Source organism: Medicago sativa, chromosome 5 (assembly GCF_051527215.1).
Source record: "Medicago sativa cultivar Bolivia chromosome 5, Bolivia_mono, whole genome shotgun sequence".
NCBI lineage: Eukaryota > Viridiplantae > Streptophyta > Magnoliopsida > Fabales > Fabaceae > Medicago > Medicago sativa.
In genome coordinates, this window is record NC_140753.1 from 79,700,047 (window position 1) to 79,760,994 (window position 60,948).

The window sequence follows — 60,948 nt, forward strand, 5'->3', positions numbered from 1 at the left end:
TGGAATAAAATCCGTCTCTAAATTCCGTCGGTATTCAGAACTTTTCTAGTAGTGAAAGAAAGGGTACGTATATATGTATCATTCATCAATTCATGAAAATTTACTGATTTAATTTGTATCTATCAAACATATGCAATTTTATCCATGAAATGTTAGCTTGGTGCTTTGTAGTATAGGGGTTTATTTTATTTTATTTAAGACCGTAGTTGACTATCTACAGAGTGTCTTCATGCAAAACAACGTAAACCTAATCTCCACTTTGCTTGAGTGATAATACTTTTTCGAAGTCCTAACCTCTTTAAACAAAAAATTGAAGTCCCAGCAAAAATCAAGTTGCTCAATTGAATAAATAACAGCTGATAGGATTTTTGTTAATGTAGCCATTCCTATTCTTCTCTATACTCACTATATTCTTTTACCCTAATTTCAGGATCATCTCAAAGAAAAGCTTAAACTGTCTGGAATTATGTCCCTTGCTTTTCTAAATCTTTGTATACTAGATTATGACCCTACCAAGAGGACTTTACCGGTTGGTATTATTTGTCATCTCTTGAACATAATTATGTATGTGTCTCCTCTTACGGTCATGGTAAGTAACTTTTATATCCCATTATTACTTTATATATTATGTATAGTTTTTTTTTTGAAAGAATAGATTTTTTGAAAGAATAATTTTTTTTGAAAGAACAGATTTTTTGAAAGAATATAATATGTGTCCACACTTAAAATGTAAAATAGATTTTCACAAAAAAATAAATAAATAATTTACACATACATTCAATTACATATTACTACTACAAAGATATTTTCACATGGTAACTTCTACTATAAAGAATTGGTGCAGGTTATAGTGGGAAGGGTTGTTAATTTTCCCATGATGGGAGAAGCCGAAGTGACCGGTTATTGCCAGTACTGCCAGTTTTTTCAGTTGTACAATTTTCACCCCCACAAAGCTAATTATCTAATTATTTTATTTTTTTACAAACCTTCATTTTATTAAAATCTTTATAACTAAAAAAGCTTCTCTTTGTACCGAAAATCCTGATACCCATTTCCACTATCTAATTATCTAACGCCTATCTCTTTGATTCATCACTCATCCATTGTATTCATTCTTTCTTAATTAAATCCTGATACCTTAATTAAATTATAAATTATACTAAAGATTCTCTAAAAAAAAATTGACGGGTAAACCTTCTCTAAATAACAACCAAGTTTAAGCACAAAGGATAAAATTGTTATTGGTTTAGACTAAATAAGGGCAAATGGGTATTTGAAAAAACTCAATCATATTCTAGGCATTTTATTATTGTTGATAAAACGGAAAATTTCATAAATAAGTATCACGGGCATATATTTAGCACGCTCCTGAAAAAACATTATATTGGGCACAATTCTCATACCTGTTTTCTAGAAACATGTTGTAATTAAAATATACATATATGTTGGACATTTATAAATACTCCGTCCGTCCCTATATTTAAACACCATTTTTACTAAAAAGTTGTCTCTAAATATAAATCTATTTTCATGCATTTATTATTTTTTTCCTAAACATACTTCTAAATAATAATACTAACTTGTCTTGATTTTTTTATAGGAAAAGATAGCTCATTTCATTTTATCCAGAATAATAGAGTCAATACAATAGGGAAGATGATTGAAAATACTGAGACTACCATGTAATATAGACGCTCGAGCAAATTATGAATGACTCTATTAGCTTGTCTTGAAATATGAAAAGTCAAATTTAATACATATACAAACAAATGGCAATTTAGTAATATTAACACACAAAATAGATACATTAATTGCACTAACAACTTTTCTTAAAAATGTGAAAAATGCAAAGGGTGCTTACATAGAAGGAAAAATGAAAGTATATTTGACACAACAAATTTCCTAAGTTGTAGGGACACGTTTATAAATAAGCATGAATAAGCATAGTGTTTGGTACAAAAGGTTAGGACTTAGCAGAAAGGGATGACCCGCCCGAAAACCGTAAAAACCGAGAAAACCATGGGTAACACGGGCGGGTTGGGTCGGGCTTCGGGTCTTAAAATGACAAAATTCAGTTATGAGTGAGTTTAAACGGGCGGGCCCGGATCAAATATTTTAGCAATATATCAATGGTGAATTAGAGCTTTTCCCATGATGGGAAAATTAGAGAGTTCTCCCACCATAAATGCCACCTAAAGAATTTACTCATACATTCAATCACATATTACTACTAAAGGTGAATTCTAACCATTAAGCTACCTAACAAAAAGAAAAGGTATTTTCATAGGTATTTTCAAAAATAATATATGATAGACCATTTTTTTTAAAGAATATCTGATATATCTTAAAGGTGAGATTTGGTTGAATGTAAAATACACAACTAGTTGGTGGAAATAAATTATTAAGGGGCATCTAATATGTATCTTTCAATAATTAATTTCAAAAATTTTAATAAAAGGTTACATTTGTTCTCCATTTTGTATTATTGTGAAATTTATTTTTTACTAAAAATGACACTAGTTCACATTTGGACCATTCTTTAACTATCCATATTAGATTGACCCATAAATTAAACTCTTATTTGTAAAGTTATTTCACTCCAAACTTCTTGATGCTACGTTACATATAATGAACAGGAAAATGTTATAAAAAGAAGGAAAATGCTACTTCTCAAGAAAAATAGCTTCAAGAATTTTTCAAGACACAGTTGGCAAATTTTAATTGGATGATTTATTTGTCCACTTCCTATTTTTCAGCCACACCTCCTTGAATTGTGGCAAATAGTGCATTGTGATTGGCTATTCTTTATTCTTGAAGAATTCTTGATGTTATTTTTCTAGAGATATAGCATTGTTCTAAAAAGAAAGAGTGTAAAATACATGCCATTCTGCCCCTCTCTGGCTCTCTTTCTTAATGGATTGTGTTGGACAACATATGCTCTATTCCACCCCTTCGACATTTATCTCCTGGTAATTTATTTATATATATTATTGTGAGTTTATGATTGTAGTTCAATTGGATGAAATATTTTTAATCAGCACATTGTTAATTATAATATACATTTGTACTTAATATTGCAGATCAGTAGTGTTATTGGAGCAATCTCAGGACTTGTTCAGCTCATACTATATGCTTATTTTTGGTGCAAGGGAGAAAATAATAATGATGATGTTAATCAATTATCTAATGATGCTGTTAATCAAATATCTAATGATGATGTTAATCATGTTCCAAATCCAACGGTTCCAAATCCAGTTGTGCAGTCTACAATCACAGTTCAAATAGGCTTCACTAATACTAATTAGTTTATAGAATTTCTTGTCCATGTTTATGTTTCTCGGTGTCCTATGTTTTTTTTTTCTTTTCATTTTGTCTCTATTTAGATTGTAGAATTTGAAGCATATATGAATGAAATTTTTGATTATAGAATCCAAAATCTATCAAAACGGAATAAAACATATCCAATCATGTATTTTATTAGTTTGACCAATAGTACGTCAAAATAGCTTAACATTTCAGTTTATATAAGTTGACAAACCCTCGTGACACCATTTTTTAGCAATATTGAGATTCTTTATGTTGACGTATTTCAGTTATATAAGTTGAATGTGTAAAATATGTATTCCGTTTATATAATTTGAAATGTTTCAGTAGCCAACGCATAGACACCACAAAGTAAACAAAGCATAATTGTTAGCAAGAACTCCACGACTATTTGTAGCCTATTCACAAGACACATATTAACAACGCACATCAAAACATAATATCAAGATATATCAAAATATAATCAAAAACATAACTCATCAAATATTATTATATATGCATAACTTGTTATCCAAATCATACAAAATATCTATAAAGAAAGAGGATAATATTTTGACTCAAAGAGTAACTCAATAGAGTTACTCCAAATCTCCGGCTTCTATTTTGATTTAATCTAACAGTTTTAAATTTGATTTTAATTATTAGTCGTGTGACCTTGTGATACACCTTCCTTCTAAATACCTAAATATGTTATTGAACTTCTCTTCTTTCATTCTCTAGAAAGTTGAATCAATATGCGGCTATATGATACACCTTGAATTACATTGATCAATTATTCCACACTCGATCAATTATTCGACCATTGGATTGTTTGTTTTACATCTTTGCATTATTTTGCAATTGGAGTCAATTACTTGTTCGCATTGATATTCAATTCATGTTTATATTTATCTGTTAATAAATACAAGCATCAATTGAACGTCAATGAGAATAAAAGAGAGATAAAATAAATTTATATGTCCTTAACATTATTTTATAACTTGACTACCAACACAATTCTATCGACATCCTTCGCCAACAACTCAAATAAACGTAGGACTTTTCCACTCATTTTTTGTTAGAGTGATCTAAACTGATTATGAACCAAAATATGTCGTTGGGATGTTATGTCTTTGTCATAGAAAAACTTGACATAATATGGCTCTGCTTAGACTCAAGGGCGGATCTGGCTTCACAATATTAGTGGTAGGGTCAACGACAGAAAAATACAAGCCCACATTTTTGAATTCAGAATGTAATTTTAATAAGTTCCCATAAAAATCAAAATGGTAGGGTCAGGGCATTGATTTCGTTGAGCTTGTTATAAAGACTTTGAGTCAATTAAGAAATTGCTAGGTGTGTTGTTTGTGAACACAACAAGGGGCCTGGTCCCCACCTTATCGAGGTCGATCAATTCGTACCAGTCTATTTCATTCACAACTTGTAATAATGTTTTTAGCTAAAACATAATTTTAACCATTAAGTTTTTATTCTGACATTTGTAAAAAAAAAAAAATAGTAGTTTGGATACCATTATTCTTTAATATATTAGTGATCTCAGTTTTCCATTGGACCACATTCTTTATAGCACACAACAAAACATACGTATAAAGTCTGGTATAAACAATCATGTAGGAAAGATAAATATTTAATTCCTACAAGCCAAAGTGAAAATTCTAAGTGTCCTAAACTCTGAGAAAGCTATTCTAATAATCATTTAATTAACAAGCACTAGTGATTTCTGATCATAATCAAAATAAAATCTATTCTCAGCTCTTGAATCAGAACAGAAACCAGCTTTCATTTTTTTGATAAAATCCTCACATTTCTTGTTCAGTTTCTCTGTCTCATCTTCATCAATTATCATAAGAGCATTTCCCTCTTTTTCTACTTCTTCTTCTGCTTCAATATTCACACTTTCTTGTTCCACTATCACGAAACTCTTCACTTCTTCATTTTCTTCTATTTGGGATTCACTTTCCATAAGAGCATTTCCCTCTTCTTTTCCTTCATCTTCTTCTGCTTCAATAACCACATTTTCTGGTTTCACTATCATCAAACTATTTTCTTCTTCTTGGTATTCACTTTCCATAACGTTATCACCATAAGTTGGTTCTGTAATCTCTGATTCTAATATGTAAAATTCGAACCGGTTACTCTTCTCGCTGTCGAGGACATGTTCAATGTTTTGATGAGTGGTTGATGAAGAGGGACTGATTATACTTGAATATAATGCAATAAAAGCAAGAAGGATATTACAGAGAAGGAACATGTAACTCTTGTCAATGATGTAGCTAAAGAATTGCATAAGGAATGGCTTCAAGGACTGAGAGAGTAAAGGAAGCAAAGAAAAAAGAGCACATAACAGAGAAAAAGAGAACAAAAACTTGAGATTGTGAGATTGAAACAGCTTGAAAGAATCCATGTCTTATGTTGTTTTAACCTTAAATTGAATAGAATAGAATATGCTGTGACATGTCTTGCTGCTATATATAAGTGAAAGGTAGGTGTGAAAATGAACGTGTGGGCCCATAGAAATTACTTGGAAAATGTCTCTCACAATCTTGATGACTTAGATTGGGTGAAAAGGAACATGTGGGCCCGAAGAAATTACTTGGAAAATATCTCTCACAATTTTGATGAATTTGATTGGGGGACAATATCCCAAGTCAGTCAACTAGCTTTTTTCAATAATTTAAACATATAATAATAAACCGAGTGAAAAAAGATCCCAAGTCAGTCAACTAGCAATTTTTAATCATTTAATTAAAATCATAAGGCAAGAATGTTGATGAAAAAAGTTGAATGTCTTTTGTTTAAAATCATACTCCCTCCGGTTCTTATTATAAGAAAAAGTTGACTTTTTAGGTTCATTGTGTAAGTGATGTATCTAGTCTATATTTATAACAAGATACATTAATTATTCTATGAACCAAAAAAGTCAACTGTTTCTTATAATAAGGACCGGAGGGAGTATATGTTTATCATAAAGAAGTTAAAATTTCAATTGCGCGTGAAAAGTTTTAAAGTATCAAATTGTAACTACCAATTGTATTCACTAATCAGCCTATTAAGCACCCTTAAAAACATCAATCTATTAAGCAAACTAGAACTAGCCTAAACATGTGCGCCTTTCTAAGATCTTCTGTACATGGTTTGCCTATTAATTTAAAGATTCAAATTTGTTGAAATACCACCTAAAATTCTTTCAAGATGAAAAATAAGTGTATGAGACCTTTTTTTTTGGTTCATCCACATGCAAGTTTTTTTTGTTCATCTATATGCAAGTCAAGATTTGGAATGACAGCGAACGGTGGTGAAGTCCAAAGAGCAATTTTGCGAGATAAATTAAATTGGCACTACAAACACAATATATTTTGCGAGATAAGCTCGTATTCTTTCTAAAAGACCACAAGTAGAGAATCAGATAAAAATAATAATAGTATTATACTTGTGGTCTTTTAGAAAGAATACGAGCTTATTTTTATCTAATTAGAGGAATATTACTATTGACTATTAGTATATTGTTAGCGGAATATTAGTCAATAGGTACACTACAAACTATTAAAAATATTTCCTACTCTAGTCAAATTATTGGGAAGCAAAAAGGAAATAGGTCGAAACGCAAAGACCACAAGTAACATTGTGTACAATATGTAAGTTACTCAACTAGAGAATAATCTATTTCAGATCGTAGATGTCTAAAATACCAATCAAACATGAAGGAAATTGTTCCATCATGAAGAGTTGGAAGCGTAATGCATTTTTGCAATTTTTCTTTATCATCCCCTGAATACACGCAACATTTTGTAGAGAAAAAACTGTTGACATACAGAGTTACTCTCATATTCCCACCTGCTTGGGTTGCTCAATGCATAACAACTTCCCGGCATCATATTCGCAGCACTAAGTAATGCAATGTCGCCTAAAGTTTCCAGTTTGACATAACTCATGGTTGAGAAGTCTATCTTGTACACTTTCAATATTGTGCTCAACATTAAATCAACCACTAAAAGTTGCTCATCACAATTAACCAAACCTAAGATACATGTAAAGTGGTGAATTAGGAGTACTCTTCAGTTTTAGAAATCTAATATTTGCAGAGTTCATGCTAAGTACCCCTATGTTGGCTTTATTAGTGATAACATATATTATATTATGCAAAAGCACAGAGTCAACAACCGCTCCTAAATTTTCCTTGGTCGAATAAGTAACCCAACCACAACTTCTAGTAGAATGATAGACATGCAAACGACTTTTGCATAAAATCACCAAGACAAATTCCTCAGAACAGTTATCAAAAGCAAGCAAGGCACAATCAATTAAGATATAGTTGCTTTCAAAGTTAGGGGCATTGATTAACTTCTTTATTCTTGTAAATGGGTTGATTTACAGGAAATGATAATATTAGGTGATGATATCAAGCACATCCACAGGAAGTTGACAACTCTCTTCTACTATCTTCACCTTTTTCGCTTTGTATCACAACAATGACAATATTAGGTGATTTCTAAAAAATATGCTTTTTTATTCATCTTTGAAACATAAGATATTTGATTGTTTATGTGACAATAATACAATGAAAAACAATAGAGGTTAATTATTGAAGGGCTAAAAACTAACAGATAAAACCATTTAATCTAAAAATGTAGATTAAAATAATTCAAATTTAGATTTAAAAAACTGTAGAAATTTTTAACAAAACACTGTTAATGGGTTTTATAAAAATGAGGGAAACGAGATGAAGAGGAATAATATGAGATTTTTGGTAGAGAAGAATGCTTCCTCTTGTTCTTAGAAAAAGTATGTAGGGTGGAGTCAAACAAAAAAAGGGGTAAAATAGGCACTTTCTATAATTTGTTGGGTAAAAGATTAAATGTAGGGGTGTATGGTATAATGTTGTTACTCTAATTTATGTCTTTATGTAGTTTCGGGTCTAAGCAATACTTGTAAAAAAAGTTGTTATTTCATTTTCACTTTCCAATTTAAGTAATCGTGTTACTGTATATTTATTTGTTATCCATTCATTTTGTTCAGTCAATTAGAGCTTTGGCTCTAACTAGCATGTAAAATATTCCTACAAGATTTAACCTTTTAAGTTCGCTTATTTTTTTGTTAGAGTGATAAACTTATTAAGTAGTAGTACTTAGATCTATTGGTACGATTTTATTGTCGATGAAAGATAAAGCCAAGTCCACACTTTTGAATAGTTGAAAACGTAACTTCCCTTAAAAATCAAAATGGTAGGTCAGGGCGTTGATTTCGTTGGGCTTGTTATAACGACTTTGAGTCAACTAGACCTTGCACCCGTGCTGCCGCACGGGTCATATCGATTGCAAACGAAACATGCTATTACGTTTCAAATGAATAATTTTTTGGTTCCAAAAACAATGTTAAAAATAATAATACACGTTATAAGTAACAAAAATTCAAATAGAACATTCAAATAAATAGAAAATAATGTAAACGTAGTAGACAAAAACGAAGTTTAATAGCACAATTATAACTTATAATTTTAATGTCATCATTTTGAGTATAAATATTCATTCGGTTTTATCATTACAAATTACAGAATGCTTCCAATTTATTTACTAAATTGCAGCGAGGTACAAAACAAATAATTTCAATAATCAGCATACATCTGTCATGTTAATAAATTATGCAGAATATACAAAATGCTTCCAACCATACCTGAAACTGATTCACACATAAAAGGCTGATGAGTCTCATTGTTGCTCCTACGTTTATGTGGATTATGGAGCTGATAAGGGGTTCCATTCTCGTCCAGTAATATACAGCCTATACGACTTGTTAAAACAAACTTTCCAGGAGCAACCGGGGAAATCCGAGTTAGGTGGGATTTTGTAGCAACATTCGTGTGAATAACTTCATTGAATCATATAACTTCATTGAATGCCGCGTGCAAGGAACACTAATTAGCATGTGTCAATAAATTGTGTTGCTTTCCAATGTGAATAAAAAATATAATGTGCATTTAGTACCGTACAACATAGTTTGTCCTCATTGCACTTCTCCCAGTCACTGGCATTCAGTTTGGTGTAACTGAACATGTGAATTCACGTGCACATAGATGATATTTTATTTAATCCTTGGGTACAATTGGTTAAAATGAACATATCAAAGTGTTTGTTAGTCATTTTTACCTATACATCAGTTGTAATTCAATAGCAAAACTATCATATTAGTTCCTGATTTTGCAAAGCTAAACAGATATGGGTAAAGACATGAGTTAAACTGTCATGTGACACAATGTACAAAAAGCTTAATAATCATTGCACAATGTACTGACGCAAAAAAAGCTTCAAAATGAATGTTCACCGCAATTTAGGATATTAGGCGGACTTCACTCATATGAAACATGAATGAAGTTAATTGAATAAGAGCAATGCTATTTAGTGGGAAAGAAAACACAGCGATATTGTCAGGTTGAACACTTTCATTCGTGTTCAAGTTTTAGACCTCTCAACCGTGGATGTGAGTTTTAGCTACAAATAAAACAATATAAATAAAAAATAGTTAAATGCATGTATAATCCTTAAAAATAATTTCATATATGTACTCATGATATTGCAATTTTTTCAATCTTAAACTACTGCCATTTCTAATCAATTTTTTCTTTTCTGAAAAAATTGAAATCCTAAATTACTACCATTTCTAAGCTGCAACGAAGTAACTGTGGAATCTGGCATCCATTCTAAATTACAAATAATAATGCTTTTCAATAGTCTTGCTTTATGGTTGCTGCTCTCAATCATATAGCAGGGTTGCTCCATAATTCGATATAAATTTAAAATCACAATCAAAAAGTTTGATTAAACACAATTATCAACAATGAGAGTTTTGAATTATCAACTATGAGATCTATAAGCTTATATTTTAAGTATCAAAATGAACACGTCAAGATAGCCAATATTTAAAAGCATAAAAAGACATAGAAATGATTTCCATTGATATGATACTAATAGAATATATAAGGATTTTGAATAAGGATAAGAATTTAATAGCATGTTTACAATAGAAATCCATGTATCATATATGCAATGTATACTCATTAAGAAAACAAATGCACATCTACAATAGCAAAATTGTGTACTATAAGCAAATTTCGGATATCTGCTGTACATTTACAAAAATAATCTACATAACGACATAGAAAAGGAGACCAAATTAAAACATAAAATAATGTTTTAAAAAAAGACAGATCACATAACTAAATGATATGAAGACATATTAGCTAATGTTTTGCTAGCATTCTTTCCATCCAACTTAAGCTCCATAATTGCAAGACATACAAATGGCATAATAATATGTACCTTCCCATAATTGCAAGATATGGCTCCATAGCAGCAGCACTTACTAAGCTCAACATGTGATAGTGATGCGGCAGATTTGAAGAATATACCGTTGAAATTATCTGCCCGCAGCTGTACAGCCTCAATTGCGCATCCTAGTACCTGTGTTGCAGCCATATTGATGTAGAAATAGTGCAACCGGACAGCCTCCATCGCCCATCCTAGTACAGGTGTTGTTGCCATATTGATGTAGAAATAGGACAGTCCAAAAATAGATATAGATTAAAAAATAACAATTCAATTTGTTGGTGAATTAGGATAAATATAGAACAAATGTACTCTTCTAAAACTTTTAGGGGATATGAATGTACCTTAAATTAAATTCTACATAAATAATAAGAAATGAAAGAAAAAAAAAAGCTCCAATGTCAAGAGAAATGACAATGGAAATTTGAGCAGGAAAACAATCCTTCAGTTTCGACTCAAATTTTGAATATACGATATATTAGATACCATCTTAAAACTGTCCCGACCAATTCAAGAAGGCTTACAGAATCAATCAATCACTGTATATAACTAAAATGGCCAACTCTCAAACATTTTGTAAATATAAATCCAGACTTTGTAAATATAAATCCAGAACAACGTATCATTATAAGTGATCAGTTATAAATAGTAGCATGCTTTGAAAAAAGATTTACCCTTATCTCTAAATCCATGTATTTGAAAGCGCGCAATTAATTTGTAGGACTCAAAAATAAAAACCTAAAGAAATATAAACACTAACAGTGTACATCTCAAAAATAATAACCTCAATTACATCATGCACTTCATAAGCCATTTTGCTGGGTTTTTGCAAAATAATAACATCAAAGCATTTCATTTTCAATAATATAAATGTAGTCTATAAATCAATGAATGTGACTTAAATACCTAATTAGATCCGCCATGAATAAATTCAGACAAATTTCTTGAATCACATGATTAAGAAAAAGGGTTATCATCTCACCCTTATGTGGAAAATAGTGACTCATTGTGGTTTTGATAAACTCACCGAGCAAACTCTAAATAAGCTTCAATAGAAAATATACACGATATTAATAAAACATATGAAACCATACAATTGCAACAACTTATCAGAAACTTTCATCAGAGATAATACCTTAGGTGCAAGCAGCTCGAACCTTAAGCAACAACGGCGTCGACACCAGACTTTTAGCACCACTGCAAAAAAATGAAAAACAAAAACAAAGAACCCACAAATCTTAATCGATTGCAAAACAAAAAACTCCAAAAAAACATATAAACTTCGAAACAATGAATGGTGAGAAATAAGAGAAGATGAAAGTGAGGGGTGAAACTGAGAATGAAACCCAATGGTTTTCATTCATTTGGCTTTGATGTAGAGGGTGAGGCTTCTGCTGAGTTCTTGAGGTCAAATAGAACAACAAAATTAGTGGATCCTATTCAATCAACTATGACCCTATTCTCATCAGAGACCCAAATCTGATTGTGTTGTGAACCTAATTGCAAATTTATTACCAATAATGAATGGAATTGAAGAAACAACTGAGAGGTGGAGAGTGATTAGACTAAAAACACAATTCAATTTATAGAAAGGGAAAAAGCGATTACCTTGAGAGAAACTTTGCAAAATTAGCAAATTAGAACAGTGATGGAAGGGAGCATTGAGCATAATGGATGTCTTAGATTCAGCAACAGGAGAAGCTTTGTTGATGAAGGGAGAGAGCAATGATGGGAGCCTCCACTTGAGATTGCAAATTTCCATGGCTTATTTCTCTTTTTCCGGAGTGGCAGGTTTCTGGCATGAGAGAGAGAGAGAGAGAGAGAGAGAGAGAGAGAGAGAGAGAGAGAGGGAGTGAGTTTGAGTGGAAATAGATTGGGAGAAAAGGAAGAAGAAAGTAGCGCACGGGGAGAGAAAGAGAAGGAGTCTGAGTGAGTTCTGGCATGAGAGAGATTTTTTTTGACAAAAGTATGAGACCTGATTGAAACCTGAGTCATTGGTTTATTTACTGCATTGGAAACACGCAAGACATTATAAGAGATGGAATGGAGAGAGTTTGAGGCTGTTTGAGCACTTTCCAATGAGAAAATGGCATTAAATGAGTACACATGTAAGGATTCGGCGGCCTATGGTAATGTAAACAAAATTTGAATTTTGAATTTGACATTAAATGAGTTAGTAAACACATTTTTCCCGCTCAAATGCTAGGATTAGGGTTTGCAAGTTTTGTTTACATTGTAGCTTAGGATTATATAATAAGGATTAAGAAATTTCTAGGTAAGTTATTCGTGAATACAGCAAGTCAACTCCAATCAAACTGATTAACAAGTCCTATTCTTCACGCTGCTAGCTAGTCTATTTTATTCATAACTTGTAACAAACATAATTTTAGCCTCTCATTTTTAAATATGAAATTTTAATCATGTAGAAAAGATAAACATTTAATTCCTTTAAGCAAAAATGAAAACTCTAGGTGTTCTGAAATTTGAGAAAGTTAAGGTCAGATTATACTAATAATAGGATTATACTAATAATAAATTAATTTACAAGCACAAGTGATTTTTGATTCTGATCATAATCAAAATAAAATCTATTCTCAGCTCTTGAATCATAATAGAAAGTAGCTTTCATCTTTTTGATAAAATCCTCACATTTCTTGTTTAATTCCTCTGTTTCATCTTCATCATTTACCATAAGAGCATTTCCTTCTTCTTCTTCTACTTCTTCTTCTTCAACTTTTTCTGGTTCAATAACCACATTTTCTGGTTCCACCATCATCAAACTCTTTTCTTCTTCTTGGGATTCACTTTCCATAACATTATCACCATAAATTGATTCTGTAATCTCTGATTCTGGTATGTAAAATTCGAACCGGTTACTCTTCTCGCTGTCGAGGACATGTTCAATGCTTTCACGAGTGGTTAATGAAGAGGGATTGATAATACTTGAATATAGAGCTGTCAAAACGGGCGGCCCGACCCGTTTAGGCCCGGCCCGATCGAACGACGGGTTTTTTAGGACCGGGCTAAAAAGTCCGGTTTAAATATGGGCTGGAATAATTGAGCCCGAGCCCGGCCCTATACGGGCTCCCGGGCTAATGGGCCAGCCCGGCCCGCATGTATCTAGTTTTTGTTTTTATTTTTTCATTCTTTTCTTTTTAAGAAACTTATTTTTTTTTCATTCTTGTTATATTTCATGGATTAATAAGTTTTCATCTTATTTTTTTCTTCCTATTTATATGTTCTAATTTGATTCAATTTGGTATAGCTAATGGGATTAGAGGAGTGTTATGAAAAGGATTAATTTGGTATAGCTAATTTGGTATAGCAGAAGGATGAATATGGAGGCTCACTTGGATTACATCTACACCCAACACCATAAACCTTGAATCAATTTCACTTTTAGACTCTAGTGTTTTAAAGTAAGCACATTCATGGTCATGGGATTCCAGTGCTTCCAACTGTGTACTTATTTGCCTAAAGAAATACTACGTGCTTCCAACTGGAAATATTTTTGCCATGCGTGAAATGTTTAGCTGTGTTTCTCCGCCAGACAGCTGTGGAGTTAAGTTTGATAGAAATAAATAGATTACAATATAAATGGCAACAAGATACAAAAAAAAAAAAATTGTATTTTTTGGCGGGCTGGCGGGCCGCCCGGAGCCCGAACGGGCCAGCCCTAACGGACTACTGGCTTTTTCGGGCCGGGCTAAAAAGTCCTGAAAAAATTCGAGCTGCAATTATTCGGCCCAGGCCCTACATTTTATTCGGGCTTTCGGGCCGGCCCGTACGGCCCGGCCCCTTTTGACAGTTCTACTTGAATATAATGCTATAAAAGCAAGAATGATATTGCAAAGAAGGAACATGTAACTCTTGTCAATGGTGTAGTAGCTGCTAAAGAATTGCACAAGGAATGGCTTAAAGGACTGACAGAATAAAGGAAGCAAAAACAGTGAAAAAGAGAACAGAAATTTGAGATTGTGAGAATGAAACAGCTTCAAAGAATCCATGTCTTATGTTGCTTGAACCTTAAACCTTAAACCATGAAAATGCAATGACATGTCTTGCATTGCTGCTATATATGGTGAAAGGTAGGTGTTAAAAAATTCAACAAGTTTCACACAATGAATAGATTGAGATATCAAACAAACCTCACACCAATCTAAGATATTAACTGCCTTCACATCCAAAACTTCATCGTATTTGGAATTGGTTTTTTGACGCTCACACCAATCTAAGCAATTAACTGCCTTCACATCCAAAACATCATCGTATTTGGAATTGGTTTTATGACGGAATGCATGCCACATGACTAGTGGTTCCCAGCTTAAACCATATGAACATTCAAGTACATTGCTGACAATTACAGGCTCCCCTTTGAAAATGTTTTAAATCTCCATGGTGTAGATCTACAGCCCTAGGACAGTATAAAAATTTGTCACTTGAATCTTCATGAAAAGCTGCCTTCCTTGTGTTATTGTGTATATCATCGACGTTACTAACAGGTTTCAAGCAAGAACACCTATTATCTCAAGTCTCCTCTACATCTTGAAGCTTTATTGTTTCTGCAAGTTTGTTTGCTTTACATACTAAATCGGGGATGCAATTCTCAGGAAGTCTCCTTCTCAGTTCAAGGAAACCATGATGACATTCATTACCGGCTTTTGGACAGGGAATGCTACCATCACCGTTTGAATGCCACCCAGATCTTGACAACTCACGAGTCGTAGACTCATCCTCAGCCTGTGATACATTTTCTTTAACCTGTTTTTCTTCATTTCCACCATGTAGATAATCACGACCTCGGAAAATATACTCGAGCTCAATTGGATCTGGACCACCTAGAAGCTTCCCACCACGGAGCTTGCAACAACAGAGGAGACAAACGTTAAAAGGGCATTTTGTACAGCTTCTGTGGTAGTCAAATATTGATGTTTTGCAGTTGTCACTACAAAAAGTGTGAAGTCAACATTGTCACTATATAGCATAGATAAGTAAAGGAAACATTGATTAATATACCAAATAAGTTCTTACCAGAACACACGCACATCTTTCGAACAATCTGCCAGTTTTATATTTAGCGTTGAGAGTGAGAGGCCTATAATTCACATCCCAAAATCAAATTATAGAATGAAAAATATATAAAACTAAAAATGATCTTTGACTATAAAGGAATACCTTGTATCTTGGCTTCTCTTTTCTTCTCAATCATTTGTTCTTCGTCCAACCGTCTTAAATGTGGAAGAAGTCCTTTCAGTATATACTTAGAGAACTCAACTTCCTCATCGTTGTTGGTTTCGACCTTATGCTTCATTTTTATAGTAAACCAGATGGATACATTTCAAATATACAATACAGAAAAATCATAAGAATAGTTAATCTAGAAGGGAGGATCACCGACATTAATGAGTTTGAAAGATCGTAAGCATGCTTTACAATTGCAATTATTACAGCACACAGAACATGCATCGGAAACATCGCTCTCTTTCAATTTAGGATACCTTAACAAGACACAACAAGAAAACATAATTTGATATCAATATTTCATCAACCTAAATCCAAACATGTAATCTGTGCAATAGAACCAACCGACACAATATGAAGCGAGTTAAACAAAATGAAACAGAAGTTAAGGATGTTGTACCGATTCTTTAAACAGGCTATGCAATATCTTCTTTGTTTGCATTATGTGCATCTTATAACCCTGCCCTTATCACTTCTTTTACGTTGATGGCACGCCTAGGATTCCTCTGAACTTAATTTGGTATTACGTTTCTTGTGAACTTGTGGAACCTCATTTTCGGTGGTTTCCTTCTTCGTTTTTCTCTTTCTGCCGCATTTCTTTCTCTCCGGTTGAAACGATGAAGAGCCTCCCGCTTCCATGTCTCTTTCTTCCTTTTTTCTACTTCTTAAAAATGCTTCTTCATACATCTTCCTCTTATGAATTTCTGCAAAACTATTTCTTCCGCGTTTCATTATCACCATAGCAGCTTTAACAGAGGAAGAATCCTTAGCTGCCATTTCATCGACGGTCAACAGCAACTCCACCGTATTGGCGCCAACATTCATAGCTTGTTTTTCTCGATCAGGAACAGATTCTTCTGCTGCTGCGGCTGCCACATCATCAGCTTCAACCGAACCTTCATGGTTGATTTTCACTGTATATTAAGTGAACAATGACATTGTCACATATATAGTGAAAATCAAAGTCACACTCACTAGTGAAAATCAAAGTCACACTCCTTTGGGTATGGGACAGTGAGTGTGACTTTGATTTTCACTATATATGTGACAATGTCGGTGTTCTCTTCCTCCGCCATTGAAATGTAGTTGTTCACTATTAATTAGTGATTTGTGATTTAATTAATTACTCGAACATCATCATTTGATTAATTAATTGAAATGTCGTTGTTTACTTTTGCATTGAAATGTCCTTGTCCCCTATTAATTAGAAGATGAAAATGGTGAGGTGAACGAACCATATTTGGGGACAATTGCAAAAGCAAAACTACATTCATTCAAATTGCAAATTGACAGAATATATACATCATTCAACAAACTCATAACATCTAACTAAAAAACATACAGATGCCTACAAATAATACAGTAAAATTAAATATGGCCAAAATATTCATGGTTCCAGATCTGCAATTCAAATCCTTGATTAAATAATTGATCTTTCAATAGAAATTAAATGAACACCGCAACAAGATGGAAAATCAAACAACAACGTACAAGCAACGAACAATACAGCGTCGCACTCAGATGACGAAATCACAAGGCAAAAACCTATATCTATATGAAAATCACTCTTTTAGATTGACATAGAGAGAAAAATAGGAAGAGAGATTATTTAGGGTCAAAATTGATTGAAAACCATCCCCTCAATGAAAAATATGAAAGAAAAAACCTAATGAAAAAAATGGAAGGAAAAACTGAAAAAATTATGGTCAACTTGTTGGAGAGGGAGAAGTTAGAGAGAAAAGAGAACTATTATTTTGTAAGTAGCCATTAAATATTTTATTTTTCTTAAAAAAATTAATTGATGTTTCCATTAAAAATTATTGAATAATTTTACTTGTGAAAATTAAATTCACAACATTGTGAGTAAAGATAACAAAAGGATTATGGATTCGAATCCAGCTTTGGTATGGAGCCGCGTTAAATTTTTTTAGGAAAGGTTTGCCTCCCATTTAGGTATTCACAACGATCGAATGATTAATCTTTGAAGTTACGCGCAGAAGATAGTCGGTTTACACAAAAAATGACAAAAAGATTCATTTTTTTTGATAAAAAAATTTTTCGCAATAGTTTAATGGGTACCCATATTGGTAAAATGATTGGATATTTGAATAGGCATAAAGGTGAAGAAGTGAAAAATTCACCCCATAAAGTACAAAAGGTGAATGCAATGGTATTTTTTTGTCATGTAGCCAGTGACAAGAAATTCACCCAATAAAGTGAACAAGTGAAAAATTCGGTGTTCACACCTTGACTCCTATATATTACATACAATGTCTTATCAGTTAAGTTATGCTCACGGAGGCGATGAAATTGTATTTGTACTCGTTAGTCACGTTGTAAAATTAGCAAAATGTTGTATTACTTTTTTTTTTTTTGTTTGGAAGGAAGCAAAATGTTGTATTACTTAAATGCAAATATTACTAGCATGAAAGAAACACTAACATATTTCATAATATTTGTTTATTTTTTTATTAATGGTTTTGTTGTTTTTTTTTGTTGAGGGAATTGGTTTTGTTGCTAAAGTGAAACTGCGATGTACTAACATTTGTATGTTTAATTCTTTTTTGTGTTGTAATAAGAAGAGAAATCTATTCATGCGTTGTTTGGTTGCGTGATAGTCATTTATTGAGGAAAGTGAACTCAACAATACAAAAAAACAACACAGCGGCTGAAATTATTTTGAGCAGTTTGTAACAGTTGTGCGGAGCTTATGGAAAAGCCGCAACATGCGCGTATAACAAAATGCTACTGAAACATGTCAATCTATTCTTGAACTCGTGAGGTAGCTGCTAATTGGTTGGAGAACATCGAACATCAAGCAGAAGAGTGGCGTGGCAGGGAATGGAGTTGGTACGCATACATCTGAACATATGTTACCTGCCAGAGAGGGTACCATGTTGTCAGTACCACCCTTGTGAAAAAAACCGGGGTTAGGAAGGCTGAAGTGTAATGTAGATGCGTCTGTTTTCGGGTGCATTAAATTGTGTTGGTTATGGAATGTGTATTTGGGATGATACCGGAAACTTTGTTATGCCTAAGACAATGTGGTCGGATCATGTGTGCTCGTCGAATATTAGAGAAGCATTCGGGCTTTCACATGCTATTCATTGGATGCATGATCTACTACATTGAATGAAATCCCAAAGAATTGAGAGATATTTATATGAGGCTGTAAAATTGCAACTCGCTTTAAGCCAGATGAACTCGCTTAAAGCGAGTTGCCTGAAATCCACGCTGCTCCAATGGTTGGCTGCCAAGTAGCACCCTATCCTGTTGAACGCACTTTAAGCTAGATGAACTCGCTCAAAGCGAGTTTGGTTTTGCAATCCTGGGACCTTTCTGTCGTTTTCTCGCTCTAAGCGTGTTTGCTCGCTCCAAGCGAGTTGCTCTTTGCTGGGACTCGCTCCTGGCCAGTTGAAAGCGTGCTGAGAGCCAAACTTTCTGTCCTTTTCTCGCTTTAAGTGAGTTGGCTTGCTCTAAGCGAGTCAGCCTTTGGATTTCTTTGCATCTTTGATGATTTCTTGGTCCTTGCCTGTATTTCCCGCATAAATGGGTAGAATAAGGTAACTGAAGCATAAATGGCATAATTGCATTAAATTGTAGCTTTTCCCTTAAGTAATTTGCAAAACAAATCACTAAAGTGCCTGAATTAACACAAGAAATATATTACTTTTGAGCACTCATCAAACACTTTTGCATGTTTCATCCTATATTGCAATGTTGTTTGAGTTAATTTTGGTGTTGATTGAAGATGACATGAACCATTATTGTCAAAATATGCAAGAAGTAGCAAAGAACTTTGAAAGATGAGGGGTGTATGTAGGATCGAATATAATCAAAATTGTTGCCAAAATTTTAAATTATGTGTTATCTCGCTAAAAATCGAACAAACCCAAACTGCATTGATTTGGTTTGCGCTGTTGTTTTATTTTAAAAGTTAACCGAATCAATCCAAACAACATGCTTTTTTATCTTGCGGTTCATATGACTTTCAACTTCAAAACCAAAACAAACCGCACCGCAGACACCCTTAGGTGAAGTAGCGGCATTATTAGAGGAGTTGAAGTTGGCATCCAATAAAGGTTTTTCGAGTTGTGTTTGGGAGTGATAGTCAAATTTTAGTGAATACAATTTACTCGAATGCTCAAGGCTCGTCTTAATTTAATACTATTGTTTCTAGTATTGTTTCTTGTATTCCATTTCAGTTAAACTTTGAGATCAAGTTTATTAGAAGACAAAAAAATATGACTTCAAGAAACAACTCAGTTAAACTCTAATGATCAAGTTTATTAGAAGACAAAACTCTAAAATTACAACTCTCATACCCTAGTGAGTGTTGTGATTTTAGAGTTTTATTTTATTTCAAAATTAATTCTAAGTAAGTCCATCCAAAAATGATGTTTCCACACGTTTTTATCATTTCCTAAATGAGCTAACCATGACTCAGTATGCTTACTTAGTCAATTAAGCCTTACCTTAATTTTCTCGACTGAAAAAAATGTTTTATTCATGTGGCTATTTTTGTGGAATTAGTGGCATGTTCTCACGCATATATCTTGGGAATATATATGATAATAACATAGTGCTTTTTAAGGTGGACAAAAAATAGAAGCACACTTTTTATATTAGAAATCACCACGTTCAGAAGCATACCAAAAATATATACTTTCTCTCTTAGCAATTTGGAGTGACACTTCCTGATCAGAAAAATACCATTTTTCACCAACACAAAAACTCTCTCTTTCTTCCCAATTTTTCTTCTTAGGTTACATTTCTTGTGTTTATCAAATTCAAGATGTTCTGTCACCTCTGACATGATTCATGATAATAATCAATATATACATATAAACATCAATTAAATATAAACATCAATTAAATCCTAGGAGGATATGCGCTTATGAAGCAGTAAATCCTTAAGATTGTATTATAAATTAGTCATGATAATAATCAATATATACATATAAACATCAATTAAATATAAGCAAAAGAGAAGGTTCAATAAACTTATCTATTCTTAATTTTTTGTATTACTAAGGTACTGGCATGACTCTATCAATATCCTTCACCAACAACTCATATCTAACTTGTGAATGCATTTTTTGTGTTGATGTTGTAATTGTTCGCCTCCATGCTGCAAACTTCAGCTTTCAGCCTTGTAGCTATGTTTTTGTCGGAAGCAGAAATCAGAGATTCTCTCATCATAATCTTTCTCTCATGTTCCAAGATCTCACTTTGTTCAGTGTAGCAATGCCTTGTTGTAGTCTTATCATTCCATTTGTTGAAAAATAAGATTGTAACAAGGCATTGCTACACTGGACAAAGTGAGATCTTGGAACATGAGAGGAAGATTATGATGAGAGAATCTCTTATTTCTGAATAATTCTCAAAGCTAAAAGAACAGAACTGATTATTTTTTATTTTTTCATAAAGTAATCAAAAGAAACATATATGTACTCTTTACATTCCTAACATAAGATATACTCTAACATGCCAGGTTCCAGAATAAATGTTTATGATACTATAAAAGACTTGCACAGTGAAATTGGTTCACATGAAAAGGAGGAAATATTAGCTTTCATAAAAATAAAAATAAAAATCAGAAAAAATATATGCAAGAGCAGAACATTGGGAATTGAATAAATTATCCATTTAGTTATCAATCTCTCTTCAAATTTAGTCGACAAAATATAAAAATATAATAAGTAATCTCTAAATTTGTCAACTTAGTTTTATATGAAAAACCAAATCATTATTCGAAATTAAATTAAAGGATCACGAGAATAAATAACCAAAAGTATTCCTCTGGGATATTTTGTCAATTTGATCAAAAGTATTCACTCTGTGTGGTCCCAATTACAGATCTTTGGTGAATCTCAAAATGAATGTTTGGTGAATATTTCCTAAGTTGGGATATTTTGTTTTCCTTTGGGATGATCATGGCAAGATATGTGAAAAATTTTCCATCAACTGATTCAGCTTGATTCTATTTCCATGTTGGTTGCCAACTAATTACTTACACTATTGGAATTGATGGTTGGGGAATTCACATGGAACTTGGAAGTAAATCGGAATCTGTTAAATTCAATGTTCATCTCTACATTGGAATTACCCTCATTCGTCTTATACAAGCAAGACAAAAAAGGGTACCAAAAAATATCATTACATTCACCTTTATTTATATCTAATATCTAATCGTTGACATTTAGTTAAAATATCCAATCATTTTACCAATGGTACCTATTAAACTATCGCGACGGATTTTATAAAAAATTTGAATCTTTTTATCATTTTTTTGTGTAAACCGACTATCTTTCGCGCGTAATTTCGAAGATTAGTCATTCGATCATTTTGCAGACCCAATTGGGAGGCAAACATGCCCTAAATTTTTTAATGCTTCTGCATAGTGAGGTTGGATTCAAATTGATAATTTTTTTGTCATCTTTACTCATAATGTTTTTTTTTTAAGAATCTTTACTCACAATGTTGTGAATTTAATTTTTCACAAGTAAAATTATTCAATAATTTTTAATGGAAACATCAATTATTTTTTTTTAAGAAAAATAAACTTGGGCTTTTGCCCTCTTTTGTACCCAACAAAAAAAAAGAAAAATAATTATTTAATGGCTATTAACAAAATAATTGTTCTTCTCTCAAAAAAAAACAAAATAATTGTTCTCCTTAAAAAAAACAAAATAATAGTTCTTTTTTTTTTCTCTATCTTCTCCCTCTCCAACATTTCTACCCTAATTTTCAGGTATTTTCTTTCATTTTTTTTCATTGAGAGTGTAGTTTTCGGTCAAATTTGACCCAAAATCACATTTCTTCATATTTTTTCTCTATTTCAATCTAAACAAGTGTTTTTAATATGGATCTAGTTTTTTTTTTATTTCGTCATATGAGTGCGGCGTTGTATTGTTCAGTACTTGTATGCAGTGCTCATTTGATTTAAATTGAAAGATCAATTATTTAATCAACGATTTGAATTATAGATCTAGAGCCATGCATATTTTGGTCATATTTAATTTTATTGTATTATTTGCATGCATTTGTATGTTATTAACTTGGATGTTATTATTTAATCAATGATTTGAATTGCACATCTGGAGCCATGAATATTTTGGTCATATTTAATTTGATTGTATTATTTGTATGCATTTGTATGCTATTAACTTAATGTTATTATTTAATCAATGATTTGAATTGCAGATCTGGAGCCATGAACATTTTGGTCATATTTAATTTTATTGGATTATTTGTATGCATTTGTATGTTATTAACTTGGATGTTATAAGTTTGTTGTCAGATTTATACCTTAGGCTTTAAGTCATGTTAAATGATTTTTTTTTAAAGGAGCCATGTTAAATAATGTGCTCTGTCAATTTGCAATTTGAATGAATATAGTTTTTTTTTTTTGTTAAAAAAACAAGAAAAAATAATTTAGTACATACAATTGTCCCCAAATAGGTGTTTTAGGAACCCAGATAAAATGCATGCATGCACAATAGCTTGCTAGGATTCGTTCATCTCACCATTTTCATCTTCTAATTAACAGTGAACAACCACATTTCAATGGCGGAGGAAGAGAACAACGAAATTGTCACTTATAGAGTGAAAATCAAAGTCACACTCACTGTCCCAGACCCAGAAGAACCCATTCCCGACGATGAAACACTGCCTACTTTGAATGTTGGCGCCACTGAAACGGCGTCATTGAATAACGGTGAAGGTTCGGTTGAAGCTGGTGATGTGGCAGCCGCAGAAACAGAAGAGTCTGTTCCTGATCGAGAAAAACAAGCTATGAATGGTGGCCCTGCTGAAACTGCGTCGTTGAATAACGGTGAAAATTCGGTTGAAGCTGGTGATGTGGCAGCCGCAGTAGCAGAAGAATCTGTTCCTGATCGAGAAAAACAAGCTATGAATCTTGGTGCCAATACGGTGGAGTCGCTGTTGACGGACGATGAAATGGCAGCTAGGGATTCTTCCTCAGTTAAAGCTGCTGTGGAGATAATGAAACGCGGAAGAAAGAGTTTTGCAGAAATTCAGAAGAGGAAGATGGATGAAGAAGCGTTGTTAGTGAGCAGAATAAAGGAAGAAAGAGACGTGGTAGCCGGAGGCTCTTCATCATTTCAACCGGAGAGAAAGAAACGCGGGAGAAAGAGAAAAGCGGAGAAGGAATCCACCGAAAATGAGGTTCCACAAGTCCACAAGAAACTTAATACCAAATTAAGTTCAGAGGAATCCTTAGCGTGCCATCAATGTAAAAGAAGTGATAAGGGCAGGGTTATAAGATGCACAAAATGCAAACGGAGAAGATATTGCATACCCTGTTTGAACAAATGGTAAGGGGAACCCCCTCAGCTGCTGTTTCACTTTGTTTAACTCGCTTCATATTGTGTTGGCTGGTTCTATTGCAAAGATTACATGTTTCGATTTTGGTTGATGAAATATTGATATTAACTATGTTTTTTTGGTTGTGTCTTGCTAAGGTATCCTAAACTGAATGAGAGCGATGTTGCCGAAGCATGTCCTGTGTGCTGTGATAATTGTAATTGTAAAGCATGCTTGCGATCTTTTAAACTCATCAATGTCGGTGATCGTCCCTTCTAGATTAACTATTTTTCTCATTTTTCTGTATTGTATTTTTGAAATGTATCCATCTGGTTTACTATAGGAAATGAAGAATAAGGTCGAAACCAACAACGATGAGGAAGTTGAGTTCTCTAAGTATATGTTGAAAGGACTTCTTCCACATTTAAGACAGCTGGATGAAGAACAAATGATTGAGAAGGAGAGAGAAGCCAAGATACAAGGTATTCCTTTATAGTCAGAGATCATTTTTATTTTTATATATTTTTCATTTTATAATTTGATTTTGGGATGTGAATTATAGGTCTCTCACTCTCAACGCTAAATATAAAACCGGCGGATTATTCTAAAGATGCGCGTGTGTTCTGGTAAGGACTGATTTGGTATATTAATCAATGTTTTCTTTAATTATTCTAATGCATTATAGTTGTTGATTTCACACTTTTTGTAGTGACAACTGCAAAACATCAATATTTGACTACCACAGAAGCTGTACAAAATGCCGCTTTGACCTTTGTCTCCTCTGTTGTTGCGAGCTCCGTGGTGGGAAGCTTCTAGGTGGTGCAGATCAAATTGAGCTCGAGTATGTATCACTGACTGAGGACGAGTCTACGACTCGTGAGTGGTCAAGATCTGGGTGGCATGCAAATGGCGATGGTAGCATTCCCTGTCCAAAAGCCGATAATGAATGTCATCATGGTTTCCTTGAACTGAGAAGGATACTTCCTCCAAATTGCATCTACGAGTTAGTATGTAAAGCAAACAAACTTGCAGAAACATTTAAGCTTCAAGATGTAGAGGAGACTTGTGATAATTGGTGTTCTTGCTTGAAACCAGTTAGTAACGCCGATGATATACACAATAACACAAGGAAGGTAGCTTTTCTTGAAAATTCAAGTGACAGATTTCTATACTGTCCTAGGGCTGTAGATCTACACCATGGAGATTTAAGACATTTTCAATGGCACTGGAGCAAAGGGGAGCCTGTAATTGTCAGCAATGTACTTGAATGTACATCTGGTTTAAGCTGGGAACCAAAAGTCATGGGGCGTGCATTCCGTCAAAAAACCAATTCTAAATATGAAGTTTTGGATGTGAAGGCTGTTAATTGCATAGATTGGTGTGAGGTTTGTTTGATTTCTAAATCTTTATGATGAAGGGGTTCTTAATGGAATTCTTGTTTATTATCTTTGTGTGAAACTTGTTTCTAATTTATTTAACCGGCGTTCTTAAAATTTAGATTGTACCTAACTGAACTCTACAAAACCGCCGTGTGAGCCTCAAGCCAATTTTTTTTAGCGTAATTGGCATATGTTGGTCATAATATCGCAGTCGTTTGCGCTTGTCACATATTGTTTTTCAACATTTTCAACAAATGCTACTTCACACTTCTCATTCAATATCTTGTAATCTTATCTTTTAAATTGGTCTAAATTTCTTGATGTCTGGTGTCCCAATTTGTTTACTTGATAGTCATAATATCTTGATTATTTATCCAAATTTGCCTAACATTCTTGGGCGAATTGTAACTGATTTATGTTACTGAATTTTTTACTGCCTTTACTTGATAGTCTATTCTATGGCTAGTAATTTATTTATTTTAATTTTAGTTGTTCATTGAATGCAGAGAGATATTAATATCCACCAATTCTTCACTGGTTATACAAGGGGTCGCAAGGATTGGCGCAATTGGCCTGAGGTGTTGAAATTGAAAGATTGGCCTCCTTCTGATTTATTTCAGGAACGTTTACCTCGTCATCATGCTGAGTTCATAACTTCCTTGCCTTATAAAGAATATACAAATCCTTTTAGTGGTTCTCTCAACCTTGCTGTGAAGTTGCCGGATTATTGTTTAAAGCCTGACATGGGGCCAAAAACATATATTGCTTATGGATTTGCTCAGGATCTTGGACACGGGGATTCAGTCACTAAGCTCCATTGTAATGTGTTTGATACAGTATGCTTCAAAACCTTTTTGACTTTACTGTCATGAGCCTCTTAATTATTTGAGTTTTTTTCTTCTCTTTCTTTCCGAAAGTTTTTACTGTTATTATGATTCGAGTATCGTATTAAAAAGTGCATAATTTGTACGACATGCACGTTTTTTTTTGGTAAGCCAATGCATTTATCTGTTCATTTTCATATCAGCTTATTGTTTTGTAGTTTCAAGTACATGTCATAATTTTTTGTTCGTTGCACTGTCATGGATAATTTCATAGTTTGATTTGTGGTGTTTTGGTAATTAATGATTCGAAAAAGTATTCTTTTTCTGACTAGTGACATAAACTGCAAAGTATATTTTGGAATGAATAATGAATGACATATTTCCTGATCAATTCTTTGTAATTTGGCTATAAGGTAAATGTGTTGACGCATATCGCTAAAGTGGAACTGAAACCTAAGGAAATTACTGCCATTAAGAAATTGAGACATAAGCACCTTGAGCAAGATAAGAGGGAGCTACATGGTTATGGGGAGGCGGTTGATATATTTCATCGACACTCTGACACTAATGATAGTGACCTGCTGGATGGAGGGGATCCCTTAGAAGGTGCTCTTTGGGATATTTTTCGGAAAGAAGATGTACCCAAATTGAAGGAATATCTAAAGAAGCATTTCAGAGAGTTCAGACATGTCAATTGCAGTCCTTTAAAGCAGGTAAAATCAGCTTAGACAATTTTCCATTATCTAGCTCTACGGATGCCCCTCGTGACCATTTACTTTCTCTGCTGCTAACATAATCCATAAATAATAGGTGTTAATTTTCTGAAAATGGAAAGTAAATGATTAATGTCTACTGAAGTGTTTGTATTATCATCATGAATAAGAAGTTTTGTTGATGTAGTTACCAGTCGAAGAGGTCATTGGTTGAATCCACATGTTTAATATTTTCCTTCTACAACTTTGGTAATGTAGGTTATTGACCCCATTCATGATCAGACCATTTATTTGACTATGGAGCATAAGGTGAAACTCAAGGAGGAGTATGGTTAGTAGTATTTATAAATATTTCTTGGTAGTTTGTTGAGCGGACTGATTTGATCACTCTGTTGACATTTTTTTACATTGACTTGTAGGAGTCGAACCTTGGACTTTTATTCAGAAGCTAGGAGATGCTGTTTTCATTCCCGCTGGTTTGCCTCACCAAGTCAGAAATCTGAAGGTAAAATTTGCATATATGTTACAAGTTTCTGTTTGCCATGAAGAATATAAGGTCTATAAATTTTTTCTTGGAGCGAGGAATAACAGATTAAATTAGATTAAATCTGAATTGAGATCCTTTGTACCCAACAACAAGAGAGTTAAAACACAATAAAAAAGAATTAATAAAAGTTTATACGATTTTAATAAAGAAAATGATGGCTTCTAAAATAAAATTTGGATATTTCCTAATTTGTACAGCGTGATGGCTTCAACCTATGATTTCTTGCAAATTGTTTAATCCATACATCACAAACTCACTTTTATTTCAGGATTGCTTTTCTGTTGAAACGATGCTTGAAATGTCTGTGTATATGTAATATATGTATAATTTTTTTTGCAGTCCTGCATCAAGGTTGCACTTGATTTTGTCTCTCCTGAACATATTGGTGAGTGCTTTCGTTTGACAGAGGAATTCCGCAAGCTTCCGATAAATCACAGAACTGCCAAGGACAAGTTTGAGGTATTTCATACTACTTTTATTGATTTGATTCTGCTTTTTCTATTTATAAGGATACAGAACTCTTAATCTGCATTGAATAGGAACTCAATTCATGAAAATAACTAAGTAATATGGAAAGTAATCTTAAGAGATAATCCAAGTAAGAAACTAATCCTATGAGATAAACTAAAATATTCTAACATGATATTAGAATATTAGAAGATTCTTTTCATATATTCTCACATACCGGAGGGCAAGTGAGCAAGCTTGCATAACGGCATTGCTCAGATGGTTCAAACTTTTAATATTGACTGTTTTAATTCAGATAAAATCCTTGTTGAATGTATGAAATCTTGATTGATCATAAACCTATTTCAGTTCTACGTTCCTGGGTTATGCCATCATGTCAAGAATTTCTTATTGGGATTTTATGTACTGTTTTTTCCTGATGGCTGCTTCTTTGTACCAGGTGAAGAAAATTGTCATACATGCTATGCTTGATGTGATTGAAAAATTAGAGAAAGAAAGGTTAGTGATTGCAAACTTCAGGTCTTTTAGTTATGAAGTTGTATGCTTACATTTCTTTATTATCTTGTTCGATTTTCTGTCAAAGTCATTGATAGATTATATCTTATGTACAATCTTCGAGTATATTGTGAAAATTGATGATTGCCATTAAATTTACAGGTCTGGGAAAACCAAGGTATGTGCGTAAATATACCAGATGGAGAAAGAGATTGAATGAATCCACATGATTAGGTTTGGTAATCTTGGGTTCTTTTTTTATAACAAAACAGAAAGGTTCCATATTTTGTTTTTACTGGTGCATTTTGATGAGGTACATTCGAAACATTATATGCTGACTTGTATTGGTGTACGTTGAAGTATCGTAACTTGTATGTACCTATGGTGCTAACTATCAGGTTGATTCATGTTTATGAGGAGATGCTAATGTGAACATTGTACTTCTGAATTGTTTCTGCTTCTAAAACATGCATTCCTCACAAAGAGTTATATTAAGTATCGTTGAGTCATACTTTCTTAGTGAAGAAGTAAACTATATTGCTCAAACTTTATACTTCCCTATCTTATATTCCGGTGAATGATATTGGAACAAGTGTTGTTATACGCAGCGAACAAAAATATCACGTAGATGCATGAACTATTAACAATTGTTAGATCTTGCGTTTGTAGGAAAACATGGGTGGATTAAAATAAGAAGGATCACTATAGTGAGATACTTCCCAATGTTTAGATCACGAGACACTTTAAATGTTTTTTGTTTCCAAAGACAAAACATGTTTGGTTTAGTTGGTTTGTTTTAATTTGTTCTCAAGAAACTTGTATTTCTGTTATGAAGAATATTTAAAACATAGGATAATAACTAATAGTCAATGATGGCAATTTAGTCAATGCATTAGAAACCTAAAAACAAAAGATAAAGGGTTTGAAAATCAGACAACAGACTTTTTGTGAGTGCCTGAAAGGTTGCCATTAACTGTTTTTGAGGTCACTCTTGTGAAGGATAGAAATCTTCACGTGGAATTCGAGGTCATTCAACACAAATTACATTCAGCGATCAAAGAGCAGAGATCATTCGGTCTGTGTAAGTCCGGATCAGCTTTTGAGTGTGTTGTACTGATATACGTCTCTCCTTGATTTTTGTTGTTTTTTACTCTTGTTTCTTGATCCCATGAATGTCCTAATGCTGTAGTGGAAACATGACACTGATTTTTAATGGAAACATCAATCTTTATTGTGAAGTTTCCAGCAGCATGGTTCCTAAAATACATGGTACTAATTTTTAATGGAAACATCAATTAATTTTTGAAGCAAAATTAACTATTCTACTGTCCCTAAAAGAGACACTAAATAAATAATTACATGCTAGTAACAAATGATAATTTTGGATCTGACATTCTCCTTTTAACTAGACTAGAATTTGATTCTACAATGTCTTATGATGTTATTGCCTGCAGATGGCCTGAAAATAATTGAGGAGAGGTGTGCCACTGGCAGTTAGGTTTACATGGAAATAATTTGCAACCACATCACTTGGTGGAGCATTGCCCTTCTCACCACAACTGTGGTTGTATACTTTATAGCAAGTTTAGAAATTCATCATAGTTTGAAGGAATAACAACTGCTGCAAGTTGTTCCGGAATTATCAGCGACAGTTTATTTGCCATACTGTCCTGGAAATTTGCCAAAGTCTCTTCCATTGAAGGTGAAGCCGCATTATTAGAGGCGTTGAATCTTGCATCCAATAAAGGTTTTGACCGAGTTGTGTTTGAGAGTGATCCTCGAAGTTTAGTGAACGCAATTTTCTCGAATGCTCAAGGCATGAATTTTAGTGCTATTATTTATAGTATCGTTTCATGTATGTCATCCCAGTAAAATTTTGAGTTTAAATTTGTTAGAAGACAATCAAATATGACTACTTGATAAAAAAAATAAAAATTGAAGGACATCAACTGAAGGGAATTTGTTCCCCAAAGAAAAGTGAAGGGGATTTGATCATATGAAAGAAAAACGTAATAATAAAATTAGTGCTTTTGTTTTAGGAAATTCAAGTTCCCCAAACAAAATATATTTAACTACTTAGAAAAATCCAGTTGACTGACATGGGACATTTTCCAAGTAATTTCTTCGGGCCCACATGTTCCTTTTCACCCAATCAAAGTCATTAAAATTGTGAGAGACATTTTCCATGTAATTTCTATGGGCCCACACGTTCCTTTTCATACCTACCCTTTCACCATATATAACAGCAAGACATTTCATAGCATTTTCAAGGTTTGAGGTTCAAAAAACATAAGACATGGATTCTTTCAACCTGTTTCAATCTCACATTCTCAAGTTTCTACTCTCCTTTTCTCTGTTCTGTGTTCTCTTTTCTTTACTTCCTTTACTCTATCAGTCCTTGAAGCCATTCCTTATGCAATTCTTTAGCAACATCATTGAAAAGACTTACATGTTTCTTCTGTGCAATACACTTCTTGCTTTTATAGCATTGTATTCTACTATAGTCAACACCTCTTCATTAACCACTTATGAAAACATTCAACATGTTCTTGACAGTGAGAAGAGTTTCCGGTTCGAATTTTACATATCAGAATCAGAGATTACAGAATCAATTGATGGTGATAACCTTATAGAAAGTGAATCCCAAGCAGAAGAAAATGAAGAAGTGAAGAGTTTGGTGATAGTGGAACAAGAAAGTGTGATTATTGATGAAGATGAGACTGAGAAACTAAACAAAAAATGTGAGGATTTTATCAAAAAAATGAAAGCTGCTTTCTGTTCTGATTCAAGAGCAGAGAATAAGTTTTATTTTGATTATGATCAGAAATCAGAATCAGAAATCACTTGTGCTTGTTAATTAGTATTACTTGACTTTAACTTTCTCATTTTGGATTGTAGGAATTAAATATTTATCTTTTCTACATGATTCTTTACAAGTATTGCTACATAAAGACTTTCTCATATTAAAATAGTTTGTGGATGCATGTTCATCTAACTATTTGCAAACTTCCTCATGGTTATGATTTTCTCAAAAGTTTACGAGTTTTTGTACTTCATGTTTGAGCCTTTGAGATGGAAGACATTTTGAAGTCAACTCACAAGAGTAACTAATTGGGTTTTAAATAGGTTTGTGGTACTCGTATCAACTGCGATTAAATGCGGCCTTAATTGTGGTTGCATTTCAGTTTGGACAGCAAAAATAACCATTGTGTTGCGGCCTAGATCCCAGTCGTAGAACTTTATTCGAAACCTTTTATTTTTGACAGTAACTTTATTTGAAACCTTGACAATTGCAACTAATTTTTACTCAATTTACAATTTCACTAATGTAGGTACTTTTCAATGAAGATTTTGATATTTTTCAAAACTAAAACATCACCTCTTGATCATAATCCGATTAGAACCTTATAATAGAATGATTATGCAATTAGAAGTCCATTGAGCCCTTGACAAGATTTGATTCCTTTTTGCTGAAGGAAGTCTTGATCCAACATTCTATCTCATTATATCAGGATATTCAGAAATGGACAATGTCTAGTCGTATGAATTAATGAATATCAAAATGAATGTTTGGTGAATCTCAAAATGAATGTTTGGTAAATATTTCCTAAGTTTGGATATTTTGTTTTCCTTTGGGATGATCATGGCAAGATATGTGAAAACTTTTCCATCAACTGATTCAGCATGATTCTATTTTCATGTTGGTTGACAACTATTAACTTACATTATTGGAATTGATGGCTGGGGAATTGACACGGAACTTGGAAGTAAATCGGAATGAGTTAAATTCAATGGTCATCTCTACATTGGAATTACCATCTTTTGTCTTATACAATCAAGACAAAAAAGGGTAACTCCAATATTGCGATGACTGTTGAATTGAACATCTTCTGACTCAGTTCCAAGTTTCCCGTCAGTTCTCCAACCATTAATTCAAATAACATAAGTAAATATTTGACAACTAGTAAGATAGAATAGAAAAGTTTTCACATGTATTGTTATGCTATAGGTGTTGTGATGTTTCCACGGTAGAAGGTGCTATTTCCTTTCAGGAAACTAAAAAGGCAGGTATAAGATTAGAATGTATTAAATCGATAGGACTCGTAATAGAATAAAATAGAGCACAAGAAACTTAGGCATGTAAAGTTACAAATAAATATGACTCGTAATAAAATAATATAGAGCACAAGAAACTTATTGAATTTGGCCGCCATGTTGCTTGGTCAATATTAAATCAATTCAGACCAAACCTGCAATATAACAACCAGTTAAACATACATGAGACGTGACATAAGGATTTATCCGTTTTAAGTGCGAATTTTCAGGATGCAACATATCCTTCTCCGGTATGAATCATACTGTAGGTGATAGAACAACTTGAATATGAATGAATGCATAAAATGTACGTTTAGGAATTTTTGTATTTGGAGGTGAGAAAATATTTTTTTTGTACTCAGAAAAATGCAAGTTAGATAGTATGTATGTGTGTATGTTTTTTCATGACTGAGTTATGGTTAGCTCAATATATTTATATATGGCAAGCAAGGGATGAGCCATGATAATAGGAACTCAGCCTTTGACCAAATTAATAGGAGCTCATGCCTTCGACTAGACCTATAACAAAAATGAAGGCACATGCCTTTGACCAAGCCATAATAATCTGAACTCATTGTGAAAATATATAAAATGAATATAAATAAATATCCTATTAATAGTAATAATGACGAGTTGTGGAAATATTAATCGGAAAAATGGTTAGCACGTGGAATATCAGTCAATAAATTAATATTTTATACAGATATTCCAATGCTGCAGAAGTGGGTTCGTCTTTTAATACCTAACTAAAATATTTACAAAATATCAGTACGTTTTTTTTTAAAGGAAAATAGTTTGTAGCTTTTCATTAGAAATCAAAGTTTAAATATAAGGCGTTATATCGTTAAAAACATGGGGACTAGTTAAGCAAGTGGTCTCTCGTGCATGAGTATGAGCGACCTCATTCGCTTATCTCCAACTAAACTCAACCTTAAAGTTTTCAAAAAAAGAGTTAGAACATCTCCTACACTCATGATGACTCATCGATAAATGCTTCAAACTCGGAGATGTCATTGCTTCCTCTATTATAATGATCTGCAACCTTCTTTGCATTCAATTCGAAGTCCTCATTTGTAAGTTGTAGATCACGCACCCAATGAATAGCATGTGAAATCCCCAACGCTTCACCAATATCCGACGAGCACGCACGATTCGACCACATCGTCATAGCCATGACAAAGTACCACGTATCATCCGGAATACACAAGCCATGACCAACACAATTTAATGCATCCGAAAATGACGCATCTACATAATACTTCAGCCTTCCTAACGCAGGTTTTTTCCATTGGGGTTGTACTGACAACATGGTACCATCTCTGACAGCTAACATATGTTCATATGTATGCGTACCAACTCCATTTCCAGTCACCCCACTCTGCTGCTTGTTGTTGTTCGCTGATCTCCAACCAATAAGCAGCTGCTTTGCGCGCTCAAGAATTGATTTACATGTTTCAGTTGTATTTTGTCATATACACGCATGTTGCAGCTTTTCCAGAAGCTCCACACAATTGTTCCAATATCGTGAAAATTGATGATTGCGATTAAATTTACAGGTCTGAGAAAACCAAGGTATGCGCGTAAATATACCTGAGGGAGAGAGAGAGAGAGAGAGAGAGAGATTGAATCCACATGATTAGATTTGGTAATCTTGGGTTCTTTCTATACAACAAAACAGAAAGGTTCCATATTTTGTTTTAACTGGTGCATTTTGATGAGGTACATTTGAAACATTGTATGCTGACTTGTATTAGTGTGCGTTTAAGTATCGTAACTTGGAAGTACCTATGGTGCTAACTATCAGCAGTTGCTAATGTGAACATTATATGCTGAGTTACATTTCCTTGTTGCATCATGTTTTGCGAAATGTGGGAGATGTTCATTTGATGTCCTGTATTTGTTTTTGCTACTAAAACATACATTCTGGATTTCCGGTGAATGATATTGGAACGCTTGTTGTTGTATGCAGCGAACAAAAACATCACGTAGATGCATGAACTATTAACAATTGTTAGATGTTGCGTTTGTAGGAAAACATGGGTTGATTAAAATAAGAAGGATCACTATAGTGAGATACTTCCCAAGGTTTTTTTTAGGGATTCCCAATGTTTAGATAACGAGACACTTTAAATGTTTTTTTGTTTCCAAACACAAAACATGTTTGTTGTAGTTAGTTTGTTTTAATTTGTTCTGAAGACACATGTATATCTGTTATGAAGAATATTTAAAACATGAGAAAATAACTAATAGTCGTCGATGATAATTTAGTCAATGCATTAGAAACCTAAAAACAAAATGTAAAGGATTTGCAAATTAGACAACTGACTTTTTGTGAGTGCCGGAAAGGTTGCCATTAACTATTTTTTGAGTTCATTTCTATTTCTATATTTACTACATATTTACTACATCATTCTACATATTTGGAAGGTTATTACTACATATTTCTATATTTACTACATATTTATTACTACATCATATTTACTCTCATAGAATCTTAACAATTAGTTATTACTACATATTTACTACATCATTCTACATATTTGGCAATTAGTTATTACTACATCATTCTACTAATTGCCAAAAATATACATTGACACGTGTGAAAGAGTCAATTAAGCCATTTATTTTAAGAGAGAGGGAGTAATATATATTATGTTAAATATGTTTTTGGTCTCTATAAATATATCAACTTTTCGTTTTAGTCTCTTTAAATATTTTCAATCACCACTTTTGCTCCCTATTTTAAAGTCAATTCGTGTGTAATAGCCTTTGTATTTTCTTAATGAAATTATGCAGAAATATGTACCTTTAATAATGTCCTATTAAAAGTTAAATACTCATGAAAAATTATAAGATATTGTCATTTTATAACATAAAAGACTAAATTGAGACAAAAAAAAGATAAAAAACGAAAGTGTTATTTAAAATTAAGTTAAATAACGAATTGTGTAGTTTTGTTAAAATATATTTAACCCTTATATAACTACCTAAAAAAATCCAGTTGACTGATGGGATATTTTCCAAGTAATTTCTTCAGGCCCATCCTTTTCACTCAACCAAAGTCATTAAAATTGTGAGAGACATTTTCCATGTTCCCACACATTCTTTTTCATACATACCTTTCACCATATATATATATATATATATATATATATATATATAGCAGCAAGACATGTCATAGCATATTCAAGGTTTAAGGTTCAAACAACATAAGACATTGTATTCTTTCAAGATGTTTCAAGCTGTTTATGTTCTCTTTTTCTCTGTTCTGTGTTCTTTACTCTCTCAGTCCTTTAAGCCATTCCTTGTGCAATTCTCTAGCAGCTACTTCACCATTGACAAGAGTTACATGTTCCTTCTTTGCAATATCATTCTTGCTTTTATAGCATTATATTCAAGTTTAATCAATCCCTCTTCATCAACCACTCATGAAAACATTGAACATGTCCTCGACAGTGAGAAGAGTGACCGGTTCGAATTTTACATATCAGAATCAGAGATCACAGAACCAAATGGTGGTCATAACGTAATGGAAAGTGAATCCCAAGAAAAAGAAAAAGTGGAAGAAAAGAGTTTGATGATAGTGGAACCAGAAAATGTGGTTATTGAAGCAGAAAAAGTTGAAGAAGAAGAAGAAGTAGAAGAAGAAGAAGGAAATGCTCTTATGGTAAATGATGAAGATGAAATAGAAGAATTAAACAAGAAATGTGAGGATTTTATCAAAAAGATGAAAGCTACTTTCTATTATGATTCAAGAGCTGAGAATGTGTTATTTTGATTATGATCAGAATCAAAAATTACTTGTGCTTGTAAATTAATTTATTATTAGTATAATCCTATTATTAGTATAATCTGACCATAACTTTCTCAAATTCCAGAACACCTAGAATTTTCATTTTTGCTTATAGGAATTAAATGTTTATCTTTTCTACATGATTGCTTTTATAGCAGCAGCCAGCAAGGAAGATAGCATCGCGTAACAGAAACATTCTAATTTGCTATGTACACAAAAGTTGGACCTAAATATGTCACTTGAAATATTGCAAAATGCAAAGTGGACTTGTTTTGTGAGGAAAAACAATTTACTTATTCAAACTTTGATTCTTTTAATATAAAAAGAAAAACTAAACAGGATCTCAGATTTATACCTCCTTGCAATTACTATATCATTAAATATATCTTTTGTATGTACTTTGATTTCTTGGATCAATTTTATTCTTTAAACATTGAAGTTTATTGATCAATATTTAAAATATTGTTATACAGTTATACTAGAAAATCAAGTGGAAAAAATTTGATTGAAGACCATTCTGATCTTAGAGAATAATGTAGATCTCAATTTGTTTTCTAGGGATTCTTTAGCTACCTAAATCTTGAAAAAAAAATATTTAATTAAATCTTTACACATTAAGTTTTGCAAGAATTAAAAGAATAAAAATTGTGTTTTTTTTTCTCTCTTTCTAACGGAACAAAGTAAATCTCGCATTTTTAAAGATGATTAATGTCACATCTCACTAATAAAAATACACGTAATAAAACGAACAAACCTAAATTGATGTACGTGCAAAGACTGATTAACGTCGTATGACAAGCGCTAAACCTAAATTGAGAACGAACAAGTTTGTAAGCGACAAATTTGTGAAAATAGGGTTGCAAAATCCACCCGAAATTGAGAAAACTCAATGAAATATTATTAAATGGATAAAAGTTGTCTCTTAGGCTACAACTATTAAGCTTACATACGGAAATAACAAAACCCTAATGGACTGAAAATCCAAAATAGAAAAACAGAAAATAATAAAATTGGGCTGAAATAATGAAATATGAAATCCTCCTACATCAGTCTCCTCCAATGTGAGTGAAATGCAAAGAAGAAGTTATTAATACCAACCGTGAAAATAGGGATGCTAGGGAATAGTGAGGAAGCATGACTGGGCACTCGGATTCACTGCACAAGTTTCATATCTTCGACTTCGCCAATTAGGATATTGGACCACCTTGTGCTACTAGTTGCGCAGCCCAAAAGTTTTGGTACTTCTGTTTATATGAAATTGTTGTCGAACTATATAATTAGTTCAAAATAATGGTGTACCATAATAATGATCCCAATGATAGAGGAACTTAGAATGAGATGTTCTCAAGTGATTAGTATTGGAATTGAAAATATCTTCCGAGAACACACTAACATATGTGATTTAGTCCTTCAATTAGATGGTTGGCTCTGACACATATGTGATTTAGTCCTTCAATTAGATGGTTGGCTCTGACAGGGAGTTCATCAGCAATTCCAAGGAATGAGCGGTTTTATCACAAATTGTATCAATAGCAACCCCAATTACATCCTCGACTTGATCTAAAAGTTCAAGCAATGCATCAGTCTTCTCCACATTGAAGAACTCGAATCCTTGATAATATGATTGTTTCCTCCACGTGGAACCCTAATTGGTCAACCACCTCTGTTCTGGCTGTTTGTGTTGTTGTTGCTGGCTTTGTTATTCAGTTGTGTTATTAACACAGTCAAAGCATTGATGGCCGTGGTAAGAGTCGTGGTTATGTCGACAAACTCTGCCCTCGACACCAGTTGATCTCCCATGGATGATCACGTTACGAAAAGAACAGGAGAAATTTGCTCTGATGCCAACTAACGTAGTAGGAAGTGGGACTAGCAAACGCTAACGAGCAAGTTTGCAAGCGACAAACTTGTGAAAATAAGGTTCTGGAATCCACCAAAAATTGAGAAAACTCTCTGAAATATTATTGAATAAATAAAGGTTGCATCTTAGGCTACAACTAAGCTTAAATAGGGAAATAACAAAATCATAATAGGCCGAAAATTCAAAATAGAAAACAAAAAAAATAATAAAATGCTAAAGAAACCCTCTTACATCACTAATGATCAAGTAACTAATCGTCGTGAGCGAATTTTTTTTAGAGTTTAGAATAATGCAATTGAACTTGAGCCATAAGTTAGTTTTTGTAGAAGAAAGATTAGGGTTTCTAGGACTTTAAATCGTAATTGGACAGCTTAATTTGATGACAACTGTATCGTGATTTGATGTTCGTCCCACGATTTTGATTTGATCTCCAAACTTATCTATTTGTGCCTCTAGAACACATTCACTTGACTTGTTAATGAGTTGACTTGTTGTATTCACAAACAAGACACCTAAAAATTTCTTAATTGACTCCAAGTCTTTATAACAAGATGAACACGAAATAAATGCCCTGACCCTACCAATTTGATTTTTAAGGGAGGTTACCCACGTTTTCAACTGTTGAAAAGTGTGGACTTGGCTTTATCTTTCATCGACAACAACAATAAAACCGTACCACTAGATCTAGGCAGAGACATAAAAAAGACCGTACCACTTAGACTTTATGTAGTTTTTTGGATTAATTATGTTTCTAGTCCCTATAAAATAGCGACCTTGTAAGTTTAGTCCCTACTTAATTTTAATAGCATTTTTAGTCCCTATAAAAAAAAATTTACTTATAATTTTAGTCCCTGCTAAAACAAAGTTTGATTAATTATCCTTAAACTCTTAAATTTTTGAACGATTTTTTTGAGACAAGATTAGAACACTATGAAAGGTTCGTTTACTAAAATTTAGAATTTTCTGACATGAAATGAATTAAATATGAATTTTTTAAAACGACAAAAGTTAAAGATAAAAAGTAATAAAATTTGGATGTAGAAATCAAATTTTGCGATAATTTTTTGCGGACGAACTTTTAGTAATGTTCTAAACATGTCTGCAAAAAATTGTTCAAAAATTTAAGAGTTTAAGCATAAATTAAACAAATTTGAATTGAGTAGGGACTAATACTCAGTGCAGAAAAACAAAATTAGGGACTAAAAATGCTATTAAAATTAAGTAGGGACTAAACTTACAAGGTCTCTATTTTATAGGGACTAGAAACATAATTAACCCTAATTTTTTTAGGGTTAAATATGTTTTTGGTCCTTATAAATATGTCAACTTTTTGTTTTAATCCCTCTAAAAAAAAATTCAGCTTTTAGTCCTTAAAAAAATTTCATCTTCACTTTTGGTCCCTCCTTTAAAGTAAACTCATATGTAGAATTTATATTTTTGAATAAAAATTTTCAGAAAAATTCATAATATTATAAGAATCTCACCCAAAAATAATTAGAATTTTTTAACAAAACATGAATTTTTATATTTTTTACGGTTAAAATTTCATATTTAATTTCTGTTTTTTTTAAAAAATAATAATTTTTTTTAGGAATTTTTTTACAATATTCTACACATTTCTGCATAATTTCATTAAAAAGTACAAAAATTAACTTATAAATAGGGACAAAAAGTAGTGATTGAAAATTTTATAGGGACTAAAAGATGAAGGAAAATTTTAGAGGAACTAAAACGAAAAGTTAATATATTTAAACTTTTTTTATATAAGAAAATCTTTGTCTAGCTTTGGGTCTAGCAATAATTGTAAGAAAGTTATTTAATTTTCACTTTGATAATTTAAGCAACCGTGTTATATTTATTTTCACTTTTAAGTTTGCTTTTATAAAAGACTAACTTAGGATTGATTATTCGGATCAGACGACATATCCACTTATTTTTTGTTAGATTGATTTGAACTGATTAAGTAGTACTTGGATGGATATTATGTATGTGTCTTGGAAAGACTTGACTTATAATGTCTCTACTAAGACCATGTACAATGGCAAATTATATTCAATAACCTTCAACACCCACTTTTTCAATTTCCAACACTCCACATCACTTTCTCTCTCTTAATTCAACACTCATTCAATTTTTACCTCTCCAATGGTTTTAATTCAACACCCTACCCCACCACTTTTTATTTTTTATTCTTATTTAATTTTTGTTTTTATAATTACATAAAATTATAATTATCGATTATAATTAAATTAAAATAATACAATTAATTTTTTTTAAAACAATATTTATTTGGGTGTTGATAATTATTGGGATTTTGGTAGTTAAATGGGTAATCAGAAGAATTTTGGGTGTTGAATTGATTGTTATTGGGATCTATTTCACTAATCAAAGACTAAAACTTCAAAAGAAAGACTAATAATATGATTAAGAGAGTGAAAAACTTGATTTTTTTTTTCTGTGTCGAAATCAAATGATCCAAGTCTCTATTTATAGAGAAAAAAAAATCACGAAATTTTGGTAAAAAAAATAAAATAAAAAAAATTATTTGCAATGAAATAATTGAGTCCAAAATATTAAGAAGATAAAAAAATCAAAGCAGCCAATCGTAGCAAGCCACGTGTCCCTGCATATTCAAAAAAAAATCTCTCTCTGCGCCCTCTGTCTCCACACGCGCCCCTGTCGGCGCGTGCATCACACGCGCCCTTTGTCACAAATGAAAACGCGCCGCGTGGCTTTCGGTGCAGAGATTCAACTTATTGAATGTTTTCATCACCTCTTTCCTCCACCTCATCTTCAATAACCCCACTCCAATGGTTCAAAATGTTTAATCTTGCTTTCAATAGGCTCATTGTGGGTGGTCTAAGATCTATTGGTACGGTATTATTGACGATTAAAGATAAATCCAAACCAACATTTTTTGAATAGTTGAAAATGTAAGTCGAAGTCCCTTAAAAATCAAAATGGTAGGGTCACGGCATCTATTTTGTTAGGCTTGTTATAAAGACTTTCAATTAAAAAATTGCTAGGTGTTTTTTTTTTTTTTTTTTTTGACAAAATTGCTAGGTGTGTTGTTTGCGAATACAACAAGACTTTCAAATCAAGTGTTCATACCATGGTAAATAAATTTTTAGAAATGACAGTCTACTTCATTCACAACTTGTAACAATGTTTTTAGTTAAAACATTTTTTTTAATAGCCATACTATTGTTAAAGTGGTTAACATATGTTTTTTGACAATAGGAGGTAGCGATTCGGGTCTTCCAGCCTTAGTGAGATTATTTGAAAACATCATGCTTATATATTCTAGAGAAATGATATTTGTACAACCATTTTTGGATAAGTTTTGGAACAAGCCTCTATCTTATACTCACATCTATCTCATACTCACATGTTTATTCTCTCTCTTCTTCTTTCTCTCTATTGTTTTTGTCCAATAAAAAAAGAGGAAAGATGGTTGTCACGAAAGTTGTCTAAAACTAGTTATACAAATATCATTCCTCATATTCTATGGATTTTGGTCACCCCACCCAAATAACTCAAGATTTTCCCATGACTTTTATCGAATAAAGATGTCCAATTAGGATCTGGGTAAAAGTACTCACGCCTCTTACTTACTTAATCGTTGAAGTAGGTATATGATGTTGGCAATTCTCATGTAACTCATATACCTACTCCAACGACTAAGTAAGTAAGAGCAGAGTCGTTCCTAGAGGTTTAGGGGTCTTAGACATAATATGAAAAAATGGCCCCTTACATGATACATCATAAAATTTGTTAGCTCATTGTTGTGAGTTTATTAACTCTTCATTTCATTTTTTTTCCGCTTTCCACTACCAAATAAATATTTTTTTTTAGCCTACATTTGAAAATAAATCAAATACTCCTTAGACACCAAAACAAAATAAAATATCGTAGAAGTATAGAATAATAGCACACTAGGTATATAACCCGTGCGTTGCACGGGTTTTATTAGTGTGCACTTATATAACTTAATATTTTGGTACAATAGGTAAAAAAAAATCAAATGGATATGTATCAAAAAGTCAAATTTATAATGAATAAACATGTTAATCAGATACGATGTGTTCAATTCATATTTTAAAAATTAAAACATGTTTAAAACTTTATCTCCCTCGTAACTTCTTTTTTTAACAAACTCTATTTTTAAATCACAATGTGTTTAAATAAGATAGAATGTGTTCAAATCATAATTTAAAAATTAAAATATGTTTAGAACTTTCTCTTCACATGTAACCCTAAACAACCTTATCTTCTCGTTCAGGATCTTTTTTCATCACTATACCAATACTAAAACTATAATACGACAATGGTTCAATCTCAACTTTCTATGAATGAGAATATATTTAACTTCTTTTTTCTACGAACACTATTTTTAGAAAACCCTATTTTTCAAGTTATGAACCGTATAATATTTTATATACCAAAATATATTTTTTTAATATTTTTCCACATAATAACAAAGAGATATTTTTATGTCATTAATTATTTAGATTACTTCGTTAAAATGTATATAATTTATCACTTTTCTAATTATCCACTTATTAGAATAATTTCTTAAATCCTACTAAATTTTAATATTTTTGCTATTGGGTCGTTCTATAATTTTTTGGGTACATATCATTCTATAAAAAATAAAATAAAATTGTGTTAACCCGTTGTTTTTTAGGGGAAGGGAACCTAACAATTTAGAGTTATTAGGAGGTAAATAAAGTTTGTACAATAATTGTTCCATCTAAAAATCGAAATTGAGTACTCCCGAACGTTTCATAATTTGTTGGATCCAATCACTTGGTTATACTAATTTTTATTTATAGACTACATTCACCCTTTAATTTGACTCTTCTTATTCTCACCTCTCAAATGCTATATTAATTTTTATAGTCATTTTTGTATCACTTTATCTCTTATTCGGGTACATCTTGTCTTTGGATTTGAGTTCTTTTAAAATATCTTTGCTGATTAAAAAACAACATGTGATTCTTCTTGTAGAAGTTGCAATATACATAGAGAGACATGCAAAAATTTATGTTAGATTAGTATAAGTTGTCATCACTATTATCCGGGTACATCTTGTACTTGGATTTAAGTTCTTTTAATACATCTTTGCCAAATTAAATAAAAAATCAACAACATGTGATTCCTCTTGTAGAAGGCACACCATATAAATAAAGAAATTCGCATGTAACGATTTATGTTAGACTAAAATAAATTGCCATCGCTTAACTCAGTTTAAAATAAGTAGAAAATTATGTTACATGACAAATCCACATGCATTGATTTATGTTCAGACTACTTTATAATAGAATAGCTTTACATGCTCTAAGAAAATTAATGGTTATTTCACCGATTAGAAAAAGCTACCAAGAGTCTTTACCCCTTTCCTAATAACCAGAACATTAGAGTTCTTTTAAAATATATTTGCTGATTAAAAAACAACATGTGATTCTTCTAGTAGAAGTTGCAATATACATAGAGAGACATGCAAAAATTCATGTTAGGTTAATATAAGTTGTCAACACTTCGAGTACATCTTGTACTTGGATTTGAGTTCTTTTAATACATCTTTGCCAAATTAAAAAAAAAATCAACAACATGTGAGTCCTCTTGTAGAAGGCACACCATAAATAAATAATGAAATTCACATGTAAAAATTTATGTTAGACTAATATAAGTTTGCTATCGCCCAATTCAATTTAAAATAAGTAGAAAATTACATTACATGACAAATCCGCATGCGTTGATTTATGTTAAGACTACTTTAGAATAGAATAGCTTTACATGCTCTAAGAAAATTAATGGTTATTTCACCAATTAAAAAAAGCTACCAAGTGTCTTTACCCCTTTTCTAATAAGCAGAACCAAACATTACTTTTTTTACAATACTTTTAATTTGATCTACCAATTTTGCCACATTAGCCACCTCCAAGCGAAAGTCAACATTATAATATTCCAAATGCACCATATATTTTTAATTGTGACTTTGATGTAACAAACCTCCAAAAAGCTTAGGCTAATATAAATTACGAAGAAAAAAATTAAAGAAATAACAAACAACATCAATATAATCAAGAAAATAATATAATGCACTCTTTAGATATGATCTTCCACACTATATATGCTGCATATATCAACCATTCTCAGAAAATATATCAACCTAGCTTATGGACCATAAACACAAATCTAATATAAATACAAAAATAAAACGAAAGGAAGGAAGAAGGAGAACCATCTCACATTAGTAAGAAAAGAGAAATTGATCATATGATAAAACAAAAGGAAGAAGAAGGAGAACCATCTCAGATTAGCAAGAAAAGCGGAAATCATCAAATGGCAATCATGCATATATATATATATATATATATATATATATATATATATATATATATATATATATATATATATATATATATATATATATAGGGTTATGTTACAAGACACCTTCATAAAAAGTAGTGTGGTGTCTTTTATCAAGTCACACCTCAAGGTGTGATTTTCACTTTTTTAGTTATAACTTTGATAAAAGACACCTTCATAAAAAGTAGTTGGTGTCTTTTAACAAATGCTCATAGAGTAACTTGATAAAAGACACCTTCACAAAAGGTGTCTTCTATCATAACCCATATATATATATATATATATATATATATATATATATATATATATATATATATATTAAGTGGCAAGATTTTTTTTGTATGAAACTAATGTAAAATGTATAAAAAAAAACGGAAGAAGAAATATTGAAGAGACATAAAAAATAAAACGTTGAAGAACAATTTTTGCCAAGTGATGGCTGTTACTAATTTATTGAGAGAAATTGGAAGAGTGGATGACGGTTAATTAGTAATTATAGAAAAAATATAGTTTTTTTTAGTTGAATAGTGAAAAAAATATAGTCCAAAGGTTTTTTTTTTTTTGACAAAATATAGTCCAAAGGTTGGTGTGTGTGTATATATCGTTCATCAAATAAGAGAGGTTACTATAATTGAAGAATAAAAAATTAGGAGCTTTGGAAAATACATAATTTTGGTAAAAAGGAGTTACACATATAATTGTCAGCCGCTTATAATAAAAGTAATAAGTAAGATGTGTAACCGACCATTACTACAACATAATCATTCAAGTGTTGGCAATCTTTATAAATAAATAAGCAAATGATTTTTGGTAAATGGGGGTTACACATAGATTGTCATAAGAAAGGGGCATTGGTGAGGTGAGACATAAGTAAAGTGTAGCTTAGAATGAGAGAGAATGCATATAAGAAAATAGTAGAAAGGGGGGGCATTGGTAAGGTGACACATAGGCAAAATGTAGTTTAGAATACATGTATATAGAGATGCGAAGTAGGCTGTAATTTTAGCACCTAAGAATAATAACACCAAAAAAGTAAAAGTATATCAACATGTAATTAACTAAATTTTAAACTTTTGTGTCGCGTCATTTTTCGGACGGTCAAAAGGCCATTTGATTGGCGTTCGACCCACTTTTGATTTCACGACTGAACATTTAATTCTTTTCAAAAGAAAATGGAAAAAGGTTCAAATACCACATTTTTAGGGATTAAGGGTTCGGGGGTTGGTTATATTTAGGGAAGGTGTTAAGCACCCTAAATATTCGTAGTACTCTACGAGAACCTCTTGATTTTATTTAACTTTTGTGCTATAATACATGTATATAGAGACCTAATTTATCTACATTTTTATTGATTTGGAAGGACGCACGTCCTTTGCCTACGTACCCGTGAGGGATCAAAACCTCGTAGTTCGGGATAGAAATTGACGTTTGATCAAAACCTCGTCCTTATCTACATTTTTGTGTTTTTTATGTTTTTGAAAAGGTTTTAAAATGAAAAGCCAAATAGCAAATTGGAATTTGTTTGTGTTTTTTTATATTGAAAGTAAAATGACTCAACGTAGCATTACATTGATTGATGTTTGGTTTAAGAAAATAAAATAAAAAGACGATCGCTTGATTTAGGATCAAGGTTTGTTATGAAAATATTTTTGGTGATTTTTTGATTATTTGAATGTTTTTGTTATTTTGAATAATGATATGAAAATTATATAAGCAGAAATATAATATTAACAATTGATTTAGGACCAGAGCACTCTGGAGAATGATTATATAAGCAGAAATATAATGTTAACAGTTGATTTAGGACCAGAGCATTCTGGAGAACGATTATATAAACAAAAATATAATATTAATAGTTGATTTAGGACCAGAGCATTCTGGATTGAGGTGTGTGTTTAATGACGAAATGTAAATATGCATATGATAATAGTAGATAATAGAATGTAATGTGAAAATAAAAATAAAAAAATGCATGAGAACTAAAATGGACCAGAGCACTCTGGATTGAAGTGTGTATTTAATGTCGGGATTTAAATATGCATATGATAATAGTAGACAATAAAATATAATGCAAAAATTAAAATAAAAATGCATGAAGAAATAAAAGATGCGAGAGAGAATTAAAATGCATGAAAAAAGAAATAAATATAGATGCTGGGGGTGCAAGAAGGGATATGGGGGGTGCAGGAATTAAAATGAAAGAAGTTGGGCTAAAAAGAAGTTGGGGCGCAGATGGGCTTAAGTTAGACCGGTTCGGTTCAAGAGAACCGAACCGGTTCAGAGCACTATATATATGGGGGAGCCGGTTTTTTCCTCATTTTTCACTTTCCTCTTCTCTTTCTTCTCTCATTCTAGAGAGAGAGGCTCTGCCTTCTCTCTAGAATCCCGGCGAGGGGTGGTGGTCGGAAGGAACTCCGGTGCGGTGGCCGGCGAGCCATCGCGGCGGCGGCGCCGCACCGGAGTAAAAATTACTCCTTTTTTTTATTTTTTTTGGCTTTCTTCTCGTTTTCTTCTCCTCTTTCCGATTTTTCTCTCAAAATCTCTAAACTAAACTCACAAAGCCCTAGATCTACAAGTAAAAAAACTACCTTTTTTGAATGTTCTTTTGAAAAAGGATGTGTGGGATTCGAGTTTGTGGTGATTTGGAACCGTCAGTGATTGTTGTTGCTGCGTGTGGGTGTTGTTTGGCCGTTGTGCGTGTGTGTGTTTTGGCCGTGTGTGTGTTTTGATTGGTTTTTGTTACGGTTTGATGTTGTTGTGAATCGGCCTGTGCTGTATCAAACTCGTTGGTGATGATGTTTTGATTCGGCTACTGGTTATGGGTTTGTAACAGTTGTCTGTTAGGTGCTGGTTTGGATCGGTTTAAAGGATGGTTGATGTTGTGATGAATTTTGGCTTTGAAATTGGTTTCTTTGCAGGTTTATGTTTCTCTGTGTGTTTTTGCTTGCTGGAAAATTCCTCTTCTTTTATGCAGGCCGAATAATTCCTCCTCTTCTTGCTGGTTGTGGATGCTATATTTATAGAACTTGGATGAGACATAGAATATGCCTTGCTTGTGTTTTAGGGGACAAAGACAGGCTGGATTGAGTTGCCTTTGGATATTTTCGGACCACATTTTGGACCCTTTTTTATGGACATAAAGTAAATAATAATAATAATAATAATAATAATAATAATAATAATAATAATAATAATAATAATAATAATAATAATAATAATAATAATAATAATAATAATAATAATAAAGGACTAAAAATAAAAAAAAATAAAAATTGAGAGAAGAGGGTCCGACTCGGAACCAAATATGAGGTTTTTTAAAATACCTCTCTGCCGAATTTTTCGCTGGAAAGTCAAAGACTGATCAGGGTCAAGGGACACGCGTCAGTGTATGAATGCATGATTTTTGGTCAAAATTTGGGGTATGACAGATGCCCCTATTTAAGTTTCTTCGTCACGGGGTTTAATTTTTTTTTAAATCAACGGGTCGAAGAGACTTAAATACTAAGTACACCAATTTTGACCAGTTGTAATGCTGAGAATGCAATGCTGATGAATATAATGATATGAATGCATGTGATGCAATTATGAATGCAACGAGCGGCAAGCATATGCCGACTGAGGGACAAACTGATAATTATCAATGGAGAGAGAGGACTGTCTAACATCATTACTGTGGTGAAGACGAACATATTGTCAGCTACTCGGATGAGCAACGACCACATACAGAAAGAAAATATTGTCAGTTACCCGCATGTGTAACGACTACTTACAGAAACAAATTGTCGTCAGTTACCCGGATGAGTAATGACCACGTACAGAAAGAAAATGTTGTCGGATACTCGCATGTGTAACGACCACATACAGAAAGAAAATATTGTCAGTTACCCGCATGTGTAACGACCACTTACAGAAAGAAAATGTTGTCGGTTACCCGCATGTGTAACGACCACTAGAGAAACAAAATGTCGTCAGTTACCTGCATGTGTAACGACCACTTACAGAAAGAAAATGTTGTCGGTTACTCGCATGTGTAACGACCACTTACAGAAACAAAATGCCGTCAGTTACTCGCATGTGTAACGACTACTTACAGAAAGAAAATGTTGTCGGTTACCCGCATGTGTATCGACCACTAGAGAAACAAAATGCCGTCAGTTACCCGCATGTGTAACGACCACTTATAGAAAGAAAATGTTGTCGGTTACCCGCATGTGTAACGACCACTAGAGAAACAAAATGTTGTCAGTTACTCGCATGTGTAACGACTACTTACAGAAAGAAAATGTTGTCAGTTACTCGCATGTGTATTGACCACTACAGAAAAAAAATGCCGTCAGTTACGCGCATGAGTAATGACCACTTACAGAAATAAAATGCTGTCAGTTACCCGCCTGAGTAACGACTACGTACAGAAAGAAAATGTTGTCAGTTACCCGCATGTGTAACGACTACGTACACAAAGAAAATGTCGTCAGTTACCCGCATGAGTAATGACACATTGGGATAATTTAATGGGTCCTGCCACTTTGACTTGAATCAGACACATTGAGATGACATTTTTATGTATTAGAGTAAGACATAGACAAATAATGGAACTAAGTATGAATGATATTTTATGCGTGCTATGTATGCAGGAATGATATTTTATGCGTGTCATGTATGCATGAATGAATGTATGCATATGAGACTCATATGACAGTATAACGGTAAGACTGTTGAGACAAGATTGGGCAGGTCCAAAGAAAGCAGCCCGACGTTATGTTACAAGCATTCAACACTCTTCATTGGGAAATAACATCACTTGGGGATGAATCAAGCATTGACGGGGTACAACCCTTCAAACAAATCACTGGCAGAAGTCGCCATTAATCAAACCAGCATAAAGTGCATTCTTCCATTTGGCTCCCTTGAAATGTGATGCCCCTGTCTTTGTGTTTTTCTTTTTTTTTTTCATATTTTTGTATTGTTTTTTTTTTGAATCCCTAATTTTTGCCTGGATCGCCCTTTCGGGTTTTCAATCCACCAGGGCGCTCATTTTTGCCTAAGTCACCTTTTCAGGTTTTTGACTTAGCGAGCTCTTTTTTTTTTTTGACAGAGGTCATCTCACAGCTTTTGGACATGCTTACCTTGCTGAGTTTAACTATCCTTGAGACGGATGCTGATGTATGTTTTACCTACTCATATGTTCAAAGAAAATGTACTTGTTGTTTATGCTATTCAAAAGACATTTTTTTTTAAAAAAAAAAAGTTTTAAAATTTTGCTTTACATATTAACATCAAAATAGAAGAAGATTTTGCAAACAGAACAAATGAGAACTTTAAATAAATGGGCATAGGCTCAAATTAGATGTAATGGAATGGTAGCCTGCCAAAAGCGTGGCTCCACGGATTTTAAAAGGTTTGGAAAATGGTAATTATAAAGGGAAAGGTACATTGAACACAATAACCACTATTCTCCCTGAAAACTTTGAATTCCACTGTTCTGAGACATTGATTTGCAGATGCTTCATATCGGAGATCCTTTTGACAGTTGAAATGCCCCAAGTGAGTCATGTCTAACCCGATGCAGTTACTTTGTCATGATCCTTAACTTTTGCATAGATCGCCCTTGCGGGTTTCAACCTATCAGGATAAACATTTTTTTTTATATGTCTCTAACTTTTGCATAGACCGCCCTTTCAGGTTTTCAGTCCATCGAGACACTCTTTTTTCTAAGCCGTCTTTTCAGGTTTGCGACTCATCGAGCTTTCATTATTTTTTTTTGACAGAGTATTTCTTGACTGCATCGGTATTCATAGGACGTGCATGTTTGCTACCATTCATTGTGAATTGGCATCCATTTGCCCCCGGAATCGAGTAATACATTTTTGAGCACAAAGCCACTTTCTTGACATTCGCGGGGACAAACCTTCTTTGTCGCATACTTGCTTTATCCTTTTGATATAACTGTCTGTGACATACGACGGTAACACTTTTAAATCTTTTATTGGAACTTCCGTTGACGGGATTTTGACTTCCATGAGAAGCATTGCCTTTATGTTGTATGCTGAGGGATGGAGGGGGATTGCCCCTGTTGAAGTGTGTACTGAAGTACAATACCCATGCAAGGCCAATTGTAGCATCTCGTGCCAGTTCTTGTGCATGAAAGTCCTCTTCTGGACAATCTTTCTTGATATTTGCAGCTTCGATGGCCAAGATGCCCCAGTAGGCAGTATATCTTATTGGAAACTTCTTCATCATCCTTCTCTTCAACCTCGAATACAAAGAACTCAAAGTCGATAAAGAGTACCAGGTTAAAGTGTTCAATGGATTTATTAATGCATGATTTAATTATTGATATATATATATATATATATATATATATGATTATGCAGCTATGCGGAAGTGACTTAAAGGAAAATTTTTTTTTTTTGTTTTTTGTATTACCATTTTTCCAGAAAAAGCATAAAAAAAAATTATACGGTGTGGGTGTATATAGAAATATTTGTGTTATAGGGGGTACATATAGCAATCGTGCCAAAAACATTAACAGACTTCAGCCCAGCCTTCATCATGTCAATGTTTGGGGCCTTTCTATGAACTTTGCTATATAAACCCCATAAACAAAATATTTCTATATACAGTCCTTCGATAAAAAAAAAAAAAAGATTTATGGGCCCCCTACCGACAAGGGCCCTAGGCCGTCGCACCCTCGACCTATGGCCTAGGGCCAGCCCTGAGTAAGAGACGTGAAGCTAAAACATCTTAGGTTCGAAACATATAAAAAAAAAAAAAAAAAAACTTCCTACGATCCGGGTTTAATTTTTTTTAATCATGACGTTATATTTATTGACGCTATTCATCCTTAAAAATGTGAGACTTACATAAAAAAAAAAAAACACACACACAACTTTTACATTTCCAATCCTTGAAAAGACTAAAATATTTTAAGTGATCGATTTGGGTTCAACTTTTGTGTACATATATACTTTCTCTGGTTTCTTAATTATAGACCACATACATAATTTATTTGATTAATTTAAAAAATAATTTATAATTGAGACCGAAGGGAATACCAATTTAGAATGTTTTGAGGCACAGTTTCTTACTTTCATTCTTTTTTAAAAGAATCAAAGTTTGAATCAGAGAGGGAACATGTAACTCTTGTCAATGATGTAGCTTAAGAATTGCATAATGATTGAGATTTAAGGAATGAGAGAGTAAGGGAAGTTAACAAAACATAACATATATAGAAAAGAATCTTGTTTTGTGCCACTATATGGTAAATTGTGAAGGGGGATAATGAAAAAGAACGTGTGGGTCAGCTGGGGCGGATCTAGACATGATGGTTTGGTGTGGCAAAATTATAAAAGGAAATTTTTAGTGTACATTTGATTTATGGAAAATTACACTCACCTCCCATCAGGTTTGTGTAAATATAATGGACACCCCTTCTATTTTCTCAATTGTCAACAACAACTCCTGCCGTTATATCTCCATCCAATATCGTTAGTAAGTCTTTCTAATATTCGCTTTCACTCCATGAAACCATTACACACATGAAAGCTCCATGAATCCATTCGTCGTTAACAGATACTAGTACCCATTCATCCATCTCCATCTCCATCTCCCTAATTCCATAATTGTAGTCTGCCGCCTCACCTCTTGGTAAAATTTAAGGGATAATTAACTATCCTAAGGAAAAATGACGATAAGATTAGTAAAGAGAAATATGGGAGTGGTGGATCTCCCTCAAAATGCAAACATATTGGGACTTGAGACTTGATGTTATGAAATTCAACAAATGGCAAAAAGTTTCATTCTCATTGATTGCGAAAAGAGAATACAAGTAGTATTTATACAAAGTGTGATAAGATCAAAAGCTTATCAGCTAAAACTAACAGCTTATCAAGCCAAGTCAAGGAAGTTACTTGCAGCTCAAGTAACTTGCCTCTCAAGTTACTTGCAGCTCAAGTAACTGCACTCTCTTCTTCTTTTTCCTCTAAGATCCCCCCACAAGCTGGAGAATGGTAAATATTGAGCATTCCCAGCTTGGATAAGAGAATGTTGAATGGTTGAGGAAGCAGGGGCTTTGTGAAAAAGTCTGACAACTGATCTGTGGATGAAACAGGAAGAAGTTTCATGATGCCAGCTTGAACTTTGTCTCTGACCAGATGACAATCAATTTCAAGATGTTTTGTTCTCTCATGGAACACAGGATTGGCAGCTATGTGGAGAGCGCTCTGGTTATCACAATAAAGAACTGGAAGCTTGACTGTTGAAACATGAAGGTCTGCAAGCAAGTAAAGTAACCGCTGAAGCTCACAAGTTGCAGCACCAAGTGCTCTATACTCAGCCTCTGAGGAAGATCTTGAAACAGTTGATTGTTTCTTGGTTCTCCAGGAGATGAGAGAGCTTCCAAGAAAGAAACATTGGCCAGAAACTGATCTTCTAGAATCCAAGCATCCAGCCCAATCTGCATCTGAGAAACCAGATAAAAACAAGGAAGATTGTCTGGGAAAGAACAACCCTTGACCAGGACTTTTCTTCAAATACCTCAAGATCCTAGTGGCAGCCAGATAATGTTTCTCAGTAGGAGAAGTAAGAAATTGACTAAGTTGCTGAGTAGCAAAAGTGATATCTGGCCTGGTGTTTGTCAAGTAGAGCAGTCTGCCTATCAATCTCCTGTATGAAGGCACATCAGAATATGGTGCACTATTATCTTTGTGAAGCTTGCATGATGGATCAGATGGTGTAGAGACAGGTTTGGATGCAAGAAAGCCTGTGTCAGTGAGAAGGTCAAGACAGTATTTTCTTTGACAAAGAAATATGCCTTGAGAAGAATGGGCAACTTCCAAACCCAGAAAGTATTTAAGCTGACCAAGATCTTTAATTTTGAATGTGGAATTCAAAATATCTTTGATGAATTTGAATTCATCAAGAGAGTCACCAGTTATAATGACATCATCAACATAAACTAGTAAAATTGTGAATGAAGTGGCAGTTTTCTTGATGAATAAAGAGTGATCAGCATTGGACTGAACATATTGATGCTGAACCAGAATGGAAGTGAGTTTTTCATACCACTTTCTACTTGCTTGTTTGAGGCCATAGAGGGATTTGAGGAGTTTACACACCTGATTAGGTTTGTCAGGAGTGATACCTTGAGGAACAAGCATGTAAACATCTTCTTGTAGGTCTCCATGTAAAAAAGCATTGTTGACATCTAACTGATGAATGTGCCAACTATTAATGGATGCCAAAGCAAGTACAGTCCTCACAGTAGTGAGCTTAGCAACTGGTGAATATGTGTCAAAATAGTCAAGGCCTTCAACTTGATTGTAACCTTTTGCTACAATCTAGCCTTGTATCTCTCAATTGATCCATCAGCATGATGTTTGATTTTATACACCCATTTGCATCCTATTGGCTTCACATTGGGTGGTAAATCAACCAGCTTCCAAGTTCCAGTATTTTCAAGAGCAGTAATTTCAGTTTGCATAGCTTGCTTCCAACAAGTGAATTTACTAGCTTCAGCATATGTGGTTGGCTCAGTGTGAGAGGCAATGGACAAAGCAAAAGCACAATGTGAAGGAGAGAGATTAGTATAAGAAAGATAGTCAGAAATAGGATAAGAAACTGTGGAAGAAACATGAGAATGATTACAAACATAATCTTGCAAGTGGATAGGCATATTGACAGTTCTGGTTGATTTTCTGAGGACAGGTGGTGGGGAAGGAGAAGAAGGTGGGGTAGGGTCAGGAAATGAAGGCTCAGGATCTATAAAGGGAGGTGGAGAAGGATGGGAGACTGCAGGTGGTGGTTGACTTATGGGACAAGTAATAGAAGGGAAATAATCCCAGTTTGTGGTAATAGATGCAGTATTGGAGGGATAGGGTAAAATGTGTTCATGAAAGCTGACATTTCTAGATATATGTATGTCTCTGGTGTGAATGTCTAAGAGAACAAATCCTTTAAAACCAATGGTGTACCCCAAAAAGACAGATTTTCTTGCTCTAGCAGACAATTTGGTTCTGTTTGCCTGAAGAGAAGTGGAGTAACATAGACAACCAAAGACTTTGAAGCTATGAATGTCAGGGACTTTAGTATGAAGCAAGTAATAGGGAGATTTATTATGAAGATGAGGTGAAGTGACTCTATTGATAATGAATGTGGCATGCAAAAGAGCATAAGACCAGTAACATGCAGGCAATTTGGACTGAAACAAAAGGGCTCTGCCTACATTTAAAAGGTGTTGGTGCTTCCTTTCAACTCTCCCATTTTGTTGGGGAGTCTCAACACATGATCTATGATGAATAATGCCCTTAGAAGCATAAAAGGAAGAAAGAAGAAACTCAGGGCCATTATCAGTTCTAATGGTTTTAGGAGTCACATGAAATTGATTCTCAATGAGAGTAATAAAATTTTTGACATGTTGTGATACTTCAGCTTTGGATTTAAGAAGAACAATCCAAACAAATCTACTGTGATCATCAAGTATGGTGAGAAAATATTTATGATTATGAATGGAAGGCACAGCTAGAGGACCCCAAATATCAAAGTGCAACAATTCAAAGTTTTTGGAAGCAACTGAAGAACTTAGAGAAAAAGGAAGCTTCTTTTGTCTAGCAAAATGGCATATATCACAGGTGGATTTTGAATCAAAAGTTAAAGAAGGATACAAATGAGACATATAAGCTAATCTTTTATGGGATACATGTCCCAATCTAAAATGCCAAAGGGCAGAAGAAGGAATAGTAAGGAGCTGATTAAGAGAAACATTATTGACAAGCAAAGATTTATTCAAGGAAGAAGCAAAAAAATCTAAGTTCAATCTATAGAGACCTTCAAATGGTTCACCCAAACCAATCATCTTCTGTGATTGAAGATCCTGTAAGAAACATTTATTGTTATGAAATGTGATATAACACTTCAAAGAATCACAAAGCTTGAAGATGGAAATCAAATTGAGAGTAAAAAGAGATGAAAATAAAACATCTTCAAGATAAAATTCAGGAGTAAAATGAATTGTGCCAGCAATATCAACAGTTACTGAGGATCCATTAGGCAAATTAACAAGTTTAGGAGTGATTTTGTGATAGGATGTGAACCAATGAAGGGAACTGACAACATGTTCATTGGCACCAGAATCTAACAACCATAAATCAGATTTAGATTGCAAAGAACATGAGAAAATAGATGATATACCTGAGGGATTGATGGAAGTTGAATTAGAAGGAGCATGAATTTGATTGGCACTAGGAGATGAGGCAGCTGCAGGAAGTAAATTCACTTGTTGTAACAAACTGACAAGCTGATCATACTTCTCCTGAGAAATAGTGGAACCTGAACTTGAAGAAGCTTCATTGCTACTTCCTGGTTGTGCCTCAACTTCTTCAATACTTCTAGAGGCATTTGCAGAAGCACCTTGCTTCTGAAAATTGGGGTGCCCATGCTTTTGGTAGCAAAAATGAACTGTGTGGTTACTTTTCCCACAAAAGCTACAATGTCTGGGTGGCCTGAAATTGTTAGAGTATCCCCTACCTCTTCCTCTACCATAGCCTCTACCTTGTGATTCAGCAGCATTAACAACTGAGAGTTGTTCATCAATGGGAGAAGGAAGAGAATGATTATTACTTTCTTCCTGAACAACCAATGAATACACTTTGTTGATAGAAGGAAGGGGATCAAGCATGAGCACTTGAGTTTTCACAACATCGAATTGATCATTTAAACCAGTAAGAAACTGAATAACCTGATCTTCAAGCCTATAGTTTCTAGCTTCTCTCATTGCAGCACAACGACATGGATGTGGACAAGTGCAATGAGGCATAGGCCTGTGTGAATTCAACTCTTCCCATAGAGTTTTCATTTCAGTGAAATACTCCAAAACAGTCTTAGAACCTTGTTTCAAATTGTTAATCTTGGAACGTAAAGAAGCAATTCGAATACGGTCAGCTTTAGCAAAGCGTTCTTTGAGCTCAGACCAAACATCAATGGCGTTTTCATGGAAAACTAGGGTTTGAGCAATCTGTGGTGAAACTGAATTGATGATCCAAGATTGAACGAGATGGTTGCAACGTTCCCACGCACTACGATTCAAGTCATCTTCATCAGGAATCTGCATAGATCCATCAATAAACTTCAACTTGTTTTTCGCGCCAAAAGCTCGAATCATGGAACGACTCCATGCGAGGTAGTTTGAACCATCCAGAGGAGGAGCAATAACAACAGAGTTTGGTCCTTCACTTGGATGAACGTAGAAAACTGATTCAGTATCAGGTTGATTTTGGCGAACCATGGTGAAAACTGAAGAAGATGAAGAAAAAATTGCAGAGAAAAAAAATGAAGAAGATGAAGATGATTCAACAAGAATCAACAAGAAAATCTGCGAAGAAATTGAAGAACAACGCAGAAATCTTCAACAAAGATCAATGAAAATTGAAGAGAATTGAAACCGTAACAAACTCGTAACTAACTTTCTCCATGGAAATGGGAGAAAAGGCTCTAGATACCATGTTATGAAATTCAACAAATGGCAAAAAGTTTCATTCTCATTGATTGTGAAAAGAGAATACAAGTAGTATTTATACAAAGTGTGATAAGATCAAAAGCTTATCAGCTAAAACTAACAGCTTATCAAGCCAAGCCAAGGAAGTTACTTGCAGCTCAAGTAACTGCACTCTCTTCTTCTTTTTCCTCTAAGACTTGAAACCAGAGATCCATCTATATATTGCTCCTTGATGTTTCATTCAGATTTTTAATCTATTAAAACCTTTTGAATTCTTATTCAAAGCCAAACTTGGACCACCTTGAATATTCTCATCATCTCGTGTGTATAAAATTTCATTAATTCGCATCATTTTGATTAATTTGGTTCAATTTCTCCATGAAAATATGTAAATTCGATTGGAGCAAGGAATGAGTGGTGGTTCTGACATATGGGGTCAAAGGCTGGTTGCAAAGACAACATAAATATGAAATTAAATAACCGAAAATGTTGGCAATTAGTATGGAAGGATATGGATATTTTTACTGCTTAGTGATGGATTATCATGCTGATTTTTGTTGTGATTTCTAACTGTGTTTGACAGTCATTGGATCATCAATAAGCACTACGCAGTAAAAATCACAACAAAAATAATATGTGCTTTGTTGGTTTTTGAATTAGAAGTGGCTTTGTTGGTTCTGATAATTTATCTTTGTCACAGATTCATTAGAAGTGGCTGGAATTCATTTATTAACAGCAGTGGACATTTGGTTCAGTTCAGTATCTGTTATTTTAGCAACAGGCGAGTAGTAATGGCTCCTCATTTATCTTTATATATATTTTAGGTTGTATCTCCTTTCAAGTATAGGTTTATGGAGTTGGTTGTAAAGAGTGAGCTGTCAAACACAGACGTTTGCCGAAGTTAAGTGGATGTTAGTCATAGGGGTCTGGAGAGCCATTTATCAAACAAATAGGGGAGGTATTTGCTAAGTGATAAAATAGAGGGGGTGTTAGTTACATTTACATATATCTCAGGGGAGGTTAGTGTAATTGTCCCTTTGATTTATAATACGATATATATTAGTAATGCAAAAATTAAACAAAAAAAGCACTACAACGAAGTGTCTAAGGCAAGTTTGTTACATCTCTATATCTTAGGTTCGAATCCCATAATCCACCACATTTTCCACCACAATCCCATCATCCACCACATTTTCCACCACACTTTTGATGATTTTCCATTTTCCCCTTAAAATATGATTTTTTTTCTTCTTAAAAAAAGTTTAAAAAAAACGGTGGCACCGGAAGTTGAACCGTGGACGTGACTATAGATAAAAGACTATCTACCACTGGACCACGCATTGATTTGTGAAACATTGTCCAATTATGTGATATATATTATAGAGTGAATACCCAAATTCGTCCCTGGATTTGCATGCATCGGACAAAAACGTCCCCCAATTCATCGAAATGCACGCTTTGTCCCTGAATTTAACAAACGTCCATCAAAATGGGTTGCCATCAAAATGGGTTGCCCCTACGTCCATTTGGGGCGTTAACGGTGATGACGTGGCTGTTAACATCTTAGATGGGTTGCCATGTCAGATGCCACATAAGCAAGGACTAAATTGATGTATAATGACAAAAAATTCCAACGACGAAATTGATTGATTTCAGAAAATATTATGCAATACAGTCCCTGTAAATTTTTACTTACTATCTAATCGATCCCTAAAATATTTTAAAAAATCTTCAAATAAGTCCTTGAATTATATAAACATATTTCCAAGTTGATCCTTGAAGCATATATTTGCAGAATAAATTAAAAATGACAGAACACACAACTTCATCCTTGAAAATACCATTAAATGAGTCATATGTCTTAAGTTTGAAATATTACATAGGCAAAAGCAACCCGACTATGGGGCATTAACAAGTCATAAGTCATAGAAGGATGTTCTTAAATATTACATAGCCAAAAAGAACCCAACTAGGGGGCATTATTTAAACAAGTCAAAATATTACATATCCAAAGCATAATTTAAACATGCATCAAGTATCATTTCTTTGGAAAGCCTGGGGTTTGGATAAACTCCATGAACTCTGGTTGACTTGAACCGGATGGACCATAATTTGGATATGGCACTCGAATAACGCCAGGAGCAGTTGGATGTGATGGTGCAGGACCGCTCACTGGTGTTTTCTTAGGCCTCTCATATGAAATAATTGGCCCTCTAATGCCATACCTCCTTGCAGTAACACCATGTAACAACAATTTCAATCATATCAGTCCCTATTTAATAAAACATTCAATCAAATTAGTCCCTGAATTTTTACACTTACTAGAAAATTGATCCTTAGAATTTAACAGTCATACATGTCTAACATTTCCAGCATTTTCTGCAACAACATTTCCAACATTGACATTTTGTGCAACTTCTTGATGAAAGTATATTTTGCATCAAACACAAGATAAGTATTTGTGTATCGTCTCCACAGGGAATAGTGCGTTATCAATGACAGTTTAACATCGATTATCATTCAAAGTATTAAGAGTACTTGTTTGTTTGAATTGAAATGTATCTAGCTAAACTAATTGCAATAAGTAAAAGTTGAGATAAATAAGGATTGAAACTTGTTAGGAGTAGCGTTCCTTAACCAAGCGTCACACGTAACCTAATGATCCATACGAATTCTAGCTTTATAAACAACATTATCACAATCAATTCTAAACTATCCTTCGTGTCCAAAGTGATATAATTATTTCTAAGTTATCGTTTAAACATTCGTGTCCAAATCCCTTAAACGATAACAAAGTCGATCGGATGCCTTAATCGACCGTGTCCAGCCTGATTAAGTATCCGAAAGCATTTAGCTCTTGATTATGGTGATTATCACAAGATTAACAAAGATGTCAAGTAAGTTAACCTAAGATATATTGCTACTCTAGCTCAAGATTCAAGAGTTTGTGTCCAAAGCATCTTGAATCTCCTTGAAAGCATTAACACAAGAATAACAACAATATTGAATATAAATTGCTAGAAACATATTTTGCAAGATCAAAAGATTACATGTTAAGCAAGATCAAGTACCTCTCATCCCAACAAAGAGTATTTAGCTACACATCATCATGGAAGCCTTGCAAGGATAGCTTGAAAAGGAAGGATTCATTACACTTGTGATGTCTCAACTAATGAGTAAGCATCCAACTTTCAAAACCACTCTCACTCTATATGATCTACCCTATTTCTCTCTATGAAATTACAAGAAAAGCTAAGCTAAAACTAAGGGAAAAAGGATCTCAAAATATCTAAGAAAATCCCAACATAATATCTTCAAGGAATAGCAAGTGGGCTATTTATAGAGGTCTGCCCTGCCTGAGGTCGCAGCTGCGAGCTACACCACTCGCAGATGCGAGTTGAGAATTTCAAAGGATTCCAGAGAGATACGCTATTGGCGTATCTGGGCAAACCGCCCTTACTCGCAGGTGCGAGTAAGGGAGCTCGCATTTGCGAGCTGCTCGCATTGGCACTCGCTGTTGCGAGTTTGAGTGCGAGTTGCATGCCTCCTGGATCAGCTTCTGCCCAAATAGTACTTTTTCATGATTTTGCTTCTTTGATCAATGTCTTGGGCTAATTCCTGCATAAAAGGATAGAGAAGTGATAAGTAAAGCGTAATAAGGCATTTAACGCTTATTTCTCGGCTTTTCCTTCAATT

General features: G+C 33.4%; 3 protein-coding genes, 2 long non-coding RNA genes and 4 pseudogenes across 7 annotated transcripts; 4 read left to right on the forward strand and 5 right to left on the reverse strand.

Annotated features, from left to right (window-relative positions):
• Window positions 1-4,825: 4,825 nt before the first annotated feature.
• LOC146925500 (uncharacterized) lies at window positions 4,826-5,766 on the reverse strand. The gene has a single exon (XM_085710429.1). It carries the CDS (start codon window positions 5,726-5,728, stop codon window positions 5,021-5,023), a length of 708 nt encoding a protein of 235 aa, XP_085566555.1. The 5' UTR covers window positions 5,729-5,766; the 3' UTR covers window positions 4,826-5,020.
• Window positions 5,767-6,964: 1,198 nt separating this feature from the next.
• Window positions 6,965-7,692, reverse strand: LOC146925501 (uncharacterized; annotated as a pseudogene).
• Window positions 7,693-9,853: 2,161 nt separating this feature from the next.
• Window positions 9,854-12,721, reverse strand: LOC146925502 (uncharacterized). Of its 3 annotated transcripts, XR_015010535.1 has the most exons (4): window positions 12,252-12,721; window positions 11,779-11,840; window positions 11,626-11,689; window positions 9,854-10,837 (listed from the first exon to the last, which is right to left on the reverse strand). It is a non-coding gene; the product is annotated as an uncharacterized LOC146925502 (long non-coding RNA). The 3 variants fall into 3 exon arrangements; XR_015010536.1 differs by lacking the exon at window positions 11,626-11,689; XR_015010537.1 differs by lacking the exon at window positions 11,626-11,689 and having other exon boundaries at window positions 11,738-11,840.
• Window positions 12,722-14,611: 1,890 nt separating this feature from the next.
• Window positions 14,612-16,122, reverse strand: LOC146925503 (lysine-specific demethylase JMJ26-like). Its single transcript, XM_085710430.1, has 3 exons — window positions 15,819-16,122; window positions 15,675-15,738; window positions 14,612-15,588 (listed from the first exon to the last, which is right to left on the reverse strand). The coding sequence occupies exons 1-3, from the start codon at window positions 15,952-15,954 to the stop codon at window positions 15,171-15,173; spliced, it is 618 nt and encodes a 205-aa protein (XP_085566556.1). The 5' UTR covers window positions 15,955-16,122; the 3' UTR covers window positions 14,612-15,170.
• A 65-nt stretch (window positions 16,123-16,187) lies between these two features.
• On the reverse strand, window positions 16,188-16,802 carry LOC146925504 (uncharacterized; annotated as a pseudogene).
• A 6,543-nt stretch (window positions 16,803-23,345) lies between these two features.
• LOC146925505 (lysine-specific demethylase JMJ26-like) lies at window positions 23,346-29,086 on the forward strand. Its single transcript, XM_085710428.1, has 12 exons — window positions 23,346-24,223; window positions 24,371-24,470; window positions 24,556-24,694; window positions 24,775-24,838; window positions 24,922-25,597; window positions 26,098-26,427; window positions 26,829-27,128; window positions 27,387-27,459; window positions 27,548-27,633; window positions 28,015-28,134; window positions 28,583-28,641; window positions 28,801-29,086. The coding sequence occupies exons 1-12, from the start codon at window positions 23,454-23,456 to the stop codon at window positions 28,826-28,828; spliced, it is 2,745 nt and encodes a 914-aa protein (XP_085566554.1). The 5' UTR covers window positions 23,346-23,453; the 3' UTR covers window positions 28,829-29,086.
• A 396-nt stretch (window positions 29,087-29,482) lies between these two features.
• On the forward strand, window positions 29,483-30,496 carry LOC146925506 (uncharacterized). Its single transcript, XR_015010538.1, has 2 exons — window positions 29,483-29,719; window positions 30,093-30,496. It is a non-coding gene; the product is annotated as an uncharacterized LOC146925506 (long non-coding RNA).
• Window positions 30,497-30,883: 387 nt separating this feature from the next.
• On the forward strand, window positions 30,884-31,990 carry LOC146925507 (uncharacterized; annotated as a pseudogene).
• Window positions 31,991-35,923: 3,933 nt separating this feature from the next.
• LOC146925508 (uncharacterized) lies at window positions 35,924-36,584 on the forward strand (annotated as a pseudogene).
• The last annotated feature ends 24,364 nt before the right edge of the window (window positions 36,585-60,948 follow it).

Excerpts from the sequence above, each read along its gene's own strand:
- LOC146925500 (XM_085710429.1), bottom strand. The coding sequence starts at position 5,728 with ATGGATTCTTTCAAGCTGTTTCAATCTCACAATCTCAAGTTTTTGTTC.
- LOC146925503 (XM_085710430.1), bottom strand. The coding sequence starts at position 15,954 with ATGAAGCATAAGGTCGAAACCAACAACGATGAGGAAGTTGAGTTCTCT. Across the intron at positions 15,739-15,818 it reads AAGAGAAGCCAAGATACAAG|GCCTCTCACTCTCAACGCTA; the intron begins GTATTCCTTTAT and ends TGTGAATTATAG. Across the intron at positions 15,589-15,674 it reads AAAGATGTGCGTGTGTTCTG|TGACAACTGCAAAACATCAA; the intron begins GTAAGAACTTAT and ends CACTTTTTGTAG.
- LOC146925505 (XM_085710428.1), top strand. The coding sequence starts at position 23,454 with ATGGCGGAGGAAGAGAACAACGAAATTGTCACTTATAGAGTGAAAATC. Across the intron at positions 27,634-28,014 it reads ACCAAGTCAGAAATCTGAAG|TCCTGCATCAAGGTTGCACT; the intron begins GTAAAATTTGCA and ends TTTTTTTTGCAG. Across the intron at positions 28,135-28,582 it reads CTGCCAAGGACAAGTTTGAG|GTGAAGAAAATTGTCATACA; the intron begins GTATTTCATACT and ends TCTTTGTACCAG.